Here is a 67,500-nt window from a genome sequence, read left to right as displayed (position 1 = left end):
TGTCTTTGTCCATGACAACAAGAGTAGAACCTTTGTCTGCCTTTTTAATGACAATATTATCCCGATTTTTTAATGTTTGCAATGCCGACCATTCGTCTTTGCCGAGATTATCTCGGGTTGAATCCGGCTTTAAAAGGATTTTCTTTATTCCTCGACTGCCTCGATGTAAGACTCTAAAGCTCCACATTTGCCTGGAGGTGGTTCCCAAGTGCTTTTGGGTCTGAAGAGAGGATGCATATATATATATATATATATATATATATATATATATATATATGGTGACCATGTGAGCGGATAGGTATTTATATATATATATATATAAAATAGTTTCATCGAATAAACTGTCCATATATATTTGAATTTTTCTGTGTATGAGTTTAATTAAGGAGGATATGATGAATATAATGTTAATTAACGAACTGTGATCAATCTTATTAATCCCATAAAGAATACAAAATTGATTACTTTTTTCATGATGGAGTTCATTTAAGGTCGGGTGTAGGCCTACATGTACCTTAAAAATGGGTTTGGACACATTAAGGGTCTGGTATTCAAGGGTATTCATTTCCTTAGCAACATGTGCACACATTTTTGTGAAAATCAATGATTGTAGCTATTTTAAGGGGGTATATTTCCTGCAAGTAAATATTCTATGTTGTATTGCTTTAACCGGTCATCCTCACCAAGAGCCCTGTATGGTGACCATGTGAACGTAGTAATCGGTTTTAAATATCAGTATGTAAAGAACGGCCCAACAGATGACATGAAAGATTTCATTTGGTTCATTGTCTGTTTAACATTCCGTTGGATATTTCACATTCATGCTGGGACGTCACCAACAGTTGGTGATCTACCACAAACTTAGACCTATGCTTAGCGCTTACAGCCACAGCAGTGAAGGTTCCTTAACGTGCCAAGTCTTGCCGCGATCCGTGACCCAACTGGATTTAAGATCATATCCGAAAAAATCGTGATTACCACTTCGAACGCGACCATGGCATGAACGTGACTCTTACCTCACGGCCACCCGGTAACAAAGCGAACACTCTGCCAGTGAACTACCGCAACATTATTACTATCTTAGCATTCAACTTAAATTATAGGAAGTTAACACGCATGATAATTTACGTCACATTCACTTATTTTTAATTATCTTACAACAACGTTAACTGTTTGTGACGTCTCTACGTGAGTAGTAAATTCCCGGATGTAAAACAACAACAAAGAAATGCAAGAGGTCACTAGTATATTTATTAATGTTTATTTTCTATCATCCAAAATAATAATATCCAAAGATACTCTGAAACTTATCGTAAACAACAGCCTTCCACATTTCAAGAATATCACCGTCATTTACCTGCATAACAAGATACTTGCATTTCCTCATAAGATCTCTGTAACAATCGTGTGCTTTTGAATATTGAAAAGATAACCTCTCACCCAATGGCACAAACGTCACGCCTTTTAGAAAGGACGGCAGAATTCCGAACAGATAAACGTCATCGATCCAGAAAAATGGCGCCGTGTGCGCGGCTTGGTACAGAGGACGGACTAGATCTGTAGAGAGAAAGACCACAAACCCACTACAATACTGGAATGGATATCGTTCATGCCCCCAATAAAATGTGTCGCTCACGGACCATTTGCTGGTTTTATTTCGAATTATGTCCATGGAATTCGGTTCCCATACATTGCAAAATATAAGCCTTTTTCGATTTTTCAAAAATGCATAATTTTCAAAGAATTTGAAAAGATTAATAAAAGAGTCATCATCAACCTTGATTACGATTTCGGCATTCATACAATTCTCCGTGATCCAACGCAATCCCATGACGCCCTTGTTTGTCAAGTTTCTGTACGAGTCTATGAAGTCACCTTGGATGATATCGCAGTGAATCCTGCTCTCCATAAGTAACTTGTCTTGCATGTCCATATTATGTGTTGTCCCTACCAGAAATATCACACACACAGTTTCTGGACTATAGTGAGAAATATTCAACCATGTCGCCCGCATCTCTTTTCTTCTCCAAAAATTCTCAACTGCGCTGTGAACAAAGACTAGTGCTGACACCTTCGTATGGCTGCGACACATATTTACATTGTTGATTATATATCTTGTTTTTAAAGTCAAAGGATATGTCGTTTTAGTTTGTACGGGTCTCTTGTAATTTGGAGGTAATAGATTCGACTTCAAGGTTCTTTGTAAACGTGTCAGTCCACTATACGTCACGCAGTAGAGGTATAAAAGACAGACCACACATCCTGTACTCAACAGTATAATCACTACAAAGTCCCTTCGCATTTCTCTTTTTGTTGAAGCTTCTGTGAAGACAACTCTATTTGAATAAAAAAGAAAATGAAACAAATCCCTGTACTCCAATATAAACACACCGTACTGTAATGTGGATTACTATGGCAACTCTTTCAAGAATCGGTCACGACGTAGATACAAATGAAGCGGCATGTCAGCTACTATCACCGAAAAACAGGAGGAATAATTCAATTGTTAAATCACTGGTAAATAAGACAATTGGAAATGATTTGTACAGAACAGAGAGATACAGTTACAATATATCTCCATGGGACACCGTGTTCATCAAGTCTAAGTGAAACACGTCTTTTGTAACAGAATTCATTTCTTGACTTCCGTTAAACACATCTGTTAGTATGCTCCCCATGTGGCTGTTATGTGTGTTCATTGAATCGTGTACTGGATTTATGCTTTGAATGAATGTTCATCTCTACATCAAACAAATTACAACAAAATTATCAATACGGTCTACGCAAAAGCTCGAAGCAGTGCAATTGTCAAAATGTACATATATTGAATGCGCCAACTGTTTAACAAACAACAGCCTGTTTCTGATTTTCACAAAATAATGTTCTTGGTTGTAAATGTTTTATTTCTCTTAAGCTGACTCATTAAACTAAACTTTCACCAAATGGTTCGTTTCGGCAACTCGCATGAAACATGATTTCACCATCGAAAGAGGATCTCAATAATTTGATTTCTTGTGTAATTTCTCTGTGATTGATTTTTTTTTACCGGAATGATAGAAAGGTAAAGATATTGCAAATAAGAGCTTTTAAAGTTCTAACATTTCTTTAATTCAATACAAGATGTGAATATTTGATAAAACCTCATATCCGTGTTCTATTTGTCTAAGTGAAATAATATATATCAAAGCTATAACACTTTTCTGTTAATATCTTTTTTCCTTTCTACGTCTAAAATCTTTAAGAAACGTATATTTCAAACAAATATATTTTAAAAAGAAATTTAAACAAAGGGACCAAATTTAAGAAATATCATTGATTTTGGATTTAAACTAAACACGAAAAAAAAGTAACGGTCCTGATAAAAATTGATATAAATTACGAAACTTTCCATATTGTTGCTAATTTTATGCACTTTTCATCAAGAAATTAGTTTCCTTTAAGGTAACTCATTACATTACAATTTTATTTAATGACTCGTTACAACACCTCTTATGAAGTATGATTTCATCATCAAAAGAGTGAACCAAGCTTTCAATTATTTTATATGATATCTACATGTATGTGATTTATCCCGGAATGATCAAAAAGTGTTTTGTTTGCAAGTACAGGCTTCTGGAGTCCAAATTTCGCTGTGATTAGGTGCATAAGTGTGCGAATATCTAAAAAAAAAAAAAAAAAAAAAAAAGATATCTTAAAGATTCTGATATAAACGTTGTAATTTTTTGGAAAAATATTTATGAAAATTGAAAACGTTATTTGTTAATGAAAAAAAAGGAAACTAATAAAGAAATCAGAGTATGAAGGGCATATTTACGGTAATCCCTCCATATAAGACGGGAAAGTTGTTTACTCATAATGAATTGAACATGAAGAACGTCGTATAGATTTAAATGTCACCATAATCGATATACAAAGAGTGGATAAAAATTCTGAAGTAGATTTAATGCTACACTGGTCTGTTTCATGGCTCCCTGTGTATTAGCCATAACCTTCACGCAGCAGTGGTCCTTTACACTTATATAAAATGAGTGTTTAAGAATCACTTTCAAAGACGTGCTTATCAAAGATCGGATGTTACATGACTGATTTTGATAACATGTGTATCTTTAAAAAAAAATCACACGATTACTTACGATAACGTCCAACCTTCGGCATACTTTATCGTTAACCCTTTTTCCAATGAAAAAAACCCCCCACAAATCAGACCCAAAAATTATTTTGTGATCAATTTAAAGTTTTATTTTTTACTTTTACATGTTTTTCGGTAATTCTGAAAGCATAGAAGAATGGTAAATAGAAACATTTCTTAACTTTAAAAAAGGTGGGTTTTTTTTCAAATTGTAACTTGATATATAACTAACATTGTACTGGTAAATTTTAAGAATTATCTATGGATTATTTACGCATAGGAATATTGAAAAATAATCATTATGATTTCAGTGTACGTTAGTAAAAGATGACAAAATTCATTTTAAAAAATTACACGTGATTATGTACTCTGATTACACAAAGGATGGACCTGCAATCCTTACTTTGTCTCGTCATCAATGATGATGTTGTAAAGATATACAGTCCCTGAAACGTTCTTCTTTCCCACTTGAACGGTGAACGAACGCAGAGTGAACGGTGAACGCAATTTAGTGAACGGTGAGCGAACGCAGAGCGCAAAGTGAACGATGAACGAACGCTGAGTGCACGCTGAACGCAAAATGGTCTATTTACTCGGGATGTTTTGGATTTTTCCCTGGGATTTTTCTTATTTCATAATCAAGTACTAAATTACATGTACATGTATATTTCATCAATTAATAAAAAATTAAATAAACCGGACTCATGATACAGCATACAGTGTATTTTACAGTTCTGGATATATTCAGTGTAATATTTTTTTGTACAAGTACCGAGTATACATGTATATATTTCATGAAATTATCGCAAATTGTACATTAATACACGCAACAGTCATACACAAACAAAAGCAAATTTCGTTTGTACATTGTGTATACCATTACATGTACAGATACATTTAATGCATGGGTATAATATATATACAATGGATGTGAAAAGGAAAATACTATAGTCTACATGTGTAGTGACATCCAGAATTTACAGGTGTTCATGTATGGCTTCAAACTTTATGAGCTCGATTGTTTGGTATACCTGTAATTAACAAACATCCCCGAAAGGAGTCAAGATAGATGCAGTAAACAAACAATACGGACAGTATACCCGGTGTACTCTGTGTCAACACCTCAACACTCCTAACAGTATTAAATATTCCTACTTACAATTTGTGTCATTCAATTGTCGCAGCTAAATCGACCCAAGGAAAAAATCCTAGAATTTATGCACATGTAAGTACAAAACTTACTATTTTTATTATTAATGTGACCATAGATTGTAGTTCGATCGAGCAATATTTGTATAATGTTTAAAGGCTAAAGCAGAAACGTACAAGATAAACAATTACATCTTTGCATTAAGGACAAATGTTAAAGAAGTTTCAAATTTGGCAAGAGTAGTAAATATCAGTTTATTGTCAATGTCTTTCATAAATATAGGCGTAAAATAGCTATATCAATTTGACATTCTGAAACGTACATACGGTACAATGTACATTATGTGGCATCGTTTGTTTGTTTTTATTTTTCAAAGTAAGGGGGTGGTGACTTGTTTAAAACTCGTGTCAAGCAATGCAAAATAATTATGATAATTTGAGTTTTTGCCCGGACTTGTAAATGCTAAATCGTCAACACAGGGGAAGAGGTTTTCAATACCTGAAACTGCCTTATTTTTTTGTACTTGGGTTAAATCCATAACGACAAACTCTTATATTCGTCTCTCATTTAGATTTTTTAACAAAAGCTCAAATGAACCTTTCGGCATTCAAAGTGGATAATCCTGACATTTTGTATTTAAAAATTGAATTTCTGATATAGTAAGAATGTCTCCTTCCACTCTTACGCACACGTTCAATTTTCATTTTTTGCCTTGCTATCAAGATTGGTCCTTTCACGTTGGTGTTCCGAATGACAATGACAAGACTGAACGATGAACGAACGATGAGCGCACACTGAATGCTTTGTGAACGGTGAGCGCACGCTTAACGCAAAACTGTGAACGGAGAGCGTACGGTGAACGCACGCTGAACGAACGGTGAACCCACGCTGAACGAACGGAAAATGGTAAAGTAGAACGTTTCAGGGACTGTATCATTAAATTCTTATTACATTAATGGTGTCTCCTTGGTAATCATTAATGGTGGAAAACTAAGCAGAGTAATAAGTTTTTCTTTCACCAGTTGATTAATAAATGTTAATTCTCCGTATTATTAATTAATGACCACAAAAATGAATTTCAGTATTTTCTTTCCTTTTTTGTTGTTGTTGTTGGTTTTTTAAATATCTTTTTCGGTGTTTCTTTGAGTACTGAAAGAAAGGATAATGTCTATAAAAGAATTGATATTCACACAGTATTTCTAGTACAAAAATATCAATTGAACCTTTTTTTTTTCCACAGTAGGAATGTTTAATTTTTATTACAACAAAATTTGAATACATACGAAACTGTCTCCACATCTGAGCTGAAAGAGAGGCAAGCATGATTACGATTGTGTTGTAATCATCATAGAAATGATTGTTTTTTACTGTAATGATGAACATTTAAGAAATCGATTAACCTTCCATGCAGCTGGATGAACGACTGATCATTTTATCTTTGGTCAATTCTTCGGCATGACGGATTACGTTTGCGTTCGTAAAATCGTTATTTAATTTTCAATACAGAGAGAGATAATTTATGTTACATGAAGAACATTTAATTTGGAGCTCCAGGTGATTCCTAATAATCAAGTTTTATTTACTGTATATGATATCAATAACATATATATAATATACCATAACTAATACACGCAATTATTCAAATATTTTACTTACATTGATTTTAATTAAAGATATCGGGTCATTCAATTAATGTGTGCAAGAATTCAAACACACATTAGAGAGTCCTTCATCTATGCAATAATTCAGATTTCCCGCGCTTGCGCACGCTTTCATCTAGTACGATACAAACTCAACCAAGAAATTTCATTTTAAAAGGTATTCAACCCAGGGATTTCATTTTAAAAGATATTTTACTACACACATACACACCGATAATTGAAGAGTAATTTGCAGACTTTAAATTATATGGTAATGTTTTGTTTTAAATTTCATTCGTTAGTTTACTTTTCAAAACTAATTGAACCCATTATTCACCATAACTCGCTAAATTCGCTTTGAGTGTATACACTTGGGGATTTTAAATAATTGTACAAAATTTTGATTTAAATGTATCTCATATATAAGAGTCGTTAGTGACACACGCATTATCATTATATACATTTCATAAGATCCATAATTTCAGCGAGTTCATTGGCTATTATCCATATTGCATTAAAACTCAATAATCGGCATTTTATACTGAAAATAGAAGAAAAAAATGGGGTTCTATAATACACATGGTAATTGGTGTCCGATCCTCATCTCCAATTCATTTCCAATGTCAATTATATTCAGTACAAAAGCATTCAGCATCATGCCCAGTTGCGATATCGAACAATAATATTGCATAATTTGTATTTCTGCATGTAAAATATTACTGTGATCATCATCATTAGGACCCCGCATGAAATACGGGAAGTCCTATAGTAATCACATTGTCCGTCCGTCTGTCCGTCAACACTTTCTTTGTGACACGATAACTCAAACAGTTTTTATCATACAGTTTTCAAATTTTGTACAAACATAATTCACAATAAGAGGAAGACACCTACATATGTTGAGGTTATGTCACTTTCTCTATCTGCCTGTATGGACGCTCTTATCTCTGTTATTTTGATTACTTTCTTCGTGACACTATAACTCAAACAGTTTTCATTGTACAGTTTTCAGATTTTGTACATAAATACTTTACAATAATTCCAATGTTAGTTATTACAATTGTTTTGATTGGACAAAAATAAAGCTGAACAAGAGTTTACACATCAATAAATCCGAAAATACGATGTATTCATACACGCCTGAAAACAAATAACATAGTGCGGGGAAACTATTAAAATTTTTGCAATTGTTAATAAAGTGAATGAATTGGAATTATAAGAATCAAACATTCTTTTTGAAGAATTTATCGATGTGTAAACTCCGGACATTTTACTCACAAACTTAACATAAAAGTGCTTCGCACTTTTATTCAGTTTGTGAGTAAACTGTCCGGAGTTTACACATCGATAAATTCTTCAAAAAGAATGTTTAATCCTATAATAAGAGGAGGACAGCTATAGATTTTGGAGTCGTGTCACTTTGTTTTACGTCATCATTTTTCTTATTATGCCCGGATCTATTTACCACTGTCTAAGGGAGATAATTCAATTTGAATTATGATATGTATTGTATTGACATAGAAAATTTACAAAAAAGAACTCTACAACATTACGTATCTGTATATGTTTTTTTTTGTGATATAAAAAATGCTTGATGTTATTGTATATTAAATGAACACGTCATTCCCAGTCAACAAATAAAATTTCTTATATTCGGTTGCAAAGTGAAACTATGTACTAATTGCACATTACACCTTAGAGAACTATTCCTTTTGATAAATTCCATTATCACCTTCATATGGTGTTTATATATCTCAACTGATTCGATATGCAAGAGCTTGTTCTGAGTATAGTCAGTTTTTAAATCGAGGTAAGCTACTGACAAACAAGTTGATGGTACAAGGATTTCAACAGTCTCGTTTGAAGTCAGCATTTCGCAAATTCTATGGTCGTTATAACGATCTAGTTCGTCAATACAACCTCGCATTGGGTCAAATGCTGTCTGACGTGTTTCATACCGATTGTTAATCCGTTCTTGGCACACCGATTTTGAGTGCGGATAACTTCGTTTACCTGATCAGGATGTGGGGTTCACGGCGGGTGTGACCGGTCAACAGGGGATGCTTACTCCTCCTAGGCACCTGATCCCACCTCTGGTGTGTCCAGGGGTCCGTGTTTGCCCAACTATCTATTTTGTATTGCTTGTAGGAGTTATGAGATTGATCACTGTTCGTTATCTTCACCTTGCATAAAGAAAGTCACAAAATAGATACAAAATGAGTGTAACTTATTCATTACTTTTACCGAACTTTCGTCAGTGAAAATCTTGAAATGGCTTGTTGACTCTAAGATCCACCATCCTCTACGTGAGCATTTTGATATTTTCTTATGAGTTTTTTTTAGCGCATACAAGGTATGTCTCTGCTATGAATAATGGAATCTGTCTCACCTACGTTTGTAAAGACATATTCTATACATTTCTATTTTTTGTTAAATGTAGAACACTTCTATCAAATGACAATGTGTTTGAAAACGCTTAGACCCCCCATGTCAGAATTTCCTTTTCCTAGACATCAATATCTGAAATTCATAATCCTTTTTTCGAATAGTATGTACCACATTTTGTACCAGTTATCCGTTTTGAATCCCCTATTACAATGGGATTTAGTTGCACTTTGTTGTGGATGAGTGTGTGTCAAACAGAAGTAATTTAGATTTGCATCAGTCTCTCATAAATATGCTTCATTATTCCTTTTTTACAAATTTGTATTCCAATGTATCTTTCAATATTATGAATTCTAACATATATGTAAAACTTATATGGTACCAATTGTGATGCACCAGATGCGCATTTCGACAAATAATGTCTCTTCAGTGATGCTCAACCGAAATGTTTGAAATCCGAAATAACTATGAAATAACCAGCCTCAAACATTGCTATATCAAATACAGATGTCACTTTCCTTTAATAACCCTCAGTGGGAACCTTGCTGACCGTGTCAGTTTTCTAGTTATCAATTTACTATATCTGTTTAATGTAACTGTTCACACTTAGCTTTGCACATTACAGCAGTGGCTAGTATGGACAGGATTGTGCGATGAGATGTAGCAGTCATTGTATAACACCTTACGTGTGTGATCACGTGACCGGATCTTTGGGGGTGCGCCACAGGACAAATGAAAGGCGCGATTCTGCTTCATGTTTATCCTGGTTTTATTTCCACATTCCATCCATTTCCTATAAATATATAATGCTTTTATTTTCTTTCAGTTTATGCAACATACTGTGATTCTTTTCGGTGATGTCAATACTTATGATAAAATAATGTGTTTATTTGCTTGTGTCGCGTTCTCCAGTAATGGATTTATTCTTAATTCCGTCTTGGTCAGGCGTTGACTGGGCACACGTCCGTAGTCAACCACAGTATAACATGAAGAAAACAAGAATTCAGTTCTTTGGTCAAATATGATCCTGCTGTTTCCGTGAAGTCCGATGATTATTTGTTTTATGACGTCACTTGGCTCATTGATTATTGAAACACCCAGTAATTACACTAATTTGATATACATGTAGGCACCCAACAGCCAGAGAGCGCAAGAATGTGGAAATTAAGTATTTACATGTACATGTAATTTGTTTTCGATGTTGTTTTTCCTCATATCTACACATGTTTTATATACCATATGAAAAGGAAAGTATGAAAGATATTTCTATGTTTAAATATCACGTGGGATAGTTATTCGATACAGACACGCGGAAAGATATTTGATTCGCCTGTCTTATGAAAATAACAATCATAACAGCATGATGTCCAGCATTATAGACATTGCGGCTTTAAAAACGTAGATGACTCCATATAGGCTAATGAAATATAGCATTGATGGAAACAGCCAATCACTATCGATTACTGAAGGAAACAGCCAATCACCATAGATTATTGAAGGAAACAGCCAATCACCATATATTACTGACAGAGTTTCCTCTAAGTAAGGGGGTAAATCTTGTGATTCGTTCAAGTGTGTGAAATATAAAAGCAGTTCATAATGCATTCCCAATTATTACCTCAATAAGTAAATTGATAATTAGAAAAGTGAATATAATTCCATTATGTTAAAGCTACATGTAGTTGTTGGTATGACGCTAGATTACGTGCATGAATCATTGATTTTTTTATGAATATTAGTGTGAGTTTAATGTAAATCATGGGGGATGAAAACTTGGTTTATACAATTTCGTGCGATTTTTCTTTTGCTCCGGATTATTTTAGATCTGAGATATTGCATTGAAGGTGACTCCATGCTCGCAGTTTTATCTGACACAAATTTAAAAGGTGTATCTATTTCCATTTATTAAAGCTAAAACTAACCAATTATCAAATAAAACACATAGGTCATCACACTTTTTAAAATGCGAGACATACATAAACAGAATCATATCACCGTCAGAAAATTGCATTTTTACTTGAACAGCGTTATCAAAATTTCATAGAAACTGGTTATGACGATATAATAGCATTCATAACAATTTCATGAAACTGTATCTTCACAAAAATATACAAAATGTCTGTAAAAAATAAAGGAAATCTATCGCATAATACACTTGGTTTTGAAATCAATAAAAACAGAGTTATTGCCCTTGGATTCAATATTTTAAAACTTATCATTGATTATTCATCTAAAAGTTAGACTTTTGAAATAGTCTATTTTTAACAAGATTTTTAAAATACCTATCGGAAACGACTCCAACACAATTGATGTTCATATCAGATATGTAAAACTTATACGGTACCAATTTTGATACACCAGATTCGCATTTCGACAAATAATGTCTCTTCAGTGATGCTCAACCGAATTGTTTGAAATCCAAAATAACAATGAAGTTTTAGAGCTATTATAGCCAAAAACAGCGTGCCAAAATAGTGGAGTCAAATTCGTGCATGAGGGAGATAATCCTTAATTTTGAAATGAATTTCTAAATTTTATAACAGCAATTAAATATACATCCGTATTTTCAAGCTAGTAACAAAGTAGTTAGCTACTGGGCTGTAGAGACCCTCGAGGACTAACAGTCCACCAGCAGAGGCCTCGACCCAGGGGTCATAATGTAAAACTTATACGGTACCAATTTTTATTCACCAGATGCGCATTTCGACAAATAATGTATCTTCAGTGATGATCAACCAAAATGTTTGAAATCCGAAATAACAATGAAGAATCTAGGAGGGTAAAACCATCAATTATCTTTGGTATGAATTTACATGTATAACAGGAGGGGAGAAAATGCAACGAATCAGACCAGGATTCGAACCCGGGCCCCTTGAATCTCTAGTCAGGTGCTCTACCAACTGAGCTATTTGGCCTCCAAATTATAATACTATTAATATTATTCCTGTACTTGTAAAAGCTGGTATTGTAGAAGGAATATAGAGAAGGTGTAAACTGTAATTCAACACTAATTTAAACTTGGAACTCAATTTTATTTTAAAAACAAATTACCTGAGCATCACTTTTAAACGCATTCAAGTTCTGTATTAATTGTTGTGAAAAGTCTGATGGGATAGGTTTCTCAACTGGGCAGTATACATTCCTTCTGAAATGAATTCATACAATAACTGCGTTAATTATGAATTTTTGTAATTCCATGATAATGTAGCCATCAGAAAAGGGTAAATTCGTTATCAACTACTTCAAAGCTGTTCTTTTTCCATGCATTATTGCGTTATTACCCCTTGAAAACTGAGTTTTGGTAGGACTTGAATGATATCACAGAATTAGGTCAAATGGTGCAGAAAGGAGAAATCTCAACTTGGAAATTCAACTCAAAATCCTTAGATTACTATGCTAGTAATCTACCAGGAAGCAATTTATATCCTCATTATTGACTGATTTGTCAACATCTTCAATATGCTAAACAATTTCTTGTTTTGTCTCATGATTCAGAAACACCAAACTATTCCTCACTGTATATTATAATATTCTTTATTATGCAGACAGCTGTTCATGATGCATACAAACAGCTTGTGGACGAGGATGGTGCTGTCAGATGGCAAACTAAGCTTGAAGACAATAAACTAAAGTATGTAATTATGTTCCCCAAACAAAGTTTGGGAACATATTGTTTTTACTCTGTTTCTTCTTATTATGTTCCCCAAACAAAGTTTGGGAACATATTGTTTTTACTCTGTTTCTTATTATTATTATTAAGGTCTTCCGTTTCAAACGGAAGACCTTCTAGTGATTCTACTGTTTATTATGTTCCCCAAACAAAGTTTGGGAACATATTGGTTTTACTCTGTTTCTTATTCTTATTATTATTATTATTAAGGTCTTCCGTCTCCAACGGAAGACCTTCTAGTGATTCTACTGTTTATTATTAAGGTCTTCCGTTTCCAACGGAAGACCTTCTAGTGATTCTACTGTTTATTAAGGTCTTCCGTTTCTAACGGAAGACCTTCTAGTGATTCTACTGTTTATTATTATTAAGGTCTTCCGTTTCCAACGGAAGACCTTCTAGTGATTCTACTGTTTATTATTATTATTAAGGTCTTCCGTCTCCTGCGGAAGACCTTACTATTATTGTTCGCGTTCTTCTTCTTCATTATTATTATTATTTTTATTATTATTATTATTATTTTCCTTGGTAGTACACGCGTTTTTCTCAGCCATTTCTCGATCGATTTTCACGAAATTTTCAGGAAAGATGTCTTTTGGTGACGAGACTTTGCTTGCAAAATTTCGTGCTTGACGTCACTTCCGGTCAGGAGTTATCTCTCTTTTAGTGACTTTTTGAAGGGCCTTGTTGTCCACACATCTCCTCCGTTAGTTTTGAAGCTAGAGTCTTGAAATTTCTACACAAGATAGAGTAAACATTTTAGAAGATTTGTGGGGGATTCGATTTTACCGGAGGCGATTTGCCTAAACGCTCGCCTGGACCTGAAAAAATGGATGCCAAAATTTTTCGCCGATTTCGGCGATTTTTGACCTTTGATCTCCAATATCTTTTTTCTTGCAAATATTTTGTTAAGACATGTAGAACAAAAGTTGTGCACATTTACGAGATCTTTTCGAAAATATCAAGATTTAGGGGCTAGCCCCTTCAATTAGGGATCTAGAAGGGCTCAAAGTCTAGATCAAATATCTCAAAAATCGTTAATATTTTGGTCTAAGTCAAAGAACAAAAAATGTTCATCTCAACAATCCAAATCTATTCAGATAAAAATTGAGGTCATATGTTACGTAATAAGGGATTTTAAGGGCCAAAACCATAAATTTTTTACCCCTTGTATCTCGAAAACGACAAATATTTTGAAAAGCAATAAAGAACAAAAGTTGTTCAGAATGATGATCTGAACAATATGCATATTTCGTTTTTACCCTATGTGGCCCCGTTAGGGAGCTACAGTTTGGCCCCTAAAAATTACTTCTAGAAATAACTCAAGAACGGTAAAGAATTTCTAAATACTTGTTGAACAAAAAATGTTTGAAATGTCATGACCTTTCTTACGATATCAAGCAAAACGGGCTGGCCCTTTAAATTAGGGGTTCAGAAGGGTCCAAATGTTTTTGAGAATATCTCAGAAACTATTAATATTTTATAATAAGTTGTAGAAGCGGAAATGTTCATCTCAACGAGCTTGATCTTATCAAATCAAAAAGTAGGTCATATGTTACGTAATTAGAGATTTTAAGGGCCAAAATCGTAAATATTTGACGCCTCATATCTTTAAAACGACATATTTTTTGAAAAGCATTATTGAACAAAAGTTGTTCAATGTGTCATAACCTATTGATCAATATCAAAAAATGGGTCTGTGGGCCTCATGGCTCGCCTGTAGAGTCGATTTTTGTCGATATCAGTCGATTTCAAAAACTTGTAACTGGTAAATATTTTGTAAGGACATATTGAACAAAAGTTGTTCAGTTTATCGAGATCTATCGATTGATATCAAGAAATAGGCCTATGGTCCTAATGGCTCGCCTGTAGAGTCGATTTTTTGTCGATATCGGTCGATCTCAATAACTTTTTACAGGTAAATATTTTGTATAGACATATAGAACTAAAGTTGTTGAGTCTATAGAGGGCTAACAAATGACATCAAGAAATAGGCCCGCGGGCCTTATGGCTCGCCTGGAGAGTCGAATTTCAAACGAATTTCACCGCAACTTTGCTTCAGAAGCTTATGATATGAAAAATTGATTATATCTAAAGTGTCTTAAAGTCGGAAACTAAATTGGGACTCATTTGTTTTTTTGTTTTTTTTTAACTCCGAGTGCATCAACAAATCGGACGGAAGACCTACTCGTTGCTCGCAACGAGATCGTGTCTAGTTATTATTATTATTATTATTTTTTCCCTTTTGTCTCCGAGACCGTTGGATGGATTTTCCTGAAACTTTCACAGGTTATAGGGAACGATGGTACTTCGAGGCATTTTTTTCATTTTTTCAAAATTCACTTCCGTTCGTCAGATACGTCCGATTTTCCGGTTTTTGAAAGAAACTTTGTCCGGGGGTAAACTTGAAAACCACTAAAGATATTCGAATGAAACTTTCAAGGATGATAGATCTATTTTCTCTATGGTGCATGCACGTAATATTTTTTGTCGCCGTCACTTCCGGTCGTCACCGGAAGTGATCAAATAAATCATCAATTTCAAACTTTTTTCTTTCAAATTGAAACCTACTTTGGTTTATTATATCTCGTTCTAATTCTCAAAAAATGTTGACCCCACCGGAAGTTGAATCTTCAACTTCCGGTTATATCAAAGAAAGCCCACTCATTCTCTCATTTTTCAGTGCCATAAATCTCGGTCATGAAACTAGTTAATGAGTTGAGTTTTACATATATTATAGTCACTATAAATGTCTAGAGTAACGTCAAATATTTTTGTAGAATTCACTTCCGGTCGGCAAATACGGCTTATTAGCTGTTTTCGTTGTCTAGCGTTTTTCTCAGAAACAGTAAAAGATAGAGTCACCAAATTTTCAGAGTGAATATATCTCACTTTGTAGGCGTGCAGAAGGGGGTTAAGAATGTCGGCCGTCACTTCCGGTCGTCACCGGAAGTGATTAATGAATCATAAATTTCAAACTTTTTTCTTTCAAATTGAAACCTATATCGGTTTTCTAGGTCTCGTTCTAATTCTCAAAAAATGTTGACCCCACCGGAAGTTGAATTTCCAACTTCCGGTTATATCAAAGAAAGACTATTCATTCTCTCATTTTTCAGTGCCATAAATCTCGGTCATGAAACAAGTTAATGATTTGAATTTTATATATGTTATAGACACTATAAATGTCTAGAGTATATTTAAATATTTTTGTAAAATTCACTTCCGGTCGTGAGATATGGGGTGGACATATTCAAACCTTGTCTTTTCACTTTCTCAATAATGAATATAGATAGATGCTTGAAACTTCTAGAGTTGATCAACTAACATTAGTGCAATGTACACATACATTCAATTTTTTCATCCGTCACTTCCGGTCTCTACCGGAAGTATTTGAAAAAATGTCGATTTTCCGATTTCTTCGAGTCTAGATATATTTTCTTGATATTTTCAGGAATAATGTCTGATGAAATGACCTTGCTATAATTATTTTTGTTTTTACAAAATTCACTTCCGGTCGGAAAATAGGGCCGATTTTCTGTTTCTCAAAAGGAATTTTATCCAGCATTTTACTTCGAAAAGGTAAAATATAGGTTCATCAAATATTCAGGGATGATCAATCTCCGTTTGTAAGAGTGCAGTAGGGGGTTGAACATGTCGACCCTCACTTCCTGTCGTCACCGAAAGTGATGGAAAGAATCTCAAATTTCAAACTTTTTCCTGTAAATTGAAACCTATACTAGTTTATTAACTCTCTTTCAAAGTGTCAAAAGAATATTGACTCTGTCGGTAGTCAAAACGACTACTTCCGGTTTCTTGATAAAATGCCTTTTTACTTTTCGTCTCTTTGTCCCCATAAATCTCGCTTATATTTGAAGTCTTTCATATGATTTTCACATGTCTTAATAAAAGTATCAACTTCTAAAGTTTTGATAATTTTGTTTTTCAAAATTGACTTCCGGTCGGTAGTAACCTACTACTTTTTCTTTCTTTAGTCTACTTCTTTTTGTTGAGAACTCTTTCAGATAGAGACGTGAAATTCTCAGGGAATATCAACAGTAAAGAGTCGCTCTCATTTATAGGAAAACGTATCTGAATAGTACTTCCGGTCGTCACCGGAAGTTACGAGAAAGGAGTAAAAATTTCGATAATACATTTCTCATTCATTGTTAAGGCACATTTTCTGATACATTTAAATGGTTTTTGTAGGAATAGAAAGCTTTTAACCGGAAGTGGTCTAACGGAAGACCTACTCATTACTAGTAATGAGTGTCTAGTTATTATTATTTTTTCCCTTTCGTCTCCGAGACCGTTGGATGGATTTTCCTGAAACTTTCACAGGTTATAGGGAACGATGGTACCTCGAGGCAGTTTTTTCATTTTTTCAAAATTCACTTCCGTTCGTCAGATACGTCCGATTTTCCGGTTTTTGAAAGAAACTTTGTCCGGGGGTAAACTTGAAAACCACTAAAGATAATCGAATGAAACTTTCAGGGATGATAGATCTATTTTCTCTATGGTGCATGCACGTAATATTTTTTGTCGCCGTCACTTCCGGTCGTCACCGGAAGTGATCAAATAAATCATCAATTTCAAACTTTTTTCTTTCAAATTGAAACCTACTTTGGTTTACTATATCTCGTTCTAATTCTCAAAAAATGTTGACCCCACCGGAAGTTGAATCTCCAACTTCCGGTTATATCAAAGAAAGACTATTCATTCTCTCATTTTTCAGTGCCATAAATCTCGGCCATGAAACTAGTTAATGAGTTTAGTTTTACATATATTATAGTCACTATAAATGTCTAGAGTAACGTCAAATATTTTTGTAAAATTCACTTCCGGTCGGCAAATACGGCTTATGAGCTGTTTTTGTTGTCAATCGTTTTTCTCAGAAACGGTAAAAGATAGAGTCACCAAAATTTCAGAGTTAATAGATCTCACTTTGTAGGGGTGCAGTAGGAGAGTAAGAATGTCGGCCGTCACTTCCGGTCGTCACCGGAAGTGATTAATAAATCATAAATTTCAAACTTTTTTCTTTCAAATTGAAACGTATATCGGTTTATTAGGTCTCGTTCTAATTCTCAAAAACTATTGACCCCACCGGAAGTTGAATCTCCAACTTCCGGTTATATGAAAGAAAAACTATTCATTCTCTCATTTTTCAGTGCCATAAATCTCGGTCATAAAACAAGTTAATGATTTGAATTTTACATATGTTATAGACACTATACATGTCTAGAGTATACTTAAATATTTTTGTAAAATACACTTCCGGTCGTGAGATATGGGGTGGATATTTTGAAGCCTTGTTTTTTCAGTTTCTCAATAATGAATATAGATAGACACTTGAAACTTGTCGAGTTGATTAACTAACATTAGTCCATTGTACACATACATTCAATTTTTTCGTCCGTCACTTCCGGTCTATACCGGAAGTGTTTTAAAAAATGTCGATTTTCCGATTTCTTCGAGTGATTTCTCAGAGATGGCTGGATATATATTCTGGAAATTTTCAGGAATAATGTCTTATGAAATGACCTTGCTATAATTATTTTTGTTTTTACAAAATTCACTTCCGGTCCAAAAATATGGCCGATATTCTGTCTCTCAAAAGGAATTTTGTCCAGCATTTTTCTTGGAAAAGGTAAAATATAGGTTCATCAAATATTCAGGGATAATCAATCTCCGTTTATAAGCGTGCAGTAGGGGGTTGAACCGTCACTTCTTGTCGTCACCGGAAGTGATTGAAGGAATCGCAAATTTCAAACTTTTTCTTTCAAATTGAAACCTAGTTTATTAACTCTCTTTCAAAGTGTCAAAAGAATATTGAGTCTGTCGGTAGTCAAAACAACTACTTCCGGTTTCTTCATAAAATACCTTTTTTGTTTTTGTCTCTTTCTCCCCATAAATCTCGCTTATATTTGAAGTCTTTCATATGATTTTCACATGTCTTAATAAAAAGTATCAACTTCTAGAGTTTTGATGATTTTGTTTTTCAAAATTGACTTCCGGTCGGTAGTAACCTACTACTTTTTCTTTCTTTAGTCTACTTCTTTTTGTTGAGAACTCTTTCAGATAGAGACGTGAAATTTTCAGGGAATATAGACAGTAAAGAGTCGTTGTCATTTATAGGAAAACACATCTGAATAGTACTTCTGGTTGTCACCGGAAGTTACAAGAAATGAGTAAAAAATTCGATAATACACTTCTCATTTATTGTTAAAGTACATTCTCTGATATATTTGAATGGTTTTTGTAGGATCAGAAAACTCTTTACCGGAAGTGAACAAACGGAAGACCTACTCATTACTAGTAATGAGTTTCTAGTTATTATTCTTTTTCTCCGGTACTTTTTTGACCGGTAGTGTTCTCAGAAACTACAAAAGGGATCGATATGAAACTTTCCAGGATGATAGTATAGCGTTTGTAGATGTGCATAGTGATAGTCATTTTGTTTGCACGTGCATGCACGCGCGCGCACGTGCATTGCAATTTTGGTACAAAAAATGGAAAATCAGAATATTGAAGGAAGCGATATAAAACCTAAATAGGATGATAGTATATCATTTGCACATATGAAAAATAATAGTTATTATGCCAGCACGCGCACGCATGCGTGTGCACGCGCATTACAAAATTTGTACACTAACTTTGGAATCAGTCTAACTTTTTTGTTGTTCATTGAAATGGTTTGAAATTCATATCATATGTAGATATTGAGACCATTAACTGATTTACGTAGTCAAAATTACCAATTTGCACGCGCATGCACGTGCGCTTCATTTTGATTGGATAATGCTAAAACGTTTGTAACTATCTTATTTATGAAGCGAATGAGATGATATTCACAGCATATGTAGACAATATGTGTATCTATATGTTGGTGTAACAAAAAATGCCAACGCACACGCGCATGCGCGTGCAACGTTTTTTAAATGTTCAATTTTTAAAGGACGATAACGTTTTTGTTTTTCATCAAATTCTATTCATATTAGGGGTTTAGATGTATCTTGGTACTCCTTACAAATTGCTGTGGTTAGAATTACTGCTCATCACGTGCATGCACGTGTGCTGATTTCTGATTGGACGCTTTTAAAATCGCTATAACTTCCTTATATTTGGTGGAAACGTTATGAAATTCATACTGTGGGTATATGATACAAATGCCTGTTGAACGACATCAACAAAAATTCGGAATCATACACGCGTGCGCGTGTATGCACGTGCAACGCTTTCTTTCATTTCTTGGTACTGAAATGACCAAATTGAACGTACTACATGTAATTAAAGGCTAAAATAAAATGATTTTTTCCTATAGATTCACAAGGACATCACTTTTTAATTGGGGGAGGTTTGGGGAACATCTGTAACGGTCCCCGTTACAATTAGAACTAGTTTTAATTCAGTTTGATTAATTTTCCAATTAAGGTACTTGTAGAGGTCCACCCTCTTGTGACTTATAAGCATATAATGGTTTGAAATGAAAAAGCTATTAAATTCCACTAAGATATAGTTTAATTTGATCAATAACCAAAAGAAAATGCGTTTGTTGCCATCTTTTAAAGATGTCAGACGAAAATGGAGGTACATGTCAACATCGGAAAATGGCACATTTTCTTTAAACAGAATAATAAAAATAAAACTTGATAAAATGACAATTTTTTAATGTTAACCATTTCAAAACACTGCTGCTTAGCCTTTATAAATATGAATCAATTGATTGTGGATATCGTGGGGGATCATATAAATATAGATATGCAGTAGGCAAAATATAAGCATAGGAGTCATTGCCCTTTACAACATTTTCTATTGTAGATAATTGATTTTGTGGAAAATATAAAATTTCTATAAACAATATATTTCTATCATGCACAAAGTTCAATTTGATGTAGATGTTGGAAAAGTCTATGACGTCACACGAGGAAGGAGCTACTTTAAATATAAGCTTATTGGGAAAACTTGTACTATTTTACATGTAAGACCAAATAAAATTGTATTTATGGTTCTCAGGCCAGCGTGCATCCATGCAGAGGTTGCCAATGTTATCGATTTTTCAATAAAATAAAAAGTTGGAAATCCGCTTGGGGGGGGGTGCGCGGTATGAATCTGAATTTCACATTTTGTGTTCGAAATTCTCATTACACATTAATGTGTTTTGAAGTTTCATTTCGTTTGTTTGTTGTTTTTTCATTCAAGTAACAAACACATACTGACTGGTAAATGTTAAGACCTGAAAATTCCATCAACTCAGCAGTCCACTTGACCAGTGCATTTTTTTTTTATTTCAAAAACTTTGTTTAATAAGCTTGAAATTATACCTTTGAGACATTGCAAGATTCATCTAGTTTTTTCCAATTTTAGAGCATCTTCTGAACTGAACAAGGCCACCACACAGTCTGTAAAGCAGTTTGTAAAAGGGCTCTATCCTGAAGTCCAGGAAGGATTATTACAAAGTAAGTCATATTTAATTTATTGAATACATTAGCATACTGCCTTCCTAACTTAAATCAACTGGGATGCTCTGTACCTACATGACCTGTTTTTAATTTAAAACAATTTAATGACTTATTATGAGATTGATCACCATTTGTTATCTTCACTTTTTCATTCTGAAGGATGATTGTTAAAAAGTAAACAAGAACAACTGCAACTTTAAAAGAAAGAAATTTAAAACTCTGAATGAGCAATATGTTGAGTAATGTGTGTGCAATATAAAGTACAAGAATGACCAAAACTCAATCAATGTTGTGTCATTGATCCTTCTTGTGCTTTATATTGACCTCACATTCTCTTGATAGATCGACACCATTGGAACAAGAATGTTTTTGGTATATAAATCCTTTAAGATAGATATATAGACACATAAATGTATATGTTCTATTCTTGTAGCTGCAATTACCAGATATTTCGAATCAATGACACAGAGAGAACATAAAGAAAAAAACAGGCAAAGTGGAGCAACACAAAACCAAAAATGCTCCACTACAGCAGGGCAGGAAGAAGAGGGTACGAATTTACATAGTAGTCTTGTGAATTTTCAAGAATCTTTAATGATATGCATGTTTAAGGTGGCTCATTACACCCAGAAATGTTTTTTTAAATCAGTACGAATTGATTTAATCATAAAAGATATGATGATATATAATAAGTATATATACCAAAAAGGCAGAAAATATGCAAATTTGGATAAAAATATGATTTTCAAAACAATTATTTGAACGTAGTGTCATAAAGAGTATAAGCTTTAGTGTAGTGAGCTACCTTAAGAAATGAAAAGGCAATGTTGTTTATATATAATCCTGATTATGTTGTTCAGATATTCCTGATTATGTTGTTTAGATATTCCTAATTATGTTTGCAGAAATTGCAGTGGAGAAAGTCCATGGTGGAAAAAAAAACTGGGTGGGATGAGGCCAAGAAAAGACGTGTCGGTGATGCTCTGGTGCTGTCATATATGTCATCAGAGGATGAGCACAACACCGACGATGAAAGTTTTTTAAAAACCAAACTTCTTTGGAGATCAGAGGCATATGTGAAAATATTGGATGATCTTGATTGCAAATATGACAGGTCTATGTCTAAACGTTCGCGCAGACAAATGATGAAATGAATTAAAGGCGACATTCCCTCAGCGAGGCAGAAACCGGTCCAGATTGAACCGGGTCATGAATGGGTGTTTGTTCATTGAAGCAATAATAGCTGTCATTTTAGTGTCAAAAGGTTTTGTAAAACTTTTTATTTCTTCATTTTGCAAATTTTCAAAATTTGAAATTTTTCAAAACTATTTTAAAATACAACGCCTGAAGATTATGAAATGAAAGCACTTGCGTTAAAATTTTAACTTTGTGTACTGTTTATTTTATTTCTTTTAATATTTTGTACCGGACACTGATTTAAAAAAAGAAGAATTTGGATATACATGTTTATATATATATATATATATATATATATATATATATATATATATATATGTGTGTGTGTGTGTGTGTGTGTGTGTGTGTGTGTGTGTGTGTGTGTGTGTGTGTGTGCCTGTTTATATGTGTGGATGTGTTACTTTGTAAATAAAAATGCTACATGTCATATGGCTACCATAAATATCAATTGTGTTTTAAGATTTGTTGTGTTGTTTTCCAACTGAAGGTACATTGAAATTGTAAAGCAATTTTTAGGTTTATATATTGGTCATAGATTTCACAAACACTAAGGGAATGTACAAATGAATGTGAAACCCCGTGTATTTCGGTTGAGATTTATTGCTGTTGCATGTTATGGACTAGATTTGGATCTTCACATAAAATTACATGTAATGCTACCTTAGCACCTCGTATAAATGAAATAAAATGAGTGGATTATACGTGAAATTCCAAATAAAATTGTAAACGTGGGAGTATAACCAGATTAATTGTCATGAAAAACTGAAATAAAATGAGTGGATTATACGTGAAATTTCACATAAAATCGTAAACTTGGAGTATAACCAGAATAATTGTCATGAAAAACTGAAATAAAATGAGTGGATTATACGTGAAATTCCACATAAAATCGTAAACTTGAAGAATAAAATGATTGTTTATGTGATATATAATTGACATAAAATTGAAGTATAATTTTCATTAAATTTCGGAGTTTACAAAAAAAATTTATCCCTAAGGAAATTCCAATTAAACATCAAGTATAATGTTGTATTAAATCTGTATTATACGTTTAAATGTGACATTTAATTGGGTAATAACTGGAATATAATTTTGAATTAAATGCAAATTTTCATGCAGTGTTATATCTACTTTCACGTTCATTTTCCGATCGGCTTCCATGATGATTAAGCGTCCCTAGACACCGGCTTGCGCTGAGAGCCTCGATTTCGTTTAAAGAATTTCATCTTTCAAAAGGGTTGATTGATTGATTGATGTTTTCCGCCACACTCAACAAGTTTTCAGTTATCTGGTGGCGCCCAGTTTTTATTGTTGGAAGAGAGAACCCAGATGCATTGTACCTGGGAAGAGACCACCGACCTTCCGAAAGTAAACTGGGAAACTTTCTCACTTACTGGCGTCTTTCGAAAGAACGGTTGGATTATAAGTACAATTGCCAAAAAGGGGGAATTAATGCAAAGTTCGTTTAAAATACAGTTGTAAAACTAAGCTTTTAGAAATCATTTTATAGCGGCGGGTTATTTTAATGACTCGAGGAAATTGCATTGCATAAAATGTCCAAATACGTTCATACGGTGAGGAAATAAACTTTTGGCCACTAAACATCAGAAATATAATCCATTAACACGTGTTTTTATACTAGCGTATTCGCTTGTAACATTCTGATAAAAATAATCTTCAAATCAGGCTGATATTTTTGTATCAGAAATGACGCGTCTTTAGCCATAACTTATTTGTATGCAAGAGTTCTATGCTCAAGTAACGCAAAACTGTCGTAGCTTCCTTTTTAGAAGAGTTCCAACATTTTCTAGTCTAGTGATCCCGTGATGCTAAACGAATTAGCTTGAAAAACAGTGTTCAGAGAGCGACCCATTTGATCGCCCCTGCCGATTTCATTCTCGCTTCCCATGCTACTTTCTTTAGTATTTACACGCTATGTACAGATACTACTGGCTAAAACATATAGTTAACTGGTACGCCTTTCTGGGATTTCGTCAGCATCTGCAGAAATGTTATCAATGCTTGATGATGGTGAATAAGCTGAGTTTATAAAAGAAATCTAACACTAATATTACACTCAGCTACCCGAAGAAGTTAGTATGTGACGTCACCGTATCACGGGACCCCTTGCCAAGCTTAGATTTAAATTACTATTTGGGTTCACTATATTTCTATAAACTAATAGAATCAATTTCAGCATAAGAAGGACCAATTACTTATAATTGTGTGTATATTGGAAACCTGCGATAATTCCTTTAAGAACCTAGAAATTGTTTAATGCTGATAATCAATATTTGTATTCTGGATTGGTATTTAAAGCGCAAATAAGTTGAAACAATCACATCTCAGTGAGCAATTCATTATTTCTATACAGATTGATGAGGTGTGAATGAAATAATTCTCTATGAAGACATTTTCATAGTGGGTAGTGTAAATATATAATTGAAACAAAATGACGCGTGTTTTCAAGATATCACAGAATTCGTTTCTTGTCAACCTGTTGATATATGGTTACATTGTGTTGGGGGTATATGTTTACCGTGACGAAAGGTTCGACAGTACTCATCCGAAAGAATCTGCAATAGTAATGGCCGATTCCATGACCGGAAGTGTAGAGCAGTGTGCTGTAGAATGCGTTACTGTGTCATGTGCAGCTTTCTTGTACGACACCTCCGCAATGACCTGCAGGCAATTGTCAAAACCTCTCACTGCAGACATCATCACAACACATCCAGAGATGAAGGCGGTGCAGTACTATCTGTCCGATATAGGTAGGCTTTGAAGTTCTGTGTATTTTTTTTCTGGAAACGGAGGCATGCGAATACGAAAGGTAAAACACGATAATTAAAAATTGTGTTAATTGCATATTGTTAACGTCCATCTCGAGAATTTTCCACTCGTATGGAGTCATCATAATTGCCAGTGAAGGGCTGCAAAATTTAGGCTTATGATCTGCGCTTACGGCCATTGAGCAGGGAGGGATCTTTATCCTGCTGTAACACGGGACCTAGGTTTTTGCGGTCTCATCCGAAGAACAGCCCCATGTAGTCATCCCTTATGACAAGCAATGGGTACTGATGACTTATTCTAAGCCGGATCGCACGGGAATTGAAACGATAAGAGCAAACCAAATCTGACCGCGGTACTTAGAAGTGAGATTGTTCCCTTTGTGACCGGGTATTGGGGACCTGTTACTGTCTTGGGACTTAATTATCCGCCACCCCGTGCGCAATAATGCTTTATTTTGATTAATATATCATATCATACAACGGTGTCAGGCTACTAAATTGATGACGTGTGCACGTAGTTTTTTTCGTCTGATGTCAAAATAGAATAAATAAACATCGGTGTTTCGAACTGGTCCAGTAAAAGGAAAAAGATGAGCATTGAAATCAGACGTCTCATCATAATTTCGCACAAAGTGACCGAGAATGTGTCTAATTTATCAATGACTTTAGGGTTGTCCATATCTACCGTGAAAGTGTTATTTAAAACAACTCCCAACAGTATTTATTGCAACACAGTTGTTCGAGAAGACATCTGAAGCCTCTATTCACGCAAACAAACTTTGAAAGATTGTTATAACAGACATGATTAATAAAAATTGGGATCGTCAATTTTATACGAAAATGTGGAAAGGAAAATCCGAAAATTAGTATATGCACGGTGGGGTTGAATTGAGAAAGTTGCAGTTCGTGAACAACAGTAATTTATAATATCTGGCCAGTAATTGCGCATCTTTTCACAGAGAACAACTACTTGTTCATCGAGCAAATATCTATAAATATTACACGACTGGTAACAATATTAGATCGATAAAATGGCCAGTACAATCACCGGGTTTAACGTAATAGAAAAAATCTGGTTATGTTTGACAAGGACACTAGAAAACCGTGGGCATTTCACAAGATCTTACGGCGTGGATTCGGACGGTGTCATCCCATTAAACTATGTATAAGACAATAATTCTATACTGGGACAACTAAAGGAGATAATCAGGATAAAAAGAAATATGACTAAATACTGAGGTTCTATACACATAACCATGCCCCATGACGGTAGTTCCTTGGCTACGCAAAACATAACTTGAATATGCATACGCAGTAAATGCCCCTTTGCAAAATGTACGGCATTTAGAAGTGAGTTTTGCAAAGAAAACAAATATTGTTTGCTGGTATATTTTAACGACCCAATCGAGAATGTTCCAGTCATCTAGGCATCACATCCCGTGAGGATCCGGGTTAAAATAGGACCCCTCGGTACCCCTTGCTTGTCGGAAGAGGCGACTAAATGGGGCGGTCGTTTTGGCGAGACCGCGAAAACCGGGGGTCCTATGTCATATGTCATAGCAAGTGTGACACGATAAATATCCTTCCCTGCTCAAAGGCCGTACGTAAGTGCCGAGCATAGGCCTAAATTTTCAGCACTTCACCGGCAAATGTGGTGTCTCCATGTGGGTGAAATGTTCTCGAGAGGGACGTTAAACCACATACAATCAATCTAGAGACATCCCCAGCTCTAGGCGAAGCGTCACACAATTTTCACCGTAGCAGTGAGGTTCTTTAATATGGCAAAACCTGCCTTGACGCTGAACTTTTATTTTAAAGTTTATATATCTGAAACAGTCATGACATGATTCTCACGTCTGTTGCAGAAACAGTCATTACCTAAGTTTGACATGATGCTCGTCGTTTCCACAATGTGTTGAAACTCCGTATAATAAAAATATTAGTATGGTGGTGCACTGCTGAAAATATTTTTGTACATGAGTTTTAGACTACAACGTCAGATACATCATCAGAAATAGGATTTAGAGCCGTTTTTGCAATATTTCAGCGATGTTTGCGGTTAACGAAATGAAATATGGTTGTAAAGAGTTTTCGAGTCTCACTGATGGCTCCCAGTGAGCCTATTTTTGTTGTTGACGTTTCCATATGGGTGTATACAACCAATCAATGCTTTCTCACCCACCATATCCAGAATTTATCACTTTCATTAACATACGTGAAGTTTGATCGTGATCCCCACCAGAGGAAGACATGTTGATATGAGTGAGTGAATATAAAAAAAGCAAAAGATACTCTTGATAGCTTACTTACCTGATACTTTCCAATAAGTGAACAAAAGAAACATACTTCTACACAAGACTGGTTATATTGACAGACTTTTCAAAAATAGCGTTATTCATAATTATCATTGCCCATGGATTTACCCGAGCATGTCTATTCTGTGGACAAAAGATGTAAAGTTTTAAGTAGGATATAAGCCTCACACTGTCCATTCTGTGAAAGAAAGTACTGATCTCAGACACCTATGGGTCTCAATCAGATCTTCCTCACAGAATGGACAGTTTTTGGCTTACATCCTTTACGTGAACTTCATCAGACAAGTTTTACTATTAGAATCATTTTGGGTACTCTTTTGAATATCCAAGTTTATTAAGACAACATTTTAAATAAAACTTCCACGTTTCCCTTTACAGATGATGTTACATATATTGATTACACAAAAATTAATTGACAAACCTAGTCCAATGGATTCCTTATTTCTGGTATTATAAACATTTCAATATCCTCCGTATATCGATTTAATAATGTATACGTTGGTAGTGAAGTAATAAACATGTCATGATTTGTTGATTAATTGGTACCTAATGAGCTGTATACAAATATTTGCGGTTTTCTCCAAGAAACATTAAACTAATTCGATACTTGAATTGCAAACATGGTGACTTGGAACCAATATCTAAGGTCACATTCAGGGTCAGCTATAATTAAATTCTCGAACTACTTCCTTTAATGAAGAAGGACGTCAGTAGGATATGGGGGAATGTCTTGCTTATGTAATACTCTCAGAATGTTAAAATGTTTTATGTAAATTATTTCATCAGTATGGCCACTTTCGAGGGCAATTGTGTGGGGTTTTTTTAATTTAAAAGAACACAACCTAATATATACTGCTGCTGAATATTAAAATATACCTTAGATATACAGAACAGGAAAATCATTATAGATTCGGATGCCCTTGGAACTAGTTTAAACTGATGCTCAGGTGATAACATATATGAGCCTCTTGTTTTATTTCAGGATGTGGTGAGGATGACTGGACCCTCTACAGAAAACACTGCTACCGTTATTACGACATCGAACTCTCCTGGGATAATGCCAAGGTGATCCAACATTTCTAAATTTCTACCTCAGTAAATTTTCCTAAAGCACCGTGTTTCGCTTTTATTTATTTCTTTGTTTAACGTCTGTTGGATAATTTTCACTCACTTGGGTCCGTAATTGCCCAACTTTCTATTTTGTATTGCTTATACGAGTTATGAGATTGATTACTTTTCATTATCTTCTTCTTTCATTGTGACGTCACCAATTGTAGGTGAAGTACATCACGTGTAAGCTTATGCTTATGTTTAGCGCTCATGGTTGTAGCATTAAGGGTTCGTTACCATGCTAGCGACTTTCTTGACCGGGGACTTTTTTTTCTGAGGTCATATTCTGACGATCCCGTAACTCACACTTCTGAACACCCAGCGTTTGGCAAAACAATCTATGTATTCATCTTAGATTTGACACGGGTATGGTACACAGTGATTTTCATTTTGTTTTAAACAACCAGCCCTCCTTTTGAATTTGGAAAAATTGCAACATCTTTCTCAAATTGGGAAAAACCATTTATAGTAAATTAGAATGGTAAAAATGCGTAAAATAATCAAATGCATCATATGTTTTCGTTGAGGTTCATTGCAAATCTGATAAATTCTTAATATTAAATATCATTGTCCAACTATCTATTTTGTATTGCTCATGGGAGTTATGAGATTGATCACTGTTCGTTATATTCACCTTGCATTGGTAAGTCACACCTTGTAAACATATTTATTTTTTTAATTTATTTTTTTCTTATTTTTATATTTATTTATTTTTTTCTTTGATACATTGTAGAATTTCATAAAAAAATAAATAATATATAAGCATTTGAAACAATATTCTAAGAAACAGCCTTACATTAATCATCAAATTTACAAAACATCTTTCCAGTGTGTGCCCCCCCCCTCCTCATTTTAGTGAACGCCTATGGTGTTAACCATTTCCTTTTATTAGACTGAACCGACATTTAATACTGGCGGTCAAACTAAAAATGTCAACGACAAGGCTCGTATATGAGAACTATATACTAATCAGTATTTAGTACACTAGATAAGTTCTTATATAGATACCTTACCATTGTTTTACACAATCTTTACAAAACCTTTTGCAAGTGCAGAGCTTTGAAAAATAAAATTGAAGTTTTAAAAAAAACGTATGTTAATATTCGACGAATCTGATTTAAAAATTCAACATAAAATATCCCTACATTTGGAATTGGGAAAACATGTTATTGGCCTAAATTGGCATAAAAGAACTAATCTTTGTGAGGCGAAACAACCGAATATCCGTGACATTTTGGCCCTCAAACCTCACTGGACCGTACGAACATAGTTCGATAGTTCATACTCACTTCTACCCGGTTATGAAGCAAATATTCTCATCACGGAACTACAGTGAACGATGAGCTCTATGTTGTCTGATTGATTGATTGATGTTTTCCGCCACACTCAACAATTTTCAGTTATCTGGTGGCGCCCAGTGTTTTATTGGTGGAAGAGAGAACCCATATACAATGCATTTGGGAAGAGACCACCGACCTTCCGAAAGTAAACTGGGAAACTTTCTCACTTACCGGCGCGAGCGGGATTTGACCTCGCGCCGACCAGATGTGAGAGACCGTGTGATTTTGAGCGCAATGCTCTAACCACTCGGCAACGGAGGCCCCTGGATTCTATATCAGAAAGATATAAAACCTGATCGGGTTAAATTTTATTTTCAGACTGTGTGTGAAGGTGACAACTCTTCCCTCGTACAGTTGGAGACGGCAGACGAAGCATCATGGTTATTGTCAACTATAGTACCAAACGGTGGTAGGCAGGCAATCGTATGTAACAAAGCAAGATATTATGCATCAATTTGCAAAACTTTAAAACGCACGTTAGAAAATTTGACCTTGAAAATCATCTTCAATGCATATAAATATAAAAAAGTGAAGACGACGAACAACGATCAATCCATAATTTCTAGAATGAGTACACCACCCAGTGTAGGGCAAACACGGAGCCCCGGGAATACCGGAGATAGGATAATGTGCCTGACCGGTTACTATCTTGATCAGGCAAACGGAATGATCCGTTGTCAATATTGGTATGTGAAGAACGGTCTAACAATCGGTGAGTGAAACACACCAGGCAGTTTTCGATCTGCTGACAGGTTGTATTTGCAAATTAGATCATTATAACAAACATAGAAGAACGACGAACGATAGTATTGTTTCGTCGCCTACTTTCTGATTACTTTTTAACAGTTATGAATTTTAAATGATTTCTTGTGTCAATATAGATATCTATATTTTTCATAAAACTTTATTCATTTGAAAAACAACAACGAAGGATAACTCTATAATTTGGATTAAAGATCGGGTATTTCACTATAGGAATCAATGGAAAGCCGAAAATACACCCCCCCCCCCCCCCCCAGTGAAACACAAATTCCTTTTTGCTGGTATTATAATTTGACATTTATCAATTTTATGCCAAAACTGTTGTTTTATGGGGGAAACATGTTTACAGATCAAAATACAGCGAAAATGGTCACTCTGTGAGGTTAACGTGTGAGAAATGAAGATTAACCATTTTTTACTCAATAATATAAAGTAATCTGACAAATTAATGGTTATTTTTCGATATCAATGACTGTTTTAAAATATATGACGTTTTAAAGCCTGATTTCAATGAATATATTTTTCTATCCCCTAATCAAAAGGAATTGAAACTAAAGGCAATTAATTAATTACCACTGGTATTAAAAGTTAATAATCAATTCCTAATGAATTCTACTTTGCATTAAAAAAATCCATCTTGAGCAAAACTACAAAGCTTTTTAAAATATGCGAATGGAAGCGGAAATCCAGAGTTAGCGAGCGTAGTTCTTTGTGAAATGCTGATGAGAGAAAATAATGATCAGGTCTAAATACCGTCATTGTTACTGGTCAAAACTCCAACACACAACTCTACTCCTGTCTGAACAGGTTAAAATTCTAACACACAACCCTACCCTTGTCTGAACAGGTTAAAATTCTAATACACAACCCTACCCCTGTCTGACGGACATCTGATAGATGAATTTTTGTGCCTCGTATCTGATACAAATTAATGATGAAAATTGAATCATTTGTAGAACCAGTGGACCCTTTTAATAACTGTACTTGGGTAGGAGCAACAGATCGAGAAGTTGAGGGAACTTTTAAGTGGATTGTTGGTTATGGTGACATCACTTCGCTGCCTTGGTACGGGAGACAACCTGACAATTCCCATGGCGGGCAGGACTGTCTCGCTGTCATGCGCAATGCCCATTTTGATGACGCTAAGTGTGCTGATAGAAAAGTGTTCGTGTGTGAGAAGGAACATTGAATATGAAAATTTCGTTCATCTATCAGAATAATGGTGCTGTAAAGAAGCACCCGATCATTAATGGCATTAGGTTTACTGGTATTTTGTAAAGCAGGTTGTTTTTTTTTAAATCTTAGCATAACCTCTTCCTCAAAAACTTGAACCATCCAAAATTATGAAAATTAACTCCAACTCAAATATTGCAGTAAAATATATATTGTTTATTTTACATGACTTTAATGATCCTAGGATGAAGCAAAATGTTTCGTGAAACAGTTGCCCCTCCAACTGAAGCTTCATCAGTGGTGGTTTAAGGATCACGAATATATGATGTTAAGGTTCGTAACAATTAGGGTTCTGATCACGTATGGGTCAATTTTAAAAAAAGTAGATATTTGAGGTAAAGAAAGAGCAAAAATTATGTTTCAACCCAGCATGCACTTCAACGTTGAAACAACGTCACTCTCTAACGTTGAATCTACGTTGAATTTCGGTTTCATATGAGAAGTGAAGCAACGTCAGATATCAATGATGTTTCAACATCAAATATCAACGTTGTTTTTCAACGTTGAATAAACGTTGTTTTTCCGAGTTGAATGAACGTTGCTTTTCAACGTTGAATAAATGTTCTTTTCAACGTTGAGTATACGAATTATAGTTGCTCAACGTTGCAACCGATATTCAACCTACTCTCAACGTTGAAACAACGTCGTATGCCTGCTGGGAAAACTTCTGATTTTCTGATGAAAACATTTAAACGGTATCGCGATACCTTGATGATCATTTCTCGTCACGGTAGCTCAGTGGTAGAGCGTTCGCTTCGTAACCGGGAGGTAGTGAGTTGCTAAATATTATCCTCCTGAACTTTTTTTAATCATCACCCTGAATTAAGCGCGCGCTTTCTACTCTCAATGAGAAATATGTTTTTTAAATGCATCTCGAACAATCAGATTCGGGGATTATTTTTTTAACATGAAGTATAATTAAATTGTACCAATTCTTTTTTTAATTTCAAAAAGTAATTTCAGTATAGACAATTTATATATAATGCGTTAAAGTTTTAAGTGACGTTTTTATTCATTACATAAACCCCTTGATATATTTTGATATATTGGAAATTTTTTAAACATCGTGTAACGACTACTTTGTTTATACACATCGTCTCCAAATTATAGCAAACATCAATTACCGGAAAAGCAGTACCAAACAGTATCCGAAAACCTAAGATTTCGGACTCGCCTTGCCTTATTCATACGTTTACGCGACACAGTTTTAAGTCTGTCAAAATGCATGATATCATAGGGATCAGTTCAGAATTAAATAGATTCTCACATAGAGGGAGGGAGATGAGAATGCTGAATTCCCTTATTAGGATAGGTGTTATTTAAGAATAATCATAGGTGATAAAAAAAGCGCGCACAAGGCGAAAAGTCGTCAGAATTCCTTCGTTAAATTCTGACGAAGTATTGCTGTTTTTAGGTAAGAAGAAGTTGCGTGATTTTGTATTGTTTAAGACTAACTTGTTAAATTTGCTAAGATAATGGATTGTTTTATTGATTATATATTTGTTGATGTTTAAGCTTTACTTTGATATTTGTAAATATATAATTTTATTTATTAAATGTGTGTGTTAAACATAAAGAATTCCTTCGCTAAATTCTGACAAAGTCTTGCTGTTTTTAGATGCTGAGGACGCTATACACCAAAGTTAACGGGTTAGACTTATCGCATTGGAATTGAGATTGGTTTAGTAGTTATCGCTAAATGAATTAGTTGATAATTGATACAGGGAGACTGAACTCGTATTAATTCCATTGAGCTAAGACCCCGTAACTATAAGGGATACCCAGAATACGGGAAAATCATAAATATCACAACAAGAGAAATAAACGTTATGCTATATGAATAACGAACACTGAACACCTACAAATGTGCACAATTTCATGGTTATCATTTTGAAAACCAATAGCATTTTCTCGGCTTGATGGAAAGGCTCGATAATGTGCGATTGTTATGAAGTTACCTGGCTTCGTTCTGGACATTTCCATCTAAAATCACGGATTGAAGAAACGAAGAGGCATATTTTATATATTCAACAATTATAAAAACTTATTTCTTCTATAAGATGAAAATTATGCATCGATAAAGAACGGATTACCCTCAGATCGTATTTAAAAAAATGAAAGAAAATTGGCTTTGATCCGCCACTTTACTTTCATGTTTGCTATTTCATGATAGTTTATCGAAAAGGAAAGTACGATTTCAATTTATGTTACGATATTTACTAATCAAGTGAGATTTTATTATAAGTTACGGACTTCACCTCGCATACGAAACAATATTTAAAGTGCAGGTAGTAACTCTGGACCAAACGTTTTGGAGTTTATCGGCAATATTGCTAATTTATAAGTATAACATTCTTCATATTTAATCTATATATTTTGAAATGTAATTTGTTGGTTTTTTCTTTACTGAGATTTGATAATTTGACCCCGTCTTTCAGTACTTTGATTTCTTTACTGAGTACGACAAATACCTTGCAAATTTGACCTTTGTATATATCCTCAAGTGTGATTATATAATTACAAAATTATAAATTGTGACTTCGATTACAATTATATTTGTTTGTTGGCTTTTTTCATATTTCATTTACCTCTTGTTGGTAAACTTCTTTCATAAAATCTACATTTTCTGAACATTTGTTTTTTGAAAAGGTGTACTAAAATGAAACTAATGAATTTAATCCCTTTTCTGACTAAGGTGTCCGAGGCTGGATTTGTGACCGTTACAGAAAAATATTCTTAAGGTCAAATGTCTTTCACATTTTGCGAACAGAGGTAGTTTAATATTATAATAAAGTTCTGTAACTTTCAAAAGAAATTGAATTTTAAGAAAATATTTCGTTACCTGTTTGGATGTACTTAAAACATCATGCACACAAAGGTGTTGTGAATAGTTTTGAATTATAACGCACGCGCTAAAAGTTGAATGTGCGCACTCTCTATTTTCATTAAACGAGAGGCCTATAGGCCTTATCAGTCACTTGAGTACTAGTCCAAAGGGTTATATAATCTAAAACGAATTTCCTGTTCTGAATATCTAAGCTAAATTCTAATAATCAACAACATTATAAAACAAGATATGTTCTTCAATTACTTCAATGCCCTCAATAGAGCATATGCTGATGAAAGGCATTTTTTGTACATTCTTTTCTGCTTTTCCTAAATATGCATTCAGATTTTATAAAATATCAGCAAACTTAAAGAAGTCCTTCAAATCATTAACACAATAATCAGTATAATTATTTTGGCACCAACCTTACATCAAAACCTCTACCCCTGGGCTCATCAAATTTAGAAGTTTGGTACAGAACAAACTACTCCATCTAAATATCCAAATAGTCTTAATTTATTATCCATAGCACTAAAGAAGATGATATTTAAGTGTTTTATACGTAAACACTTTATCCCACCTTGGGATCCGAACCAAAATCCCGAGGATCATGAAAGTTACAAGTTTGGTAGAGGCCTTTCCGCGTTACATCGATATACATTTAGTTTTCCTTACACATGTGTGGTTGCAGAGAATTTTTGTTTTGAAAATTAGACACTTCCTGGCAGTTTTTGTCCCACCCCTAAGAACCCAGGAGTGCAAGAGTCCTGATATTTTCAATTTAAGTTCTTCGTGTCCCAAATATGCTGCATACCAAATTTGAAAGAAATTGGAATAGTAGTTATGAAGAAGTTAAACTTGTTCAATTGTTAACGGATGTCGACGGACGACAACCAATTACAATGGGCCACCAGAGTTTAGTCAGGTGACCTGATAAATGTACTAGTATTGTGGCAGAGGGAATTTGTATTAATCAATCATATTATATGAAATAAATATACCTCTAAAATACACTTTTGAGTAATATTTTAATAGTTGCTCTATGTTTAGTTTTTCGTTCCGCGTTTAAACAACATCCTTCAAAAATAATGCACGAATGCATTAGTGTAAAATGTTCTGGTCGGAATGTACATAATCACACGGGTGTGTCCGGTTGACAGGGGATGCTTACTCCTCCTGGACACCTGATTCCACCTCTGGTGTAACCGGTCGACAGGGGATGCTTACTCCTCCTGGATACCTGATTCCACCTCTGGTGTAACCGGTCGACAGGGGATTTTTACTCCTCCTGGACACCTGATTCCACCTCTGATGTGACCGGTCGACAAGGGATGCTTACTCCTCTTGGACACCTGATTCCACCTCTGGTGTGACCGGTCGACAGGGGATGCTTACTCCTCCTGGACACCTGATTTCACCTCTGGTGTGACTAGTCGACAAGGGATGCTTACTCCTCCTGGACACCTGATTCCACCTCTGGTGTGACCGGTTGACAGGTGATGCTTACTCCTCCTGGACACCTGATTCCACCTCTGGTGTGACCGGTCGACAGGGGATGCTTACTCCTCCTGGACACCTGATTCCACCTCTGGTGTGACCGATCGACAAGGGATGCTTACTCCTCCTAGACACCTGATTTTACCTCTGGTGTGCCCATGGGTTTCTCTCCTACTCTTATATTCGCATCATTTTGATCACTGTTCTTTTATCTTCATTTTTCAATATATTTTTTAATTGGAAGTGTAACACTTTTAGAAACCTACATAAGTTTAGAAAATGATACCAGTTTATCTACCATGGAGTTTAATTTATCAACCATTAAATTATAATTTAGAAAACTGAGGTTCAATAAAACATTCAATGAGTGGACTAGGATAAAAGTATATTTTAAAAACTATTTCATATACAATGCTTATTCTATTCCAAGAAATATTATCAGTAACACTTTAAAATGTAGGTCAAGGGTTGATTTCAATATTCCTTGGATACAGTCGCTCTACCAGCATGTACAGGTTCGTCGCCTTGTGTTACCAGAATAAATAATACCAATATTCAATACTCTGATGCAGTAGGTAATTTAGTATTTTGTTTGTAAATATTTGAGTAAACGAACTTCTTTGTCGTGTTTTCAGCCTGTAAAATGCGAATTCACACGCACATAAAATGCATGTTGCCCATGGAGGAAATAAACAAATCTCAACTGGTTTACCATCTCTAAGGGGTTACGCAAATACACTATGAACATTGAATGTCCTTTCTATGATGGAACATATGTATCGCGTTCTATCCTCATATATTTAAGTAACCCATGAGACTGTTTGAAGTTGATTCTGTGTTTAACACCAAGTCTACAATTCAAAATTTTCGCGTTAGATAAGAAACAATTAAACAATAGTTTAAAAAAACCGAATAAGCGATTAGACATTAAAGTAATTCAAAGTTAAACTGTTCAGCAGATGGAAATTCTGATGTGTTTCATACCAATTGCTAGGTCGTTCTTTTGACTAAGGAGTTCTCCGTTTACCTTATCAAAATATAGGGTTCATGGCGGGTGTGACTGGTCAATAGGGTAATACTTTCTCCTTCTTAATACCTGGTCCCTTCATTGGATACTCTTAATTTGGTATTCATAGTTAGATTGATCACTGTTCGTTATCGTAACTTTTCATTCATGACATCAATCACTGGTGGGTCGCAGGAGCGGATCGAGGAATTGCGGTTACGGGGGCGCCTTTTTATGAGACAGGGAGTCTGGGGGCCGCCTTGAGACTCACAGCGGGTCCAGGACGAAACCCTAATGGGAGCACAAGGGGCAAAGCTCCTGGATTTTACATATTTTATAGGGCATGAAATATGTCTCCTATTTAAATCATTTGTACTATTTTCTATCATCTTTGATAAGGTGAAATTAGTAAAATGACGAAAATTGTAAGAGTTTTTGGGAAAAGCTAAGTTCTCCCAATAAAGTAATTCAAGAAATCAAAATATTTTGTCATTTAATACTCCGGGAGTGGAAGAAATTATTGCTTCTTTTATCGTTTAGTATATTTTTCCAAACAGGATACAACGATTTACCTCTTTGAAAAATTTAGGAGGGGGCGACGGCTGCACCCCCACCCCTATTAAATCCACCGCTGGGTCGTTATCTCCATTTTTCATTCACCTGAATAATTTCATATATAACCGCATCTTGTATACATATTCCTATATTTTGCCTCCAAAATATTAAATGTAAATAATCCACCCGTAAATAAGGATTTATTTATGTTTTATTTTAGAAAATTTGAATTCACCGAAGATGACGATAAACGTATAATCTATTGAGGATAGCCTGAGGTTATAAAATCTTAAAATTGATATTTTAAATCGAATCTGCTGACATTTTAATCACAAAGTCCGCTCTACAAAGCTGGAGCTCTAATGAAATATGTTAGTAAACCATTGCATTATTGAGATGAAAAGTGATAGCTTAATTCTCTCTTCTGATTGGAAGACAATGATTACTGTTACAAGCTGTACCTATATAATGCACACTCCCAATGAAGACTTAATTATTAGATGATCCGAGGTCGCTGTTGCATAATACACACACATGGAAGGGTTTCAGAGTATTTCTGTACTCAACTTTTTCTTCCGGCTTTTTCTGATATTTGCTATTCAGATGTGTACTTTATCAAGAGCTCTGTTAATTTCTAAACATTTCACGGCTGATCGGAAACTGGACAACAGAGTGTCCAGCGTCAGCCCGATGGCAGAGGGCGCTGCTAGATCGCCCATCGAGTGTTCGTTTAGGTGTGGTGATGGTTGCAGTTGTTTTGGCTTCAACTCCAAAGTGGAAATGTGTCGTATCCATACGTCATGTGACCCGGCAATCATTACGTCACGAACATTCATAATATCATTGCAAATTTGTACATGGTGAAGATAACGAACTCAATCTCATAACTCCTGTAAGCAATACAAAATATAGAGTTGGGCAAACACGGACCCCGGATACACCAGATGTCTGGTGTGTCCAGGTGTCCGTGTTTGCCCAACTATCTATTTTGTATTACTTACAGGACTTATGAGGTTGATCACTGTTCGTTATCTTCGCCTTTCATATGCATGTCAATGGATTATGAAAAAGCACGGAATAGGGAGTGGGCACAATAAGTATTTCGCAGACTTTAGCTACACACAACATGGGCTATTTGCAGTTGAGAATCATTATATATGATTTCATATTCATGTGTGTAAATTTAATAGATCAATTTTGTTTAATTTATTTTTATTCTGCATTCCATGTGGTTTCACCATTGAATTAATGTCACAAAATTCTTGTTTTTCTATGTTCACAGTTTGGAAGTTGTAGTACGGCGTCGTAGAATTCGTAGTACAGCTAAACTCTCAGTCTATCCCTAGAGGTTCTTGTATGTTGGAATTCTACCCAATGTTCTGTCTGATTTAAAATATGGTTAAGATCAAAGGAAAAAATACCGCACCATGATACAGTTACCTGTCAGGTGTAGGATTAGGTGACTTCACAGGCTATTACTTTTTCTACCAGTAAAGAGACGCCAGGCGTTATACCTCTCTCAAAATTAAAGCCACATTATTCCTCGACCTTTAAACTGATTTGTTTAAAAACTTTATCTTATTATGTGAATATGCATTCATCCAGATAACCGTAGCAGTGAGGATTCTTTAACATGGCAAAACCTACCTTGACGCTGAACTTTTATTTTAAAGTTTATATATCTGAAACAGTCATGACATGATTCTCACGTCTGTTGCAGAAACAGTCATTACCTAAGTTTGACATGAAGTTCGTCGTTTCGACAATGTGTTGAAACTACGTATGATAAAAATATTAGTATGCTGGTGCACTTCGGAAAAGATTTTTTACATGAGTTTTTCGACTACAACGTCAGATACATCATCAGGAATAGGATTTAGAGCCGTTTTAGCAATACTTCAGCCATGTTTGCGGTTAGCGAAATGAAATATTGTTGTAAAGAGTTTTCGAGTCTCGCTGATGGCTCCAAGTGAGCCTATTGTTGTTGTTGACGTTTTCATATGGGTGTATACAACCAATCAATGCTTTCTCGCTCACCATATCCATAATTTATCACTTTCATTAACATACGTGACGTTTGATCGTGATCCCCACCAGAGGAAGACATGTTGATATGAGTGAGTGAATATAAAAAAAACAAAAGATACCGTTGATAGCTTACTTACCTGATACTTTCCAATAAGTGAGCAAAAGAAACAGACTTCCACACAAGACTGGTTATATTGGCAGACTATTCAAAAATAGCTTGATTGATAATTATCTTTGCCAATGGGTTTACCCGAGCATGTACAGTCTGTGGACAAATGATGTAAAGTTTTAAGTAGGATATAAGCTTCAAACTGCCCATTCTGTGAAAGAAAGAACTGATCTCAGACATGCACCTATGGGTCTCAATCACATCTTTCTCACAGAATGGAAAGTTTATTGGTCTGCATCATTTACGTGGATTTCATCAGACAAGTTTTACTATTAGAATCATTTCCGGGTACCCCTTTTACGCTGAATATCCAAGTTTATTCAGACAACATTTTAAATAAAACATTCCACGTCTTCCTCCACAGATGCTGTTACATATATTGATTACACACAAATGAATTGACAAACCTAGTCCAATGAAATATTTATTTCAGGTAATATAAACATTTCAAAATCCTCCGTATATCGATTTAATAATGTATACGTTGGTACCTAATGAGCTGTATACAAATATTTTTGCGATTTTGTCCAGGAAACATCAAACTAATTCGATACTTGCATTGCAGGGTCAGGTATAATTAAATTCTCGAATTAGTTCCTTCAATTAACGAGGACGTCGGTAGGGGATGGGAGCATGTTTTGCTTATGTAATACTCTCAGAATGTTAAATGTTTTATGTAAATTATTTCATCAGTATGGCCACTTTCGAGGACAATTGTGGTTTTTTAATTTAAAAGAACTCAACTGGTACTGACTAAAACCCGGTCTCGGTCCCGGTCTTCGGTCTCGGTCCTGTGACTAAAACCCGGTCTTCGGTCCCGGTCCCAGATTTTTTTATTCGATAAAAACAGATTACATCAGAATATTTTAGCCCCAATTTCTCGTTAATTTAAATATGACATATCATGCCTGCATTCTGATAGTTGATTGCTAATATTATTGTCGTCTTTCGTAAAATAATATGTGAAAACTCCGGGACCGGTGGGACCGAGAAGTAAAAACAGTGCTAAAAGCCGGTCCCGGTCTCGATATTTTTATTTTCTATTTTTCCTAATTAGCCGCTTTAATCTACTTATTCAATGACATTCCTTTGTATGCACATGTTTGTTTCTGAGTTATTGTATGTTTGTGTTTTATTCCAATTTTCCTTTGTATGTCAAAATCGAGCTCAACTACGTGATTATTACCCCCCCCCCCCCCCCACAAATGAACGCGTTGCATTACATTTTCATAAAAAGATAAGAGTGTAGAAGAGAAATAATATATATGTACTTATCCTGGTGTAATTGTTTGTAATTTACTGTTGGGTGTAGTTTTTACAAAATTAATTCTTTTTTTTTTCATTTAGGCCAAACACCTGACCACACGATTGATAAAATTTTCAACTTCAATGTTGGTGTATTCCGAACTGAGTATCTGTACATGTATATGTACATGTATAGCGGGTTACTCTCTCTCTCTCTCTCTCTCTCTCTCTCTCTCTCTCTCTCTCTCTCTCTCTCTCTCATTTACGAGTGTATCGTGAGAATCGCATTAATTTGTTAAATTATGATGTCACTTATATTAGTTGTTTTAATCAGGGAAGAAAAGCCTCTATGTAAATATTAGAATAATACAAAGTAGAGTGCACGTGCAACGAAATATGAGTCCAGAATGTACCATGTATGGAGTACTTTAAAAAATTATGTTCATAAGTGAAATGAAAAAAAAAAACAAACAAATATTGTCCTTAAATTTTATTATAATTATTGAAACATGATGAATAATTGTTGATGATAAGCCAAATAAAATTAATGTGCACTCTTGTCAACAACCCCCTCCCCCGCCCCTTTCCAGAAAGATTCTGAATACAAGAATGATGGTTTTGAAAAGCAAATGTTATACCCCCGTAATCGGATATTCGGGGTGTATTTACATAGTTTTTGGTCCGTCCGTTTGTTTGTCAACAAAAACTTGAACCTTGGGCATAACTTTAATTTTGAATGCATGTTGATAGAGTTTTCATATTTCACATGTGTACTCCTTGTGACAAGACCTTTCTTTACATGCAATTCTTCGCCTTTCATATTTGACCTACTTTTGAAAATATTTAACCTTAGCCATAACTTTTGAATGGTTAGTAAAAATACATTAGGGTATGAAATGCTTCACGCAGGCATACTTTTCATGAAGCGCTAACAGTAGTCCTATTGGTATTTTCAGAACTGAAATTTATTTCTTAAATGAATTTATATGTATGTCTTGCATATTTATAAATGTAGATTTCATTGTTTATAAATTTGTCAGTTTATGTCAAATTTATGCACTTTGAAATATAAGATTTTTGTGCATCATAATTAATACATATATGTTTGTACATATACGTATATAACTATTCACAATAAATATAGTTACCACATAATATTACAGTAAAAACATACCATAGATTATTTGAAGAGCATCTAAAATCAGAGGGTATCTTCTGTATAAGTATACAGAATCTGACATTTTTGGTGAGCAGGTGCTCTAGATGTATGACACACTTTTATAGATACTATAAATATATTAGGTGAAATTGTTTTAAAGCATTGTATCTAAAAGAACCACAACTGAAAAAAAGGACTACCAAGTATCAAATAAGAAAGGAAGAAATATTTTATAGTTATTATTAACTGGTTATATACAAATATATGTAAAATATATACCCATATAAAGAGATCGGGTTCGGAATACAAAACATGAATCTTTGAAAACTGATTTTGACAGGAATAAAAGAAATAAAATAAATGAAAAAATAAACTATCTGTAACTTACAAACAAATACACCAGGATAAGTACATATATATTATTTCCCTTCTACATCCTTATCTTCTTATCAAAAGGTAGTGTAACGCGATCATTTGAGACAAAATGTCACGTACATGTAGTTGAGTTCGATTCTGACATAAATATAAAGAATATTTGAATAAAAATCCTATACACACAATAAATCAGAAATATATGTATACAAAGTGATGCCATTGAGTATCACGACCTTATCTTTTTATGAAAAGGTAGATTAAAGCGGCTATTGAGGGAAATGTCGAGACCGGGACCGGCTTTTAGCATTGTTTTTATTTCTCGGTCCCACCGGTCCCGGAGTTTTCACATATTATTTTACGAAAGAAGAAAATAATATGATCAATTTACTATCAGAATGCAGGCATGATATGTCATACCTAAGTTATTGAGAAATGGGACTCAGATATCCTGATATATTCTGTTTTTATCGAATAAAAGTATCTGGGACCGAGACCGAAGACCGGGACCGGGATTTAGTCAGTACCAACTCAACTTAATATATACTGCTGCTGAATTTTAAAATATACCTTAGATATTAAGAACAGGAAAATCATTATATATTTGGTTGCCCTTGGAACTAGTTTAAACTGATACTCAGGTGACCGATAAAATCTATGAGCCTTTTATTTTATTTCAGGATGTGGTGAAGATAACTGGACCCTCTATAGAAAACACTGCTACCGTTACTACGACATCGAACTCTCCTGGGATGATGCTAAGGTGATCAAACAGTTCTAAATTTCTGCCTCAGTTTTTCCTAAAGCACCGTGTTCCGCTTTTATTTATTTGTTTCTTTAACGTCTGTTGGAGAATTTTCACTCACTTGGGTCCGTAATTGCCCAACTTTCTATTTTGTATTGTTTATAAGAGTTATGAGATTGACTGCTGTTCGTTATATTCACCTTTCATTGTGACGTCACTAGTTGTAGGTGAAGTACAACACATGTAAACTTATGCGTATGCTTAGCGCTTATGGTTGTAGCATTAAGGGTTCGTTACCATGCTAGCGACTTTCTTGACCGAGGACTTTCTTTCTGAGGTCATATTCTGACGATCCCGTAACTCACACTTCTGAATACCCAGCGTTTGTCAAAACAACCTATCTATTCATCTTAGATTTGACGTGGGTATCCTATGCAGTGATTTTCATTTTGTTTTTAAACAACCAGCCCTCCTTTTGAGTTGGGAAAAATTGCGACATTTTTCTCAAATTGGGAAAAACCATTGATAGGAAATTAGAATGGTAGAAATGCGTAAAATAATCAAATGCATCAATTGTTTTCTTTGAGGTTCATTGCAAATCTGATAAATCAATTTTTAACATTAAATATGATTGGTAAGTCACACCTTGTATACATAATATTTATTTTTATTTTTTTTATTTTTCTTCTTATTTTTTTTCTTCTTAGAATTATTGTATAATTTCATAAAAAAAAATAAATAATTTATCAGCATTTGAAACCATATTCTAGTAAACAGCATTACATTAAAGATCAAATTTACAAAACGTCTCTCCTGTGTGTGTGGTTTTTCCCTTTGATTTTAGTGAAACCCTATGGTGTTAACCATTTCCTGTTATTAACTTATATTTAATTCTGGCGGGCAAACTAAAAATGTCAACGACAAAGCTCGTATATGCGAACTATATACTAATCAGTATTTAGTACACTAGATAAGTTCTTATATAGATACCTTTAAGTTACCATTGTTTTACACAATCTTTACAAAACCGTTTGCAAGTGCAAAGGTTTGATAAAATAAAGTTTTAGAAATGTTTTGCTTGGCTTCCCTACATTTGAAATTGGGATAACATATTATTGACCTAAATTGGGATAAAAGAACTAATCTTTGTGAGGGGAAACAATCGAATATCTGTGGCATTTTGGCCCTCAAAAAAATCACTGAACCGTACGAACATAGTTCGATAGTTCGATAGTTCGTACTCTCTTCTACCTGGTTATGAAGCGAATATTCTAATCAGGGATCTACGGTGACCGATGAATTCTATGTTGTTTGATTAATTGATTGATGTTTTCCGTCACACTCAACAATTTTTCAGTTATCTGGTGGCGCCCAGTGTTTTATTGGTGGAAGAGAGAACCCATATACAATGTACCTTCGGAAAGTAAACTGGGAAACTCTCACTTACGGGCGCGAGCGAGATTCGACCTCGCGCCGACCGGAGGTGAGAGACCGTGTGATAACTACTCGGTCACGGAGGCCCCTGGATTCTATATCAGGAAGAAATAAAACCTGATCGGCTTAAATTTTATTTTCAGAGTGTGTGTGAAGGTGACAACTCTTCCCTCGTACAGTTGGAGACGGCAGACGAAGCATCATGGTTATTGTCAACTATAGTACCAAACGGTGGTAGGCAGGCAATCGTATGTAACAAAGCAAGATATTATGCATCAATTTGCAAAACTTTAAAACGCACGTTAGAAATTTTGACCTTGAAAATCATCTTGAATGCATATAAATATGAAAAAGTGAAGACGACGAACAACGATCAATCCATAATTTCTAGAAAGAATACATCACCCAGAGTAGGACAAACACGGAGCCCGGGAATACCGGAGATAGGGTGTGCCTGACCGGTTATTATTTTGATCAGGCAAACAGAATGATCCGTTGTCAATATCGGTATGTAAAGAACGGTCTAACAATCGGTGAGTGAAACACACCAGGCAGTTTTCGATCTGCTGACAGGTTGTATTTGCAAATTAGATCATTATAACAAACATAGAAGAACGGCGAACGATAGTATTGTTTCGTCGCCTACCTTCTGATTACTTTTTAACAGTTATGAATTTTAAATGATTTCTTGTGTCAATATAGATATTTATATTTTTCATAAAACTATTCATTTGACAAAACAACGAGAGATAACTCTATAATTTGGATAAAAATCGCGCATTAATGGAAAGCGGAAATATTTTCAAAACACCCCCCCCTCCCCCCTGTGAAACTTAGATTCCTTTTAGCAGATATTACAATTTGACATTTATCAAATTTATACCAAATTTTTTGTTTCACGGGGGAAACATATGTTTACAGATCAATATACACCGAAAATGGTCACTCTGTGATCAATTGCAAATCAAGTTAACGTGTGAGAAATGAAGATTAACAAATTTTTACTCAATAATATAAAGTAATCTGACAAATTAATGGTTCTTTATCGATATCAATGACTATTTTAAAATATATGACGTTTTAAAGCCTGGTTTCAATGAACATATTTTTCTATCCCCTAATCAAAAGGAGTTGAACTTAAAAGCAATTAATTAATTACCACTGCTATTAAAGTTAATAATCAATTCCCAATGGATTCTACTTTGCTTTAAAAAACTACCATGAGCAAAACTACAAAGCTTTTAAAAATATACGAATTGAAGCGGAAATCCAGAGTTAGCGAGCGTAGTTCTTTGTGAAATGCTGACGAGAGAAAATAATGATCAGATCTATATACCGTTATTGTTACTGGAATGGAATGAAACATTATTTTACTGGTGCATTGTAATTGCAAATACTGAGTATCAGTGTACAACCCTACCACTGTCTGAACAGGTTATAATTCTAACACACAACCCCGACCTTATCTGAATAGGTTAAAATTCTAACACACAACCCTACCCTTGTCTGAACAGGTTAACATTTTAACACACAACCCTACCCTTGTCTGAACAGATCAAAATTCTAACACACAACCCTATCCTTGTCTGAACAGGTCAACATTCTAACACAACCCTGCCATTGTCTGAACAGGTTAACATCCTAACACACAACCCTACCTTTGTCTGAACAGGTCAAAATTCTAACATACAACTCTACCCTTGTCTGAACAGGTCAAAATTCTAAAACACAACTCTACCTTTGTCTGAACAGACCAAGATTCTAACACACAGCCCTACCCATGGACAACAGGTCAAATGACTAATAAACAATCCTACCTTTGTCTGGAGAGGCCAAATACTAACACACAACCCCATCCTTGTCTGAACAGGCCAAAATTCTAACACACAACCCTACCCTTTTCTGAACAGGTCAAATTTCTAACACACAACCCTACCCTTGTCCGGACAGGTCAAAATTCTATTACACAACTCTACCCTTGTCCGAACAGGCCAAAATACTAACACACAACCCTACCCTTGTCTTGACAGACCAAACTCTAACACACAACCTTCCGCGACTACAAAACGACAGCCATCTGATCGATGTACTTTTGTGTCTCGTATCTGATACAAATTAATGATGGAAATTGAATCATTTGTAGAACCCCTGGACCCTTTTGATAACCGTGCCTGGGTAGGAGCAACAGATCGAGAAGTTGAGGGAACTTTTAAGTGGATTGTTGGTTATGGTGACATCACTTCGCTACCTTGGTATATAAGACAACCTGACAATGCCTATGGCGGACAGGACTGTCTCACTGGCATGCACAATGCCCATTTTGATGACGCTAGGTGTTCTTCTGGAAAAGTGTTCGTGTGTGAGAAGGAACATTGAATATGAAAATTTCGTTCATCTATAAGAATAATGGTGCTGTAAAGAAGCATCCGATCATTAATGACTTTAGGTTTATCTTCTACTGATATTTTGTAAAGCAGGTTTTTTTTTTAAATCTTAGCATAACCTCTACATTAAAAACTTGAACCATCCAAAATTTTGAAAATTAACTCCAACTTAAATATCGCAGTAAAAATATATATTGTTTATTTTACAAGATTTCAATGATCCTAAGATGAAGCAAAATTTTTCGTGAAACAGTTGTCCCTCCAACTGAAACTTCATCAGTGGTGGTTTAAGGATCACGAGTATATGATGTTAAGGGTAGTAGCAATTAGGGTTCTGATCACGTATGGGTCAATTAAAAAAATGTAGACATTTGAAGTGAAGAATGAGCAAAAATTATGTTTCAAAACTTCTGATTTTCTTATGAAAACATTTAAACAGGATCGCGATACCTTGATGATAATTTCTCGTCACGGTAGCTCAGTGGTAGAGCGTTCGCTTCGTAACCGGGAGGTAGTGAGTTGATAACTACTATCATCCTGAATTTTTTTTTTTTATTATCATCCTGAAATTTTTTTTTTTTTTTTTTTATTATCACCTTGAATTAAGCGTGTGCTTTCTATTCTCAATGAGAAATATTATGCTTTTCAAATGTATCTCGAACAATCAGATTCGGGGATGTTTTTTTAACATGAGATTTTAATTAAATACATTGTACCAAAATTTTGAATTTCAAAAAGTCATTTCAGTATAGACAATTTATATATAATGAGTTGAATTTTTAATTGGTGTTTTTATTCATTACATAAAGCCCTTGATATATTTTGATATATTGGAAATTTCTTAAACATCGTGTAACGACTACTTTGTTTATACATATTGTAAAATTCTTATAATAGCATCGTCTCCAAATTATAGCAAACATCAATTACCGGTAAAGCAGTACCAAACAGTATCCGAAAACATATCATTTCGGACTCGCCTCGAATAATTCAAACGTTTACGCGACACAGTTTTAAAGTGCTTTCAAGAGTCAAGCGTCTGTAGCAACAGACAATACAGACAACACCAATGGCGCGTCAGAGACTAAAGAGAAAGAACTGATCGAGGCCTAGGTTTTCTACTTGTAGTTTCATACTTTTCCTTTATACTAGATAATCATATGGATTAGGAAAAAGTTCACCAATCATATGTAAACACTGAGTCATTGCATAATAGTCCAGGTGTGGTGTCAAAATATTTAATGTATGAACTGTCATAAATTCAATAAATCCGATATAGAGCTCAGTATGCAGCTTAAGACAACGAATTTGTATATAGTGTAGGCCTATATGCAATGTGCACATTTTGTTTTCATTTTCATAATCTTCAACCTTTCTAAATAAATTCAAAAAGTTCAAATGAATAAAAGCATACATATTTTATATTGATAAGAGATCAAGTACATGGCTTATCGGACAGTTTCAAGACAGGATCTAACATGTACTTCAAGTGTCTTCATCTATAAGATTTTTCTTGCACTTGCATTGAATGTAAATGCACATGTTTTTGTAATACGGTGGTACATGTTGATTGGCATTTGCAATCTCAGACGCATTATTCTACCTGAATGTATTTTTCTCTACTTCAAAAGATAACAATAAGCCGACTATTTTCGCCAATATATATATATATCTGCCGTGTGATCGGTTCTGTGCTAAGATCTGCGCTAGGATGATAATCTTCAAACTATTCAACGACAGTATCAATACGCCGGTTTCGAGCTCGAGATACATCCGAGTTATTTCCCTTTAGAGAACTCTCTTACATAGTAAGGCGCGAACGAATTTGTTTACACGCGGGAGTGGGACAGATATTCATCACATAAATGAATGTACTCAGTAAGTTTCCCATACGCTGTTTGATAACCCGAATTCGACTGATGCACAAACTAAGTAAGTGATAAGTCTTTAGGGGGTAATTAAATACATAGAATTCTTATCATGTCCTATCACGTTATTTCGTTGGTCATAAGTACCATATCCAAGATATTTCTTGCAAATATGACATTGATTGTATGTTTCCACTTCGGTAAAACATTTCTTTCGATAGTATTTTGTATTTCCCACATTTACATATTTAAAGATAAGCCGTTTTTAATACATTTCATCGTCTTCCTCGTTGGCTGTATATCCACTCAAACTCCCCGTCGAGGCCTCATTACGTCACCTACGAATAGACCTCTCCTATGTGACGCAGCACAATATACAGATTTGTATATTGTGAGTCCGCGATTATCACGCAGGCAAATAACACTAAAGAAGTAGTTCGCACTTAACAGTTTGAAGATATTGATATTAAGAGCATTAATATAAAAGTATGGATTTTATTTTAAACATAAAATGATCAAAAGATCATTAAAAAGTAGGGAGACTGTGTTCAAATTATTGTGTAAAGTAATGAACTTGATGTGTACGTTCTTTTGAAAGTTGTTTACGTTTGACGTTATGTTTTTTCGTCATTCTACAGTGACGTCACAGTATACGCGGCCTAAGAAATCGCTATCCCATAATGCCTAAGTGGAAGAGTTTGGTTTGTGAGCAAACGAACTCTGGTGGAAGTTTGTATATCCACTCTGTCCCACTTAGACATTCAAAGTTCCACTAAATGCACCTCCTATAGAGAAGAGTTCGTAACTCGAAACTGGCGTATTTTCCGCGCAATTCGGCATTGTGACGTCAAATACAAAGCCCAACGGCGTATTCAACGTCACAACTATAGCAGCTGTTCCCAATATTATGACGGAACGATTTGTTTGGGGGGTTCTTTTGTCAGAAGAGGAATTATTCTGCTTTGGTATAATAATGAAATATCTATCCAATGGGTGGGGACGATAGCCTGTTTATTGTCAGCGGAGAGAGAAACTACCTCCTGGTCCTGCCTCTGTTCTTCGGTTGTTGTTGATTGATACGGTTTTAGTAATTATTTCTTTGTCGTTTTAATGAATGGTCGAAAGATTTCAAAATATGATTCTACCCTCTTTTCCGCAGCTGGTTGTCAATAGATATTATCGTCGGTTTTTGAGTAATACGCTTCTGGTGCATGCCGTAAATATTTAATTGTTTATAGAGTAATACAGTAATTACTATTAATAAGAATATTCATGATATAAACTATATTCAGAAGTAAAATTTTAACAACAAAGAGTCTACATTTCTTTTACTTCGTTGTGCATACGTATGCCAGTTTGCTTCATGGCATATGCGAGGGAGGTTGTAAAACACGGACAATTAACCACTTATGTGCCACGGGGCCGATTTACAAACTACGTTGAGTGCCACCGGACCGATCTAGGCTGATTGAAGTACAAACTATTCAATAAACGCAAATTGGTTCATGCTTTATATAATTGAGTTTATGGCCAACATTGCTCAGCTTTGTTTTCAAAGTTGTCAATTTTAGTAAACATTCATTATTTGAAAAACGTCAGTTTATAACGTCATAATAATTGCAATGACGTTGTGACGTCATATAGCCAACGCAAAAATGGCTGGAATATGGATAAGATTCACAACATACAATATTGAACTGTGTTCCTGATACAAGTGATGCCACCTACTATGGCTACACTGATTGCGTACTTCTCCCTAATATATAACTTGAATCTTGTTAGGGAGGCAATGAGGCAGGTGAACAGATGTAGTTCAATGTGTAAACCCTGCATATCATTAGGAGTTATTGTCATTATTCCAGTCAAAACTGTTTTTCTCTAAGTGACACGACTAAGTGATATCAATGTATAACTCGATCCGTTGGCTCTTAGCATTGTTTTCAAAGTGCAGTGGTGTAATGTATTTAGAGCCTCCAGTTTTTCCACACAAATTTACAAGGCATTACTGGCATAATATACTTGTATAAAGATGATAAAGGTGAAAACATTCAAGCCCTGCACACAACATATTAAGAAACTCCTAGTTTTATAACTTTATATTCCATCTTGTTTCCCAAAAGGGCTGAGTATTATGGACAATACTTTTATATGTGCCCCCCCCCCCCCCCCCCCCATTTTCCGGAAAAGAGGGGGGTGTCAAAGGAGAAGTCTAACACAAAATAATGATCAAAGGGAAAAAAACTAATATACAATGTTTGTGTGCAATCTTTAAAATTCTAATAAGAACAGGTGGCGGGGGACTAAACAATAATAAAAAAAAAAGTACCGGGAAATACATTTCTTGACTCGAACTTACAAATTTTAATTCATGGGAGGGCGTCCTTCACTAACTTATATCTCTACCAGTTAATACTACATATACTATCTAAAGGTCGAGGGGGCAGTCACCCAATATATCTTACTGAACATGAGCTTTGTATAGAGAAATATTGGATACTTTCCGAAAGGGCGTGTCCCACACACACGCACACACACAAATGAGGACAACGTGTTCTGTGGCATGAAATGTAGATTTCTGATACAGGACGATAAATTTCTTTGATGAATCACAGGAAACGGTAATTTTGTCTGTAATGATAACAGTAGGGGTCGTTGCCATGCTACCCCATAATAAAAATACTAGGGGGTGGTATGGTACATAGACCCGTACTATTGTTATTACAGACAAAATTACCGGTTCCTGTGGATGAATTGTCTTTGTCAAAATATGTTTATCACGTATTGTTTTAATACGACAATGTCACATAATGTATTTAGTCGATTTGAAAATCACAAAAAAGAACAAATGTCCAGTAAATCAATGTCTGGTCCATATTCAAACAATCTGTGTACCCCGATTCAAACAATCTGTGTACCCCTGTTCGACAAGCTCGTTGCTGAACCACGTTCATCGCACAGGTTCTGTGCATGGAGAGCTGCCCATATCCCCTTTGAATTCTTGAGTATTTAGGCGGGTAGTCAGACAGGAAATTAAGTATTTTAAACAAACTACGGCAAGGAGTCAGGGGCTGCCTTGAGACAAAGCCCTGGCCCCCGGGAGCTCTTGAGTTTTATATTCGTGTACAGAAACACGGTTATTTATCAATTTCCGAAACATTTCTTTGAAAGTTTTATCCACTTTCGAAATATTTTCACTCATGAAGACGTCACCATTGCCGGTGAAAGGCTGCAAAATTTAGGTCTATGCTCGGCGCTTACAGCCTTTGAGCAGTGGGAGATCTTTATCGTGCCACATCTGCTGTACATAATACAAGACCTTAGTGTTTGCGGTCTCATCCGAAGAACTGCCCCACTTAGTCGCTTCTTACGACAAGCAAGCGGTACTGAGGACCTATTCTAACCCGGATCCCCACCGTCATGGAACAACAACAAATTCACAAAATTATTTTCCAAAGTGTTTTATAATGCTAACTCACCGTGTGTACTTGGACTGACTTTACATTTGTTTTACGAATTGTGTTGTTCACGTTTTTGGTATTTTTGACTGGTATATATGGTAAATGTTTAATACTGATAACAAAGATTATCCTACTACATGTACAGTACATATGATGTACATTTTAAAAAGTGACATTCGACATGATGTTGGTGAATTGAAATATATTTTTATGTTGATTAGATAACAGGGGCTTGTTATCCATTTTGTTCTCAATCTATATATAAATATCTATTCCCCTGTGCTTAGATTGCAAATCAGAAGTTATATTTAAGGCACATATACTTTAATGGCATCTCTCTCTCTCTCTCTCTCTCTCTCTCTCTCTCTCTCTCTCTCCTCTTGGCAATCACTTTTTTCTGGTATCTATTCGACAAGGCTAACCTCAAGCCTCGACTCAGCTTCCCTTTAAAGATTCTCATATCTTTTTTTTCTGTTCTGAAAAAAATTAAACTCGAACAATGAAAATTCATTTCATTCTTTGCGGCACGAGTATGTATGTGTTACTATATTAAATTTCCTAAAAAGCAGGTTTCTTTTGTAGCTGTAACACTAGTACTAAGATGGGGGAGCTAAATCATACTGCTAAAATTTAGAATTTTAAACTTTATAACCATCTATATTATTAGAGAAAGTCTAGATTTCTTTAATTCTAAACTTTTCATGTAACAAAATTTAACAATACAATGGTTTAAAGTTGATCTGCCCAGCCCAACATGTAGAAACCGCAAAAGGAATTTGTATTGCTTATATACTAGTAGATTCACCAAAGGTAAAAAATAAACAAACAAAATAAAATTAAAAAAAATAAAAATAAACAAAAAACCCAACAAAAAACCGATTATCATATAATCGAAGTTTTTTCACCTTTTATGTGCATCGTGATCGAGATTTTTTTTCTTCGTCGACATGCCTGGGCCCTTAATGATGATCAGAGAAGTTAAAAACTAAGACTAACTGCATAACATGCCCGAGTCTCCAGAATACACATTGAATTTCATAGGGTTCTTTACCAAAAATAAATAGTTTATGAAGTAAAACGTAAATGAATAAAGAACATGTATGTTGCTTTCAATGTACACAGTATACTTTGAACCGATGGACTGAAAATGTACACACAATAAAAGCGGAATTACTTCAATAATTGATGAATCTTGTTTTTTTTCAATTTTTCACACGTTCAACTCGCATATCAATTTCTTGTACTTTGATTCAAAAAAATTCTGAATGTTAGTTCATAAAACCATTAACAGTTCCTTTTAAATAACTTAAATTATGACTTTTGAAACTTTTTTCTTACTCTCATGCATAACCTAAATTCTGTCTCATAACTTTTGGATCGCCTGCATAGGCGACGTCATTTACCTCGTATATTTACTAGATAATACACAAATCAAAGTTCCAATTTTGCTGCAAAGGTCCCAAATGTTGTGAACTAATGGTGAAAATTGAAAATTATGTTTAAAATGAAATACACACAAATTCCTGTCGGTAAATACGATTTTCTGACAGCGTTTTCGCTCCACCGACCCTCGTTTCAGAACAAACATCGTTGCTATTCGATGACCCTTGCTTTTTATAAAAGTGTAAAACAATAGAAAATAGAATTACTCATCAAATCACATTCTTACAATTTAGTTAAAATCTCAACATTTGCTTGAATTGAGACAATTTACCATCTATGCATGTGAAATTTGGGTATCGATTGCATAACCGGAAATCGATCTCTTTTGATTTCTATGCATAACCTGTTGTTATGCGATTGATCGATTAGCAGGCGTGTTATCTTCAAATACAGATATATTGGAATAATGGATGACCCACCTACCGCGCGCTAATTTAATAGTAGATAGTAGCGGCAAATGAGATGAATGCAATATCAAAAGTTAGGATCTGGACTCGTGTGGAAAAGGATCACCCCTTCCCACACGATATAAGTAATCTTCTACTTTGGGGTGATAATGTCTTATCTACCGAATTGAGTCGAATACTGTCTGGCTTGTTTCATATCAATTGTTAGTCTGTTATTTACATACTGATTTTGACTATGGGTTACTCTGTTTACCTTATCAAGATATAGGGCTCATGGCGAGAGTGGCCTCTCAACATGGGATGCTTACTCCTCCTAAGCAACTGATCCTACCTCTAGTGTTTCCAAGGGTCCCTGTTTGCCCTTCTCTTTATTTTATATTCTTCAAAGGATTTTTGAGTTTGATCGTTTTTCGCTGTCTTCACTTGTTCATCTTTATAAAAACATTTCACTATTTATTACAGATCATTTAGAAAAAGTTTGTGTTGTGTGCTCTAACTCCTTCCTTTAGATTTAATATCGAAATCGTACCATATGCGTAAAATGCAAATAGGGGCTCCATTTTAGATACAGCAGACGACACGCGTGTCTGGAGGAATATATTTCTATAATTTTCTATAAATGATGAATCAGAATTAAATGTGTGTCCTAAAAAGACTAATATCTCAAACAAATTGCATTGTTTCGCATATGAAATACAAGCTTTCATACCGAGTCAGAAACATTTTAAATTTTTTAAAAGATAATTTCGTAAAATATTTCGAATTTTACATAGTATACAAGAACACTAGTGGAAGTAACTACTTTTTCTTCCATTTTCAAATTCTATTGAATTCAATAATATCACTTTCATAAAAATCCGTGGACGAAAAGTAACAGAATATTGTAAATGCAGATGAAATCCTCTGATATATCTGAACTGACTCTTGTAATGAAAACAGCATGGCAGAATCTTCCGCAGTAGGTATGTAAATGTGAACCATCATAAATGTATTTCCCCTCTTTTAACATTCAGAAAAACCAGTAACACTAAAACACACGCTTGTAGACATCCATTACGCGAATAAAAAAAAATAACGCTTATTCCTGGGGATTAAGATCAATTCTATGTAAAAATCAAAGAAATCAGATAGGGTCCGGCCACTCACTGTCACATATTTCTTTGATTTTCACAGTATTAACTTTACTTGCACCATCTTACATAATTTCAACCCCACCACCAATTTCTACCATCCGTTGCCGTGGAAACCGACAACAGTCTATGAGGGCTAACTGAACTACAAAATTCAGCCCGTTTTGCCCATGTTTTGTCCTTATGGTATATAAAAAATTAAAAAAGACAACTAATTTTTTCCATAAATCTCGATTCCCCATAAAATTCCCTCCTTATTTATGATATCAATATCCACCTATGGTAAAAGAGTGTGTTACTGACCGCTGTACCAATGTATTATAATTTGGCACTTTGCCAAAGAGTGATTTTTTGTTGGATTTCATTGATGAATTTAGATAATTTGGAAAATACATACAGCATAATCAACTGTCATCAAAGGATGTCCATATCAAAGACTCTTAATATATATAAAAAGATTAATGGTGAAACGTAGTGCAGTTGATCTGTTGTAGCATGAAAACTGTAGATTTGGGCATTTTGCCAAAACGGGATTTTTTGTTGGATTTCGTTGATGAATTTAGATAATTTGGAAAATACATACAGCATAATCAACTGTCATCAAAGGATGTCCATATCAAAGACTCCTAATGTATATAAAAAGATTAATGGTGAAATGTAGTACAATTGATCTATTGTAGTACGAAAACTGTAGATTTGGGCATTTTGCCAAAAATTCATACTAATGACAAATAATACAACCTACACCAGTTTCACTTAAAATGAACAATGCAAGGTGAAGACAACGAAGAGTGATCAATCTCATAACTCCTACAAGCAATACAAAATAGACAGTTGGGCAAACACGGACCCCTGGACACACCAGAGGTGGGATCAGGTGCCTAGGAGGAGTAAGCATCCCCTGTTGACCGGTCACACCCGCCGTGAGCCCCATATCCTGATCAGGTAAACGGAGTTATCCGCAGTCAAAATCAGTGTGCCAAGAACGGCTTAACAATCGGTATGAAACATGTCAGACAGCATTTGACCCAATGTGAGGTTGTATTGACGAACTAGATCGTTATAACAACCACAGAATTTGCGAAATGCTGACTTCAATCGAGACTGTTGAAATCCCTGTACCATCAACTTGTTTGTCAGTAGCTTACCTCGATTTAAAAACTGACTATACCCAGAACAAGCTCTTGCATATCGAATCAGTTGAGATATATAAACACCATATGCAGGTGATAATGGAATATTGCTACATAAATGTGGGAAGTTGACGATGGAGAAGCTGAAATCATCCCGTTTGTCATACAGTTGAGTTGTTAGTTTGCCGTTAATGTCTACATTCAATAACATATCTAAGTATGAAGCAGAAGTGGACGACTCTGTGGTGTCCTTTATTTCCAGCTCACAGGGATATATCAAATCGACATATGAATGAAAGCTATCATTGTTAATAGACAAAACGTCATCGATATATCTAAAAGTCGAATTGAAGGTCACAGTGAGAGATTTTTTCTTCTCACGTAGAAGTTTTTGAATAAATTCTGCTTCATATGAATATAAAAACAGGTCAGCTAACAAAGGAGCACAATTCGTGCCCATGGGAATTCCAACAGACTGTTGGAAGACCTGATCACCAAAGACCACGAAGATATTGTCAATGAGGAACTCTAGCATATTTTTTATTTCAACTTCAGAGTACTTGTGCGTGGAATCAGAGTGGTGTTTAACAAAGTAAGTTTTTGAATGACTGATCACTAGATATGAATATTTCCGTTTTCCGTTTTTGTTGAAGAAGCAACTGTCTATGATGTCAAAAAGTCTAGTCTTTAATTTATCGTGAGGAATGGTCGTGTATAGTGTTGAAGAGTCATAGGTTTTAATGCTATTGATTTGGGGAAAATTCTGTGATTTCAAGTTTACTAAAAGTTCTTTAGAATTTTTTAGAATCCACATTTGATTAACACCACTTCTGGCATATGTAGTCGCACAGTAAGTTTGAAGTTTCCCCTTCACAGCTGTTAACATTTTCGTGAGGAGCAAAGATAGGGGCTTGGTAGAGCACTTACTGGATCCAACAATGTATCTTTGTTTGTAAGGGTTTTTATGTAGTTTAGGAATCCAGTATAGGTACGGCAACTCATATTCATTCGACCCATTGACTGGAATATTAAATGTGTCTAAAACTGAAGCATGGTTTTGAAGAATTTCGTCTTTTGAAAGGGCAGTTGGAGTATAAGTATGATTACCAAAAGTGGAATTAATGCCAAGTTCGTTTAAAATACAGTTGTAATAATGAGCCTTACAAACAAAGACAATGTTGTTACTAGCTTTGTCAGCTGGAACCAAAACATATTCCTCATGTAACCTATCTAATTCTTTTATCACTTCTGGTTTACTAAACACAGAAGGATAGACGGTACGTACTTTTGTTTTCATGTGTCTAATGCGGGATTTTAATATCCCTCTTATGCTTTTAACCCATTCTGACAATGTATCAAGTTCTTGTTTTTCATATTTAGCCCATCGTCTGGCATAATCTTCGACAGAACTCATAATAGAGATGAAATTCTGTCGCCAATTAAAAGACCGAGGTTCTCTGTATTTAGGACCTTTAAGAATAAGTGATTTGAGGTCCTCATTTTCAACTATATGAACATCACCAGTAATGACATGTCCAGCTGGACTGTAGTTGACAGAAGATGAAGAACAAGAACATGTTGGTGGATTACGTATAAGATGGTCTATATCTAAGCACTGCAAAGTTTGTTTATACATATGTAATTATAAAGTTTGGATGCAATAGTAGAAGTATAGCTGTAGGAAATACAGGGTGTAGACTTGAACTTGAAATAAGTTGGAATACACGACTGAACCCTTTTATGACGAAGAATGTTGCTTATGTTGACGGCATCTATTCCTTTGTTTGTAAATTTGAGCTTAAGGAACTGACGGCATGATTTGGAAGGAATATCATCCATGGTCCGTGCTGGTTTATAGAGCCTGTGGTAGGCAACATCCATAATCATAGAGTTAAGTCTATATTCAGGTGTTGAAAAATCCAAGTATAGACTAGCCATAACTTCTTCAGATAACGTATGTAAAAACCCAATGGAATAGAGTAAAGTTTTGTACGAATATGATGAGGACCCAATTGTCTGTTGACGTGAGGCAAAAGTGAATCAAACGTGACATCAATTATACTTGATCTTTTATATGAACGATGTCCGTGACTGCGTTTTCGTCTTTGGGTATTGGGAAAGAGTCCCATCACATTAACGTTATTTCCTTGTGGACTAGTCAAATTTCCCACATCATATACATTATCATTGCATCCATATGGAAATGCAGTGCCTAGGGTCCTGATCCAGTGATCTTCTCGTTGTCTACGAAAAGGGGTGCTTAATGTAGGATTGTTTGTGTGATGGTAATTTTTTTCTAAAATCCTTACCCTCATGAACAAGATGGAGTGGTCTGGTGCATTAAAATGCTTGTAAAGAAGTTGGTTACCACCATTATTAATTTGAAATCTGTGCCCCGATAACAATATGAGCAATTGATATTTCAAAAATAATCATGGAGAAGTTTAACATATTAATAAAAATTAGTTAGAGTGATTAAAAAAACCCATGTAAACATAAACTGTAATCCAGTAGTACCCCCCCCTCCCCAAACACCAAGTAGATTTTGCAATCATTTCCATAAACGAGCTATATTACATGTACTGTATTGCCATGTAAACTATTATCAATAACTATAAAAAGTCTTCTCAAGATATTGGGTAGATACCAATAAATTGTTCATTGTACTGCCTTGTATTTGCTGACCTTTGACCTGGAAATCATTAGGGTCATCTACTATTCATAACCAACCAACATATGAAATATCATAACTGAACGACAGTCCCAAGATATTGGGGTGGGGGGGGGGGGCACCATTGCATAGAGTACTAGCTACATTGCACCTAGCCATTTTTAATTGATTGATTTATTGATATTTTCCGCCACACTCAAAAAATGTTCAGTTTTCTGGTGGTGCCCAGTGTTTATTGGTGAAAGTGAGAATACAGATACAATGTACCTGGGAAGAGACCACAGACCTTCCGAAAGTAAATTGGGAAACTTTCTCACTTAATACCAGCGAGAGCGGGATTCGAACCCGCGCCGACTGAGGCCGTGTCATTTTGAACGCTATGCCCCAACCACTCGGCCACGGAGGCCCCTGCAATTTTTAATCTTTTGACCTGAAAATCAATGGGGGTCATGTACTACCAGTGACCAACCCCTGTATGAAATATCACTATCAATCAAAGGGTTCTGACGAAACTGGTCAGAGTATTGTATTGAACCTGGTGACCTTTGGACCAGAAAATCAATAGGTGTAATTTTCTACTGCAGAAACTGCATGAAACTTTAAAATTTATTGAAGTTTGTTCAGTGTTACTGTAATCTATGTTGACATACCAGTAATTAGTAAATTTATAATATTAACACAGAACAACTCATTTTTGCAAAGTTGTTTATTCAACGAACATGGATCACAATGTTATCCAAACAACACAATCATCTTTTTTTTAAAATCATTATAATAGTGATTTTCCTTCAACTGTTCAGTAATGAATCCTTATTCAGTAGGTTCACATAAGACAATTGCAGGTTAATTTTGCAATGTTTTAGTTACATTAGTCTTCTGACACCAAAACTGGATCTAAACTAAGCCATGGTGTTTCCTTAGAAGAATAATGTACTGAATCAGGATGGACTTGTGTCGTGAGGTGTGTTCATTGACTGTAAAACTCGCAGGTTTTTTTTCCATTCTCAAGAGCTCTTCTTTGTCTTCTATATCATATAGGAGTCATGGAATGCATCTTCTGCTCTTCAAGTTCTAAATCAAAGTACTGAAAGTACTGAAAGCCGGGCTTTAAGGTTATACACTACACTGCAATGTTTTCAAGAACAGGTTTAATTTTTTTTTAATATTCATTTGCAGAGGGTGGCAAAACATTTCTAGAACAGGAGAATTTAGTCAGAGAATATTTTAAAATAAGAGTTTTGTGAGGGATGTATGCAAAGGCATCCTTTTGAATCCTATGTATAAGTTCAAATATTATTTGAGTGTACTAACAAAGTATGATAGTGAATTTTATTCAATGATTGCCAATTTTTCATTCTATAACAGTTTATTAACCATCAGCCAAAGTCTTTTATATAATGAAAACATACACAACAAACCAGATTTAGAACACTTTTATTTACAAGATAAAAGTCATAGTAACATGGGGGAAGTCATGTTAATGAAAATTGACTCTTTTCAAAAGTAATCATGGTCCCACTTTGCCTGCTTCCAATGTGCAACACTACAATACATGTACTTCAAAACTAGAAAAGTATGTACTTCCTACAAGAAGCAATTATAAAGCTATGCACATTAACATAAATTGTTTTTATAGATTAGGAAAAAGAATTTAAAGTACATGCACATGTATGATCATATTAACCATGAAAAAACTGCAATCATAATTGCTAAGTGTATATTAAAAAAAAAAACAGTTAACAGATTGCATGGCAAAAGTACAATTATCACAAACATGTAGTTAACCCTGGAAACAAATTTAGTTGTTTTTTTTTTTTTGTTTTTTTTTTTTTTAATACATCTTTCTCTCTGTTGATTCAAGCAAGTAGTTTGTTTGTGGATTAAAAGAGCAAATTACAATGATCACAAACATGTACTTAGCCTTGAAAAAAAAGTCGCATTCATTTTTTATGTGTATCTAACCTGAAGACTCAGGTAACAACGAATTTGTTCAAAAATTAAGAGGACAAAATTACAGATCTCACAAACACGTAGTTAACCCTGAAATCATTCAAATCAATCTTGACAACATGTTTCTTACATGTAGATTCGGGTAATAAGTTTGTTTTCAGATTAAAATCACAGATCTCACAAACATGTAGTTAACCTAGAAGTCAGTTCCAGTCAATCTTTACAATATGTATCTTATTCATAGATTAAGGTAACCAGTTTGCTTTTGGATTAAAAGGACAAAATTACAATTCTCACAAACATGTAGTTTACCTTGAAATCAGTTACAGTCATATACAACATGTTTCTCTCTTGTGGATTCAGGTAACCAGTTTCAGAATAAAAGGACAAAATTACAATTCTCACAAAGATGTAGTTTACCTTGAAATCAGTTCCAGTCATACTTTTCAACATGTTTTTTACTCGTACATTCAGTTAACCAGTTTGTTTTCAGATTAGAAGGACAAAATTACAATTCTCAGAAACATGTAGTTACCTTTAATTATAGATTCAGATTACATCAGTCATTTTCAAAACATATTTTGATACTTAAAAATTTACCAGTTAATCTATGGATTAAGAGGAGAAAAAATATAATTTACAGACATATTAACAGCATATAATCTAAATTTACTCAAATACAACAACAAAAAAGGCACAAAATTCCTTTCTGTTCTCATTATCATGAAAACTGAGCAAAGTCCAGCAATATACAAAACAGGCTGTAAAGACAATTTTACATGTAGAAGACACTGTCTACCTCAAAAAAGCATATGAATACATGGAATCAGGATTCGATAGTATCTGTATTTGCAAGCATTGAATAGAACTTGTATATCTTTCTGGAACATATATACATACATACATACAACTAATCCTTAAATTCTACAAAATACATAAATATCTAAAAAACACACATTATGAAACCATGTTTTTTAGGTTTTATAATCAGCATGATTAGAAAAGGAAACCAACAACAACCATACATTTCACAACATAAGAAGCTTATTTGAATATGCTGAATCCAAAAGTTAAGGAGCATTGGTGACAAATTTTCTTTCAATGAAGTGTGACCACGTATACAAAACTTTTTGCAACAGATTTAGGTGAAGTATTGAAGAATTGTTGTTCCAGCAAGAGTGGTAAAGTATTGATCAAAGATTCATCTGGAGTATAGTGATAACAAAATACTATTAAATTTAGTTTGGAAGAAATAAAAGTAACTACCATTAAATGTAATGAACTTTACAACACAACGTCATATCACCTTTAATATTTGGCACATTATTATTATGCAAAAACTGTTTGAGAAATAGAAAAAGTGTAAATATTTTTTTAAAAATCAGCACCATTAGAAACATACATCACTATGTAAATTGTTCATGATGGACAAGTCAAATGTGATATAAGTTAAAGCATCATAAATATGCAATTAGCTATGAACAGGGAATTGCTACCCCAAAAATGCACCTGAGAAATAAAAGTACAAAGCTACAAAACAGATCACAAAGAATAAATAAAACAGAATTTAAAGTTGTGAATGCAGCAGCATGTCAGTGGAAAAAATGAAGTGTTTGGAAATAATATGGATATGCATTTTGAGTTTAAAAAAAGAATACTTTCCTATCTAAAAATGTATATTCTGACATGGACATGGTTTCAAAACCTAACCTAAAATCTCATAGAGAGCAAGTCACTTCCCTTAAATGAACATTCAACAACTATGGTTGGGCGGCACAGGGAAATGAGATACTGTTCAATGTTGTCTTCCTTGCACTCTGGGAAGGCATCTCGCAGGGACTTCAAAGGTGCTGTCACTACTCGATCATCTTTTAGTAAAAGGGTGGCAGTGGTCTCATCTTCAACGCACACAGATTCAATTTCCCATATAACCGTTTCTTCTGGGCATTCTGTTTTCTGTTTGAAAAATTAAAAAAATTATTGCGAAACTGTGCATTTATCGCAAATTTTAAGATTTGTAGGACATAGTGCAAAACCTGTATAATAAGTTATGATAATTAATTGATGGATAGAGAGATAAACCTAAAGTGATTGCTGTCCTGGAGGTAGTTGATAAGGACACTTCATTTCTGAAAGTGTTTGTAATACAGTCAGACACCTCCACGTAGTCCCCTGGTCTAATGGCCTGATCAGCAAGATCTCTCCACAATGCTATCTTGCATTTCTTGGTCGAGTCTTCCAGATAGATGTTCTTCACCTTTACATTGTCTTCGTTGTTCACTGTCACAAAATGTGTAGCTTCCTCCTACAATTCATAACAACAGGTATTAAATAAATGAGTTCAATGTGAGTATACACAAAACAAACAAAAGAAAAAGATTAATTGTATACATGAAAAGCAGTAAAGCATAAATTTCTTTAATGTTGTCATGTCTTTTGTAAACCAATTATATGTTTGCCTTTATTAAAAACAAACAACCAAAAAGATACTGAGTAAGCTGAGACTAAGTACCCTTTCAGCCAAAGGTTATGGTGAGAAAATGTGCAAATATGAAAACTACTAAGAAAATGTTGAATATTTACGGTTGTGATTTATCAGTACAATGTAGCAAAACTTTACATTCTTTAGGGATTTAGAAATTTTTTAACCAGTGACAAAAGATCAGCAAATTTTAAATGAAGTCCATGATTTGTCATAAGGTGGAATGTAAAGTCCATATTGATCACTTCGATGTGGATAAGATAGATCTAGTACATGCGTCTCCCATTTATGCATGTATGCGACAATTGATACAGGAGGAAAATAAGTGTGCACAGAAGTGTCAAATGGATTGCAAATGACACACCCCCCCCCCCTTTTTTTTTGCTGGTTCATAAACTAGTACAATTTAAAGAATCTGTCTTTGTAGTTAAAAGTTTTAGACAGCAAAAATTCTACACTAAGTTATTTAAAGTATCATCAGGTAAAAAGCATAACACTGATTGTATTGTTGAATCAGCTTCCACTGCTTTGTTCAGGGAAAGGAGGGGGCAAACATAATTATACATTTAGCGCAAGGTTAGATGAACATCAATGTGGATATTTGCAAAGAAATGGGTGCGGTATTGAATATTCATGCATAAAACTTTGACATTATCACTTAGAAGAAATAAAACCTAGCATCTAAGCTTATGAAAATGGCAGATGTGTCTTCTTTTTCTACTCCTTGCATACTAACCTGAACAATTTTTCCACGAACAGACACTTTGGTCTTGGTTGGAGAAGCTAAGGCTTCTACCGCACTCTTCACATCAGCTGGAGGGGGGTGCAATATAGCTATCCCTTCCTTCTCCATACTTGGTGGGAGGCTGAGTGATTTTGCTGCGGGGAATATCACAGTGGCGCTTGTGACAGCAATCCCCTCTGGCTTGCGAATAATGTTTCTGAGTATGATGGTGTTGCCAGGTGTAAATCTGTGAAACTTCTTGGAATCATACACAACGCACTTCACAGCTTTCGTACTGTCTGCAAGTACTGTGTTCATCAATTCTCGCTTCTCCTTCTTGTCATTGAAATATGTTGTTGCAGGGTCAGCACACAAGACTTTGACTGTGACCTTCTTTGGGTAGGGAGAGTGTCCAACAACTGATTTCATTAATGTAGAAAGGTCTGTTTCTGAACTCTGTTGGTGCAAACATAAATGTAATTATCATACTGTGTACTATAGTAACATGCACAATTAGTACTGTGTTTGATGAATATATTGTATATAAAGTCAACCAGAGTATCTACTATTTTCTTTTTAAAAATGTTTAAAAATTATTAATAGTGAAGTTCTGCTGCTTCACAATTTCATTTAAATGTTTAAAAAGATTTATGACTATAATAAGTTGGAGTACTGCAGTTTCATAATTTCAGTTTAATGTGATACATGTATAGACATAATCATACTAATTTGGATGATATAAAATACACTTTCTATCAACACTTCTTAATGCCTGGATATATACAACAGATTATCATTAGATGGCAATAAAATTTGTTGTATCCCTAGTCATGTCCGATTAACTATTTATGTATGTTTGTCTGTCAAACTTGCTTTCTCGTCAATTATGGCATAAACTGGCTTGTGATCTGAGAAATAAGATTCTAATGTACCGTACGAAAGGAGATCTGATTTTGAAAAATTTATGTAAATATGGTCAAGACAAGAGTCATAGTCAGTTGTAACAGAGTTCAAAAGCTGAACAAAGCCAAAGGCGTCACAAATATATCGTGCAATTTGACTGCCTTCTAAAACATTCTGATTGAAATCTCCCATTATGATAGTGGATTCTTTAAAACACACAGTTTTTTCCAGTTGTTGGAAAAGCTCTCTACAAACTTTGAGGGTTGCAGTTTTGGGTGGAAAGTAAATGAAAATGATATTGATATTTTGTACTTGCATCAAAACAAATTCAACACCTGCAACACAATGACCTGATTGACATGATACATAGCATTTGCTATACACTGCCATTCCATGAGGACACTCTTCATTCACAAAAAATGAATTGTATAAATCTATTTCATATAAATGTTTGTTTTGAAATACTCGAGTTTCACAAAATCCCAATATATCAGCCTGGGTGATATATCTGTCTTTTCGTATATCCTCAATGTGCTTGTGTAGAGATCTGCAGTTCTGAAAACAGATGGTAATAGTCCTTGATTTTCCAAGATGCTCCACATTAGGAATGCTTAATTTTGTTCTACAATTTGTTCGAAGTCGCACCATTTCTTCTTGTACATTTCTGGACACACATTTTTTTTTTTTCATTCAAGTTAAGAATATATGCAGAATTCAGGTTTTGCACTCTACTCAAACCAACATAATGAATATGCTCTGTTTTTCTGCCTTCAAAGTTTATCACAACGCCTTTCAAAGTTGAGCCCTGTGCTTTGTGTATTGTCTTTCCTGCAGCAACTTGAAGTGGAAATTGGCGTCGAGTAACATAGTAAGTTTCATAGTGTTGTAATGTAAAACTTCTTGTTCTCTCTAAGATAGGTGTCCAATCTACAGGAATGTCTCCAATAAATAAATGAGCATATTTTTCACGCCACAGTTTGCCAGTTGATTTGTCTTCAAACTTCACCCAAATGATGCTGCATCTTGAGGAATTTTACTCTGAAATCTAACATCTGAACAATACAAGGAGAACCATTTGTCATTCCATCTTCAACATTTATATTTACACACAATTCATACTGTACACCAACACCCACTTGCAAATTTTTTTGGAGTCCCATTGTCTTTGATGGGTCATCAGGCAATTTATCTAGAATTCTTTTTCTCAAGTCTATAGAAATTTCACCAGAAATACTGTCTATGGCCTCAACTGTTGTTTTCTGCACTTCTGAAACACTTTCAAGAACTTCCATATTATGTTCTGATGATGCAGCACGGGTAGTATATAAATGTGGCAATTTTTGTGCCGATACAGAAAGTTCCTCTTTTGCAGTGATTCTGGATTTAAGTTTTTCTATGTCTTCTGGAATCTTATGTTTGCCTTCCCTCAGTCTGTTCAGAAGCTGAGCAAACTCTAAATCATCCCTCTGTCTCATTATTTCTTCTAGTTCGTAAAGATGAAATAGGTCTTTCCATAAGTTTGTTCCAAGTACTTGGAGTCCATCGACTCTTTGTGTAAATATCCAAGAATCCATCACTGGTTTCAGTTGGAAAAGATCCCCAACAGCTACTACACTAATCCCTCCAAATGGTTTTGTACAACCTCTGATTTCTTGTAGTCTTAAATTAATAAAATTGAACATACCACTACCGACCATAAAAATCTCATCAATAAAAATCACCTTGACATAATGGTTT

General features: G+C 34.7%; 2 protein-coding genes and 1 pseudogene across 2 annotated transcripts; 2 read left to right on the top strand and 1 right to left on the bottom strand.

The window, feature by feature from the left end:
- Positions 1-1,270: 1,270 nt before the first annotated feature.
- On the bottom strand, positions 1,271-2,302 carry LOC125672785 (beta-1,3-galactosyltransferase 5-like). The gene has a single exon (XM_048909001.2). It carries the CDS (start codon positions 2,300-2,302, stop codon positions 1,271-1,273), a length of 1,032 nt encoding a protein of 343 aa, XP_048764958.2.
- A 10,541-nt stretch (positions 2,303-12,843) lies between these two features.
- Positions 12,844-22,659, top strand: LOC125672786 (uncharacterized; annotated as a pseudogene).
- Positions 22,660-25,211: 2,552 nt separating this feature from the next.
- Positions 25,212-32,129, top strand: LOC125663109 (CD209 antigen-like protein E). Its single transcript, XM_048895421.1, has 4 exons — positions 25,212-25,395; positions 28,711-28,793; positions 30,497-30,587; positions 31,897-32,129. The coding sequence occupies exons 1-4, from the start codon at positions 25,212-25,214 to the stop codon at positions 32,127-32,129; spliced, it is 591 nt and encodes a 196-aa protein (XP_048751378.1).
- The last annotated feature ends 35,371 nt before the right edge of the window (positions 32,130-67,500 follow it).

Source organism: Ostrea edulis, chromosome 8 (genome assembly GCF_947568905.1).
Source record: "Ostrea edulis chromosome 8, xbOstEdul1.1, whole genome shotgun sequence".
NCBI classification, from domain to species: domain Eukaryota; kingdom Metazoa; phylum Mollusca; class Bivalvia; order Ostreida; family Ostreidae; genus Ostrea; species Ostrea edulis.
Note: the sequence above shows the minus strand (reverse complement) of the source record. Positions and strands in the feature narration are given on the sequence as shown.

Excerpts from the sequence above, each read along its gene's own strand:
- LOC125672785 (XM_048909001.2), bottom strand. The coding sequence starts at position 2,302 with ATGCGAAGGGACTTTGTAGTGATTATACTGTTGAGTACAGGATGTGTG.
- LOC125663109 (XM_048895421.1), top strand. The coding sequence starts at position 25,212 with ATGGCCGATTCCATGACCGGAAGTGTAGAGCAGTGTGCTGTAGAATGC. Across the intron at positions 25,396-28,710 it reads GTACTATCTGTCCGATATAG|GATGTGGTGAGGATGACTGG; the intron begins GTAGGCTTTGAA and ends GTTTTATTTCAG. Across the intron at positions 30,588-31,896 it reads AACTATAGTACCAAACGGTG|AACCAGTGGACCCTTTTAAT; the intron begins GTAGGCAGGCAA and ends AATCATTTGTAG.